The 72,089-nt window shown below is 39.3% G+C and overlaps 1 protein-coding gene across 2 annotated transcripts; it reads right to left on the reverse strand.

Moving 5' to 3' along the window:
* Nucleotides 1–32,951: 32,951 nt before the first annotated feature.
* Nucleotides 32,952–48,494, reverse strand: LOC134474922 (zinc finger protein 709-like). Of its 2 annotated transcripts, none has more exons than XM_063244005.1 (4): nucleotides 48,373–48,494; nucleotides 37,949–38,075; nucleotides 37,686–37,746; nucleotides 32,952–36,148 (listed from the first exon to the last, which is right to left on the reverse strand). In XM_063244005.1, exons 1-4 carry the CDS (start codon nucleotides 48,373–48,375, stop codon nucleotides 34,741–34,743), a joined length of 1,599 nt encoding a protein of 532 aa, XP_063100075.1. In that variant the 5' UTR covers nucleotides 48,376–48,494; the 3' UTR covers nucleotides 32,952–34,740. The 2 variants fall into 2 exon arrangements, with proteins under 2 accessions (XP_063100075.1, XP_063100074.1); XM_063244004.1 differs by lacking the exon at nucleotides 48,373–48,494 and adding an exon at nucleotides 42,446–42,593.
* Nucleotides 48,495–72,089: the final 23,595 nt, after the last annotated feature.

Here is a 72,089-nt window from a genome sequence, read left to right on the forward strand (position 1 = left end):
GTCATAGCTTTCATGATTTCATCTTATTTTCTTTCACAGCACTGACTCTTAAGGCTTCTAGTGGGTAGTTGCATGTGTCACTTGCATTTATGTCTGACAACTATTCTCTCTTTGCCCAAACCCTAGTCAGGAACCTCTGGTCACCTGATAGGGTCTGAGGAGTTTCCACAAAGAGGAGATGGGTACCTCCACTCATCCTGGGCCTGGTGCAGAGGTTCCTGTCTTGTCATGGAGGAGAGTTGCGGTGTATCCCTGTGAAAGGCTCAGGTAAATTTAGTAAGCAGACTCAAAGAGGCAAATAATCCGAAGAGAGTGCAGGTGCTCAGAGAATGAGGTACATTATCGTCCAGGGCTGGGAGCGTCTATGTTCTGGAGGATGGAAATCTGTGAAATTTGTGAATCTATAGAAACCAGGGGCTCATGTTACAGGTGACAAGCAATGACCCATTTTCTAGGTAAAAGGCAAAAGAAGGCCCAGTTTAAGGCCTTATTTTATCTTTAAATTATTGGATTTTTTTTTTCAGTGAGTTTCTGGGAAGGGAAAAAAATCATTGTAACTTTGGATACATTTGTATCCTGAAGCTGGGATTTCCCAGGCACCATTTCTGGCTCTACCTGGCTTTCACATTTACCAGTCCTTTGCACATATCTTAGCAAAGCATGGGTTGCTGTGCCAGCAGCATTCCACTGAGACTCCAGGCTCTGCATTCATTACCTTAAACACAATGCTTTTGTAAGACTTCCTCCAGAACAAACACTCATATGGCCTAGTATAGCACAAAGTCCCTGGGGTGACCAGAAGTTAATCTAATTTAAGGTAATCAGTTATCCACCTCTGGGTCAAATGGGACCAGTAATCCTAGTTTTTTGAGGAATCTCCACACTGATTTCCACAGTGGATGCGCCAGTATAATCTCCCACCAGCAGTGGAAAAGGTTCCTCCCCCCCCAGGCCCTCTAGTACTTATGGTTCATTTCTTGATATAGATATTCTTTTCAGGGTGAGGTGGAATCTCAGTGTTGCTTTAATTTTTCACCTATATTTATTTCATCTTTCTCACTCTGAATTCATTTTTGGCTTCTGTGTTCATATCTGCATTGTCCAGTTTTAGCAAGTGTCCTGCTAAGGCAGCTGGCCACAAGCCTCCATCCCTGATGTCTGATCACCCTTAACATCTGATTGGCTCCTCATCCTCCACCATCATGCAGCTCATGCCTGTCCAGCCTGGCATGCCTTCTGCAAGCATCCTGTTAGGATGGGTCAGGAAATAGCTCCCTTCCATGTGCTGCTTACTCTTACTGTGGTCAGATCCTTGACATGACCCAGCCCTGCAGCTTTTCATTCCTAATTTTAGTACATGCATGTGGAGTTCTCTGTCCTCCACTGTTGAACCCCTCACAGTGGCACCTGCCTCTCTCAGGATAGTCCTCATATTGTGAGAAACTTCTTGACAACACAAACAAGGTCCAAAGTGGTGGCAAAGAAGACTGTGGCAACTTCCTGAATGAACTCAGTCAAGAAAAGCCCTGGGTGCAGCTGCCTACTGCTTCCGTGGTTGGTTGTTCTGTCCCCATTGCAGGAAAATTTTTGTTGAGATCAGGAAAATTTCAGGAACAGAGTTAAGACTACATATGTTTAGAGCATACAAAAATAACAGGTGCTCTCTGTCACACAGTGTACATCTAAAGGTTAAACCAAGCGGTAAAATATTTTGACATCTCTTTACAGTTGGTTATGTTATTTAAAGCTTGATCTACATCTGCTGGAATTAATTAAATAAGCAATTAGTTATTATATAAATAAGATAAACTTGTATTGATTAATAACTCTATATGGTCATTAACACTATATCCTAAATTTATTAAATTTCTAGAAGTGTCTGTTAAAAAATCTAAATTTTGCCTTAAGTGTCAAATCTAAGTAAATGCATGCAAAGTTTTTATATGGCATTGAAATTAATTATTGCTAACCTCCTGGTATATTAAATACATTTATTTTCACAAGGGTGTACGGTTTTATGAGATATAGTATGTGAAAAAGACACCTTATCATATTGATTACTCTAAATTACAGCCTTAGTTGAGATCTGGGGTGTCTAGGAGAGATGGAGACCAGAGGGAGGTGACTAGATTGATGACTTTGTCCCACTACATTTGTGTGCATATACAGGTTTGGGTCTGAGAGATGTTGTGTGCAGAAGGCTCCTAAAGTGGTGTTTGCACACTGAAAGGGCTTGGCTGGTTGGCTGGCTTTGTCTTCTGTCCAAAGTATTAACCAGCATCCCTCTCACTCAGCCCAGCTGCATCAGGAGCCCTCTCTAGTCCAGCGTTGTAGTTCACACAATGGCCAGGAGATGGAGAAGGAGCAGCGAGTCAACTTTGACATGTTTTCTAGGAAGGCATCAAGGAAAGTAAAGCTTTGGTAACAAGGAAAAATAAAGGAAAATGTTGAATTCAATGAATTTTCATAAATCAAATGAACATTCACGGGGCTGGGGATTTGGCTCAGCGGTATAAGCGCCTGCGTTGCAAGCAGGCAGTCGTGGGTTCAATCCCCGGTATCGATAAAAAGGAAAAAGACAAAAAAATGAACATTCACCTTTTATGCTCTGTTCTGGCTGCTTCTCCTCTCCTCCCCCAAGATAAATCCTATCCAGAGATTAATTTGTCCTGCTTTTATCAGTTATACATCTGCATGTGCATTTATATCCAAGTATGTGCTCTTACAGTTCGTGTTTTTTGAGGGTCTGACTTTTTCATTTGTCTTATGCTTACGAGTTTTACACATTTTTTCAAAAGCCATTGCATTTATGACCTATTTCATATAGTTGTAGATGTATTTCTTCTCATGGCTTCATGTTTCTTACCTTCATTTGTTTCTTTTCCTGGCTGGTCTCTTCTACTCACAGGTTGATTGCCATCTTGAACTGTATAGTGAGAATTTGTCAGAAAGACAAAAACTCAATGAATGCACTGGGGATTGCTTTTGTTACCATGGATCATCTTATGCTTGTAGGCTACTGTATTCAGCTTTGAATTTTATTAAATCTGATTCATGAAACAGATCAACAGATGGCTTGAGTATTGCATGTGTTGCTCTGAAACGAATGCAGTATGAGTCAACCTTCGACAAATTATCTGTGCACATGCAACAGCAAATATAACATTAATTGTGTGAAAGTGTACCAAATGCTAACCTTCACTTTTCAATAAAAGGTTGTATCATTGAAAGCTTTGTGACTGTGTTTTTCTCTCAAGACAAAATATGTCAATGGATGAGTAGTTTTTTTTCTAAACTAAAACTTCAGTATTCAGATCTATTTGCAGTGTTGGCAGTGCAATAAATAAGTAGGTTTTGGGTTGCAGTTTGGGCCCTTGGTCTCTGAAAGTTTTCCCATAACTGATCCAGGAGGCCATTGCGGTGGGGATTCCATCCCCAGCTCTCCTGTCTGGCCTCTGGCACTCACTGGGGTCCCATGTATGGACAGGGCATTCAACCAAGGTCTGGTTTCTCCAGCTCACCCAACGCAGATCCCAGCCTGAACAGCAGTTTCCTGGGAAATGTGAGAGTCAGCAACTAATTTTGGGAAAAAGCCAATCAGAGCTCTGCTGCCCTTGTAGTGGCAACAGCTGATTCATCTAGCTCTTTCTGCTAAAAAACAGAAAGTGGAGTGTGCACACACTACCCTGCAAAGGCCAGGTTTGTGGGGCATCTGGGCTTCACTGGGGAGTGGGGAGCTGCAAGGTGTGGGTCACCAGGCTACTGGTTTCCATGGTGCATAAGGGGACAGTCCCTAAAGAGTTCGCATCACTGCAGAACTGACCCTAACTTGGGTGTGGGTCCAGTCCCTCTTTGTTCCTACTGCCCCATGTGCCACACAAATCCATCAGGTGTAGTGTAGTCTGAGGCTCCTCAGACCAAGAATCAGTGTCAGCAGTTTGATTCTATGACCGCTCCCTTGTCCAGAGGGTCTCAGTGAGAAACTCAAACCTCGTGAGCTCTTGGTGGGGTTGTAAAATGGACTGGCTGCTGTAGGGAACAACATATCTGCCCTCTCTAAATTCTATAGAATTATCCTATGATTCAACAATTCTAAATATGCTTATACAGCTTAACATAAATCAGGAGTTCAAGCAGATATTTGCATTCCCACTATCCCTATGAGCCAAAACGTGGAAACAACTCCCAAAGGGTGGATGAACAAAAGGTGGTATGTATGTATCCTGCAATTCTATATTAAGTGAAATAAAACAGAGAGAAAAGGAAAATGTTATATGATTCCAAATACGTGATGGCACAGAAGAGTCCAATTCTTGGAGAGAGAGAGTAGAATGGTATTTCCAGAAGTTGAAGGAAGGGAAATGATGCTATTGTTGGGAGGGTGCACAGTTTCAGTTCGGAAGTAGAGTTTTGGATGGTGCTTATAACTGCACAAGGTAAATGTTCTTAACTCACTGAACTGGTCACTGACAAAATTAGTGGATTTTGTGTTTTGCATACTTTAACATATTTCAGATAGTAGATAGGAGCTGATAAATTGGACAGAATAGATGAGTGGATTCAGGGACAATTTTGTGACAGCCTGTTCACTTTTTGAAGAGTAATACTCTCCTGGGTCCTGATCACAACATACATCCCATATATCACTCAAAAGACAAAACCTACAGTTAAAACTTCTTGTCTCCTGATCATGCACATCTGATTCTTCACCTACACTCAGTAATATGTCTCTGATTGCTTCATTCTAAGCAGAGGGAGGAGAAGAAACATTCGGGAAAAGTCTCCATGACCAGTGCTGTCCTCAGGGGGCTCCCATTCTACAGGTCTGTGGTGAGGGTAGGGAGACTCCTCCTCTGCTCTTCTTTCTTTATTAAGGCAAAATTCAATCTAAAATTCAGCATCTATCCTGAAACACACAGACCAGTGGCATTTCATGCACTAAGGGCTGTGAGACACTCACCATGCCTGGTAAAGAATACCTTCACCATCCCCAGTGGTAACCCAGGTTCATTAAACTCTCATTCTCCATTCCCCACACTCAGCCATGGACTACTATTATGCTTTCTAAGGATTTGCCTTTTCTGGATATTTATATAAATGGAAGCATAAAAAGAAGTACATATTTACATTTTAGAATAATTTCATATTATTAGTCACAACAGTTCTAAATCATGAAAGAATACACTTAACAGTATGTTTGTACACATCCCATTTAAAAGGGTAAAACAAAGATGAAAACAATTCCCACATCTGACCTGAAAGTAAGGGTGAAATTAAGGTAAATTCTACAAAAGTTGTGTAGGTTGAAGCACATATGTAAACATAAAAACATTTGTCTTGGTTAAGCTTTTCCATTAGTAGGACACAGAATCCAAGACCCACACAGGGAAGAGGAGATGTTTAATCTGGCTTATAGTTTCAGGGGACTCAGTCCTATTTGTTGCAAGGCAGGGACACCACAGCAGGATGGTGTGATGGAGCAAAGCTGCTCAGTCCATGGTGTCCAGTATGCAGAGTGGAGGCACAGTGCCAGGGAGGAAGGGGCCAGATACCTGATGGAGTACCTATGGTCACTCCTCTGTGACATGTATAGATGAGCCTAGAAGTACACTTTACTAATCCCTTGGAGAGCTCTCAAGCACATCAAGTTGGCAATGAAGTTAATCATCACATAGCAGAAGTTTTGTGATGTGAAAATTACAGGTGATTTACATATGTGCATATATACCTTACTTTGGGGTTTTTTTTGCATCTTTAAAATTCTATCCAAAGTCAAAAAATGCTGAATTTTATATAATATAAATAACCTTTCCTTAGGTAAATTTTATAAAATCGCCTCAAAAAGACTGAAAAACATAAAAACAGGGTTTAAAAATACTTACAGCAAGAGCCAGAAGTCTTAATTTTGCTTTGAACAACTAAATGTCTTCTCCAGGGAAATGTGTGGTGTATCCATACAAACACAAAAATGACTGCAGCAACACTGTTTTTAAGATCAAAACTGGAAACAATACACAGGGCCTCAGCTGATGGACACATGAGGATCAGTGTTTCATCCACACAGGGGGATGTGATGGCTCAGCCACTCACAAGGAGCAGCACTCGGGAAACCTAACATATTTATGAGGGTTGAAAAAATTCTACCAGCTCTCCACAAACAAAAACAAAAACACTCTGTATACTGGGTGGTTACAGACCTGTCACCTCTAGAAAATACAAAGTGATTCCCAGAGACAAAAAGCAGATGCATTGCTTAGGATAGAAGGAAGCATTTGAAAAGAGACATAAGAAAATTTTGAGCATTACATATGCCTCACCATTGGGTGATGGTTTTCAAGGGGCTCATGTATGTCAAGATTCCTAGGGGATCTTTGTTTGTTTTTCAATTTTAGTTTAGTTTTGTTTTTGGTATTTAGGAACCAAATTCTGGAACCTGTGCTTGCAAGGGAGTACTTTGCCACTGAGCTATATCCCTGGCCCATGTCAAGATTCATCTAATTTTGTACTTTAAGCCTGAAAGTTCATTGTATGTCAATTATAATGAAAGAAAATTGCTTTTAAAACACTTCTTATCTGAGCTTCCCATCATAGATTTTGTTTACTGATAGATTTACTTACAAGCAATTTTATATATTTATGAATTTATTTTTAAGCAGTTTTGTTTATATTTGATTTATGTATAAGATTTTATTTATAGATTTATTTATTTTTGGCAGTGCTGGAGATTGAATCCAGTGCCTTGGTCCTTTTATCATAATTTATTTCCAGACAGGGCCTTGCTAAGTTACTAAGTTGTTTAGGTTGTTCTTGAATTTCATCACATTTATTAGAATTTTTTTACAATGAAGTATAACAAGGATAAATAAATTGAGTAGTCTCAAGTAAATAAATAAATACAACTTAACAAACAATAGCTGGATGTGATGGTACATGCCTGTAATCCCAGCACTTAGGAGGAGACAGGAGGGTCATTGCAAATTCCAGGCCAACCAAGTTTACATAGTGAGTTGAAGGCCAGTCTGAACTACACAAGGAGAGTCTCAAAAAATAAATTAATAAAATAAAATAAATAAGATAAAAACCTGGACTAAGGCAAGTTATTATCTTCTAGTCCAGAGCACGGGCATCTTCAGAGGATTTACTTTAGAAGGTGTTATGGTTTGTATCTGGGTGTCCCGCCCATAGCCTCATGAAGTCACAGAGGCAGCTAAACCTAGCATCAGTGATTGGTTCATTGTTTAGTGCTGTGATTGGTGATGAAAGTACTTCACCTTTCCAGGGTTTGAATTACTGGAGTCTCACCAGTCCATTTTGGGAGAGAAGTGAAAAAGTCTTGTAATTTGAAAGGAAATCACCACCTGTTGCCAACAGGTGCAGAAAACACTCAGCCTCCAAAGTTAATTCACACAGGCACAAATCACTGAGATGTGCTGTGTCCCCATCCAATGGCACATTTTAAGGCAGGAGCTGAACAGCACTGGAGAGAACATGGGGGACAGAGCAGAGTCCTGTCCTGCATCTCCCATCACAGCTATATAGAGCTGTCCCTAGACCTCATAGCACTAAGAAGATAGATTTCTCAAACGTAGAATGCTGCAAAAATTTTCAAGATTTCATTTCAAGTGTTTGACTCACAGTACTGTTTGAAGCAGAAAGGAACTGGGACCCTCCCTAGCCTCCACGTATAGCATGCACAGGAGAGCTACTTGGAGGATGCTGTGCATGGCTGTTGGAGATAGCTGGGCCCTAGGTCATAGAGGTGCAGGTCTAGGTTTGAAATGCTCATGGCACAGCAAGGTTTTCTAAGGTTCAGCCAGTGTGAGTCTATACTGCAAACGAGTGCTTCCCAAATCCAGGGCCAGCACTGGGCAAGAGCATTTTGATGCCAGAGTGGCCAGTCAGGTGAGGGTCAGCCCTGCCAGACACAGTTGAGCAAAGTGTATCACTCTGGAGCTGAACCTCCAGCAGGTCCATCTCACTTCCTGCTTCAGGTCTGTCAGCAAGGACTTCACACAGAAGCAAAGCAACACAACTGAAGTTTGCTCAGACTAAATTGTTTAGCTTCCTTTGAAGAAATGATTGAAAATACACAAGTCTAAGTAAAACTAAAAGGCTGATAACAGCATTCTGCATGTTGTATAAATAAACGTACCCTTTACAAGTCATGAAAATAATGCCCACGGGTGGGTCTGCTATGGCAGAGGTGTGAAATCACATGCATGCAGGTTTCATAACTTCAAAAGAAAAACTCCAAATAAATGCTACACGTACATGACTTCCTTTTGGCACTGCACTACAGGAAGGAAAATCCCAGCAGCAACCTAGATTTACCACCTCAGTAAACCCAGCACAAAACCCACCAGATGATTCCATCATGCCACTGTGAAGGCTCAGCAGCTCTGCTCCCTGCTTGATGCTGCTGCTGGTTGACAATTTGGAGGTGTTTCTACCTGCATAAGCCATCTACAGCTCTCTCAGCTCATGGCTGCCAGGATGTGTATCAGACTGTATTTACATAAAATCCCATCATGATTTCCTGTATGGGTGGTAGCCTCTTGTTTACTGGAAATTATTTTTCAAGTTTAGGCATAATAAACCTTACACAATGTGCTTAGACAGCTGAGGGCAAATGAGATTGTTTGAAGTAAATGTAGGAAACTCATTTGTCATTGACAGATTCAGTTAGTACGGAAGCCCATATTTTGTGGGTAAACAGGCATGAGTCAAGGTTTGCTGTACAAAATGCTGGAAGGCACAGAAATGTCCCCAATTCAGTTTCTGCTTTGCTTCCCTCATTCTACCAAGCTGGAGAGTGGATTCTCAGCATTCAAGCACATAGAGTTTGAACTACAGTAGAAATCTGTAAAATTTTCTGTTAAGTGAGGAGTGAAAAGACAAGGAAAGGTTTTTTTTTTTTGGCAAAATGCAGTTCTAAATATATGCTTAAATAAACAGAGAAACTGGGAAAAAAGGAGAAGAAAAAGAAATGTAATGACAATGCTGTGTTTTGTTAAAATGCCACAGCCTCAGTCAGAAAGGAGTGAAGCGAAATTTGCAGGCTGGAAGGGTCACTGTGTGAGTGGTCTTCCTCCCCTAAGGGGCAGAGTGTGTGCCCAGCCCACTAAGCCAGATGAATGCAGGGTAGCACCTGAATCCTGGTGGAGACTGGGACCAGGACCCCGTAACTGAGGCCCCTGGGCCTGAGGTGACAGAGTCTTTGATGCATCCTGGCTGCTCTGCCTTCCCATGCTTGCAGGGATGCAGCATGGATGTGGTGGGGTTAAGGGGTGTAAGGCAGGTAGTGCTGGGCTCCTTTGCATGCTGCAAACTCCCTGCTCTGCCTGAAGGCAGGAAGGTTCAGGAATTCCTTGCTGGAAAAATAGACTGAATTAAAACTCTTTCTGTCCTCTGCAGTAGCAAGCACAGGTGAGCACGATGGCTTCTAAGGTAGGGAGGGCAGCAACACACACCACAGAGGAATGCTCATGGATTTATGTGTTGGAGTTTTTAAAAGTTATTCATGAAAAGTGTGTTGGCTTGCTGAATATCAAGCCTCCTTATTTTATATATACAGTTGTATTCAGTGTCTGTATTGTGCATAACTTTCATTATATAATAATGAAATTAAATCATCCATTTCCACAAACCTATTCAAGAAATTAGGCACTATTAAATGCTAAATGAATTGAATAAAAGTAATATTGAATATAACACTATAAATAATGCAATGGAATGAAAAATGGAAAATACTCCACAAAGGCATTCTTCCCAGGATCAGTGGGCTGCCCTCCAGGAGATCCTCTTTCTTGTCCTCATCTGTGATTTGGGTTTGTGTCTCTTCATTGCTGGGTGGAGAGAGGCCAGGCCATCAGCTCTTCTATCATCTCAGGTAGGAATGGGGACATGGCCCAGGAATAGGCCTTATTTCCACATTTTCAGTGGCCTAGGACAAGACCTTCTTTCAGCATTTTCTGTGACTGTAATTTTATAATTGACTCAGCAGCTCTGCTCTGACACATTCATGGCTTCTAATTACCCACACTCATAACTGAGGAAGAAGAGATTACAGGTGTCTGTAAATCTCATTTTATTATAATGAGGCATTAGAAGTGGAATTTCCAGGTTAAGCATATGTAAATTGAATTTTCTGGTCTTAGAATTCACACTATACCTAAGCACAGAGTTGGAGCCTAGAAGGGGAAGCCCAGGGATGCTCAGGTCTCTGTGGAGATCTGATGTCCGGGGAAGATGGACCAGGCAGAGTTCAGGACACCAGGGTACCTAGTAGAGAATCATGGGCAAGAAATGCCCAGGTCCAGGCCTTCTGATCCATCAGTCAGCTTCTCAGCAAAGCAGCACACACTGCTTGCTGGATAAGAGAGGACTCGGAATGGCCCTGTTGTCAGAGCTCCTCAATGCAGGCCTGAAACCCCCTGTCTCACTCAGTGGAGCTCTGTATGAGTTCAGCCTGTTACACAGCCCAACTTGACTGAACATCTTCCACCCAGTTGAGATCTCAACTGCTGCATGTGGACTCACCACAGATGTGGAGCAGGACAGGTGTTTACAGGGAGCAAGTGAGGAGGTGGGGACACTCCTCAGGCAGTTAAGGGTAAAAAGCCTGAATTAAGAGACCTGACCTTAGCCTGCCCCAGTGTCCTCCAGGAATAACTGCACCCTGCAACAATGAGCATTAAAAGAGTAAATAACTTAACAGGTTACTCACAAATAAATATATATATATATATATATTGTAGGGGAAGTTTGAAGATACAAAAGTAAATGGTTATGTCCTTAAGTAAAATGAGACATGACCCTTAATGGGAACATGATCTCATTTGGTGTCCCTACCCCACACTCTCAGGAGAAAAACACACCATTTCACAGAGCTATAACAAACACAGGCAATGGGTCAACAATCATAACTGCTTAATAACAACAACAAATGCCAGCATATGATAAAAGCCCAGCTGAGTTTTATCAAGTGCATATTAAAGAATAAATAATGGATCTAGCCATGTTGGGACTTAGGCAGCTGAAAAAAATTCTCAGGCCTTCCTGGAAAGCACCCCTAGTGGGATCCAGGAGGAGAACCAGTCACCATTTCCAGTGAGCCTACTTGTGTGTGGACTGAGAAACATACATCCCTGTTGCTCACCCCCTGTTTAGCAACAGGATGCTGAGTTCTGAGCATCTCTTGGAAATATGACTGTGTGCAATATAGAAAATATGGGGGATTTCCTTTTATCTTCTGTTTGAAAACAGATATTGTCTTTAATCTTTTGCTTTGTTATGATTTATTGTTTTGCTCTGTTCAATATTCTCTTTTGACTGGTTTTTAAATATTTTCTGTTTGATTATGCTATAACTTATTGAGTGGAAAATTATTGTGAAGATAATGAGATATATGGTTCCTCCTACTTAGTATGGTACCCTGTTGTGAAGTTCTGTACCAATTTCACAGCATTGTTTCCACTTGTTTATTCTGTTTTGCTTTGTTGTATTTTACTACCATCAAAATAAAATTTGAAAAAAAATATTTACTAATCATCTTTCATGTCTTTCAAGGGAAGGGAACCAATCCCAACTCCTTGTAGATGATGAAGTCACCTGCTAACAAAGCCAGACCATAATGCATTAAAAAATGGTAACACTCTAATGGCCAATATTCTTAACATACACAAAAATATTCAACTAAATGCTCATCAACTAAATTCACCAGCACATGCAAAACACCACATGCAAAACACCACCATGCAAACACCACAATAAACACTGGGTTCATCCTCAGTGGTGCTAGAATGGTTCCACTTGCACAAATCATTCAGTGTTACTTGCCACATTCACAGCATGAGGCACAATGAACCCCTCAAGAGATTTGGAAAAATCATTTTGAGAAATTCAAAAGTTCACCATCCTTTCATGATAGGAACCATTCATACACCATGTGTAGGAGGAGTGAATCTCAGCACAGTAAAGAACACAAATGACAAGCCCATCACTGACATCCTGCTCAGAGGCTGACAAGCTGCAAGCTTTGCTTCTTGGGTCCTCTCCTCTCCTCTCCTCTCCTCTTTAGTTTGCTCCCATTTTCTCTAGTTTTCTTTCTTTTTCTTATTCTTTTTTTGGTCAAGGTCTTCCTGTGTAGCTCTGGCCTAAGCTGAACTCAGAGTGTGTTGCAGACTTGTCTGGAACTCCCAGGAATCCTCCTGCCTCAGCCTCCTGAGTGCAGGCATTGCCGGAATTTTCACCTTTGCAGGAATTCCTTGCTCAGCCAATAAGTTTTTAACAACACTATGATGAAAGGAGGTCTGGTGATGTGCTAGTAATGCCAGCAGTCTGGAAGGCTGCGGCAACAACATCACAAATTTAAGCACAGCCTCAGCAATGTAGCCACTTATCCAGAACCTGGATGAGAAGAAAAAGAATTTTAAATGTGGAAGGTCATGGAGCTAAGTGCAAACCTCAGTATTCAGTCTGTAGAAATTGAATGCAAAACAAAAAACCTTGGAAAGCCCGATGGTAGAGAAAATTATTTTTTACAGTGTCCTGGCCTTTTGCAAGGCAGTGTTACCCAAGTAACTTTAACTTTCACAACTTTCTTGGGGTTTGACTTCAAACAATCATCAAAATCCATGAAGGATAAAAAAAATACTGAATGTGCTTCAAGGACACCAAGCCCCAGTCCTAGTGCAGAAGGCACTTGCAGTGATATTCTGAAGTGCATGATGACCACAGTTACAAAGCAGAGACTCTACTAACAGTGTTAATGGGATTTTCAATCCTACTCACTGTGAAAGAAACTGCCAGTCAGGAAGGTGGTAGAGAGCTTACCTAGATCCACTCTTTCTGCAAAGTGTCTAAAGATCAAAGCAAATTATTTCATTCTATGAATGCACAAAATTATTGCTGATTGCCAACTCAAGATAATGTACATCTGCAATCCTAGCACTCTGGGTGGGGGAAGCAGATTGAATAAGGAAAGATTTAAGCCTGGCCTGGGAAACTCACAATCTTAGTGAGATCATGCTTTAAAATTTGTAAAAACATTAACAATTTTAAAAACCTTATGAAAATGCAGATCATTAAGAAATCCAAGAAATCATTGTGTACAATACATTAGCTAATGTTATTCTCTCATTATTATTCTGTATAATTTTTTATCCTTTTATAGACTTAAAAATAGCATCTTTTATGTGGTCCTTAGTAAAATATGCATGAGTTACATTAAAATAAGACAAGGAAGTCTTTCAAAAAAATAGTAACGTAACACTTTGCTCAAATCCTACTTCCATATAAAAATTTAGTTCAAAAATAAAAAGAACCATCAATTTCTCTTCATACTAAGCTCTCCAAATCCTGGGAGGGTATATTTAGTAGCATATCTACATTCATCTCAGTTAAAAGGTCAAAAAAATTGAAACAGTTCTACATCTTGACAGTAGATCAATGTCTAACAGATGATAAACCTTATGCTCAGTGTGCTGACTAAAGTACAAATGTAAGACAAATTCACAGATATTTGATTTGTCGATTGATAGACAATTTTTGTCTCTTTTTTAACCTTCTAAAATTTATTTTGATTTTGATTTTTTTTATTTTTGAGACAGCATTTTGATATGAAGTTCAGACTGCCTTGAACTCACATTGTTGCCCAAGCCAACCTCAACCCTCAGCCTTGTAACTTCTGGCATTACAGACGTTTACTACTAAACCCGGCTCTCATTTCCTTTTTAAATTAGCTCCAAAATAAAATTACCCAGTATAATGTGATATTCTCATAGTTTATCAGGTGAATTATACAAAATGAAATCAGAAAGCACTGAAAATACCCTGAAGGAAATTCAAAATCCTCACCAACAGAAAACACAATGTAACATATCATATCATAACATAACATAACATAACATAACATAACATAACACAATATAGCATAAAAACACAACAAAACAAAGCAAAACAAAATAAGAAAACAGGGATTGGGATTTAATTCAGCAGTGTAAGTGCCCACTCAGTAAACCTGAGTTCATAAATTCAATCCCCATCACCAAACTGAAAATAACCACCTAACTTTAATTTTAAAAAATGCTCCCAAGGGTACCATAACATTTTGTAAGTTAACCATACACAAGACATATAATCTGGCAATTTCACATCTAAGTATTTTTCTTTGAAATAAAAGTTTGTGTCCACTCAAGACCGTGCATAAGAAGGCTGTGGCAGGTGGCTTTCCAGGGCCAACCTGGAAACAAAACAAATGGGATCAGCAGATGGGTGACAGATGCATGAAAAAGCCACACTTGGTTGGTTCAGCCCCATGAGAGTGTGTGGTGGATCCACCACCAATAAGAAGCAGCAGAGAGGGAGCCCAGCACAGAGACACTGCTTGAAGAAGACCAACCAAGAGCATTGACACTGAACAGGCACAGCGCCATCACCACTAGTAAAGACAAACTACCCAGCAGGGACACAAAGCCCATGGTATGTTTGGGATGGGAGGACAGGAAGTGAAAGCAGTGGCTAGGAGACAATTTCCCCAATAGTGATGCTCATGTGTCCTTCATCAGCCTGGGGTGATGATGTCCACAGCCTTGCAAAGCCTCCCCTTGCACTCACCACCTGCTGTCCCTCCTCACACAATGTCAGAGTACAGAGCACTATAGTGTGTGGCTGAGGGAAACATCTAAGGATGAATAAGTGATCATTCATAGGCACATGAGAGTAAAACTTGCTATGAATCCTCCTCCCCTAGACACATGGGTGTTATAACATGAAACATTTCATATCCTTCAAGGAAAGTTATAGTGGGCATTCTGGGAAACATCACCATGCTCCTTAATGAAATCGACATAAAAAAAGATAAGCCCAGAAAACACAGTCAAAACAAAATTTGTGAAATGTCTAAGTGAAGACACTGTGCACCTCATTCTCAAGGGAAAGGATCTTCTGGATGGAAAAGTGTGTTTGGCACCCTGCCTGCCACATCTGAAACATCTACATGTTTGTTGCATTAAAATCTTCAAAGTGCAGAAAAGTCTAAAAACACACATTTTTTTCTAGTCTTTTAACTTGCTGTTTCTAAGGAGAACAAAGATGAGCTCACAATAAAAACAAACGAGGCATCAGAGGGAGACTGTCAACTGTGGACCCCAGCACATGACCTCACTTTCTTGGTGTCAGGTCCAAACAGAACTCTGAAGGATCTGTTCACCAGGCACCTTATTCTGGTGACAGTTGGCCATCACAGACCATTGGTTTGATAGAGTGAATAGGGAACATGCTGTGCTGCTTTCCTAGGCCTCGCAGCTCCAGCATCAGGACCCTGTGTCACTTAACTACATGGGAACATATGAGAGGATGGTTCACTTGGCCCAGAGGCTTCAGGAAGCTCACGTAAAAACACCCAACCATTATGGGCAGCTGAGGCCAGAACTCACCAGCCACAGGCCAGAGGCTCCCAGGGACAAGACGGACCCGAGGACAGTTATCCCTAGGCTCACTCACCAGCCACTCAGAGACACTGAGTCCAGGACAAGTTCAGATACTGGGAAGGTAAGTTCTTACCTGAGCAGCCCTGTGGAACTTGGCTAACTGCATTCAAGTCGTGGCCATGAGCAAGCACCTCAGCTTCAGTTTACAACACTGAACAATGGGGTGCTCAGTGGATGCAGAGTGCAGTGTACCTGAGGAGGAAATGGGGGCTCCATGGCAAGGGGATAGCTGTGGCCTTAGCCCCACTGCAGAGACTATGCTGATTCCCAGGGATGACCTTCACCCCCCTCACTGACCCACACTTGCGGGAAGCTGTTCTGTTCATTGGAAAGGAGATTTGAGAGTCACTCTAGTGAGTTCAGGGTGTGGTTAGAACAGGAATTCTTGGAGATGGAAAAGTGTACACAGCCCACAGGTATCATTGGAAAGTGGGTGGATGTCACCAAGCCACAAATACACATGAATAAACCCTGTGTGAAGACACTTTTCCAGGTATTGTCCATGATCCTGTAAGGAGAACAGATGCAAACAATGCCCTTTTGAGTTTTGATGGTCTTTGGAGGTCACAAAGTCAGCATTGACAGTAGAACAGACATTGTCCACCTCAAATCAGTTTTTCTGGGTCCCAGGCCTCACTAGTTGTGGGTACTGACCATGCAGGAGGAGTAGTAAAGAGGCAAAAAAAAAAACTAGGCAATAGATCTTTGACCAAGACACTGCAGAAAAGCAGGACAGACACTGATGACGCCTCACTTCTCAGATATTCATGTAGCATCAGCCCTGAGCCCTTGAGTGCAAAAACATGGCAGATATCAGTTTTTGCCTTTGTTGAGCTGACCTGCAGTGGGGAAGGACAGGGAGACACTGTATCAGGCTTCTCTGAAGAAGGGAGTGGTGTCATGCCACTAAGCAAAGACTGCCTCCTATGGAGCATTCTGTAAGCCTGTCAGCGTTCCCAAAGTCCACAGTGCCACACTGTAGTTGGGAGACAGTGGGAGAGGATACTGCACTTGCTGGGCTAGTGCCCCATGCGCCCTCCCTAAGGTTACCTTTGTAGGTAGTGTAAGAAGAGAGGCAAGACGTCTCATTCTGCTGCCTCCCTGTCTGCCCCAGGTCCACATCTCCTGTTCTTGACTCCTAACTGGAGCTGAACTCCAAGGTGGATCCCCAAGTCAAGCTTCTCATGGACCATCTGGAGCTTCCTAAGACCCTGGATCCTAAGTCAAAGGGTAAGGAGCCCTGGGATGTGGACTGTGGCCCTGAGGGCAGGGAATGTGCTAGGGAACTAAGCAATGTGTCCAGATGATGGGAGACCCAGGAACATGAGCCCCTCAGCAGTCATTTTGGGGATGCAGTCTGGGAGGCTTTACTGGAGCTGTATTCATGCACACAGCATGAGAGGCAGTGGGAAGGTTCCGTCCTGAGAGGTCCCTGGAATGTCACTGGTGTTTTCTCCTCCGGCAACTGCAGAGGCAATTCGAGTGCATGCTGAAGTTGCACCCGCAGAACTTGTGCCAGCTCCACCTGCAGCTCCCTCACCAGCTCTGGCCCTAGAGCAACAGCCAGCCCCTGGATTCAGTTTTCCACCAGCTAGAGAGATGGACCTCCTGGTGGCTCCCCAGCAGGAGTCATCTCTTGAGTTCTACCTGCAGGGAACCCTTGACCCACACCTGCCATTCCCCTCTCTTACAGATTTACTTATCAGTGTATTCATTGCTCTACCCTTATTTCCCAGAGGCATGGCAGTGATGGAACTAAAAAAATAAAGTTTAGTATTTCAGTCATGTTTAAAATAATCAGCCTGGTAGCATTCTGTGTATTCTCAAAGGTTTGCAAATTTCACCACTGTCCATTTCCAGAACATTTTCCTCCTCAATTTTGTACAGAAAGGTGTTTCCTTTTTTTCACCATCCTGCTCCATCCCAGCCACCACTCATCTTATGTCCTCATAATTTACCTCTGCTACATTTTCCACATCAATGCCATCAAGTTTCTCTTCAGCCAGAGGATGCTAGATTTGACATTTTAATGTTGCTTTTTTTGTGAGAAGGCAGAATCTTAAGCTAATGTCCTTGGTAAGTCAATCACAGATTCAGTAAATTATCCAGTATTCTTTTCTGGGGCAAGAAATACATTTTATGGTTAAATACCCAATACAACATGAGTGAATAATATAACATATAGTGGCTGTTGTTCCATCCAGGAACAGTGGCCTCCCTCCTAGGTGCTACTCTTTCAGTCTCATTTTAGGGGCAGCCTGAGTGTTTTAACTGTTGGGTGGGGATTGTGTCTCAGGGAACAGCTCCTCATAGATTGCATCTAGGATGTGGAGACACAGTCTTGTCAGGCTCTATCCCATATGAAGCAGCCACCTTTGTAAATCTCATTTTGCTTGTTAAATTCTTAGCAGTGGAATTTTTCTGTCACTGTCATAGAAGCTCAGATAGGACCAGTTAATGTCAATGGGTCTGCATGTACAGCGTCCATGCACACAGCTTCATGGTGATCTCTGGCAAATGCAGCTCTACAAGCTGTGGTGTTCCTATGGGGACACTGCATCCCCATGACATCTCAGCAGACAGCACAACATCATGACGTGGCCTCACCTCTGCTTCTTGAAGATGGATGAACATTGCATACAACTTGACTCAAATTCTCTTAGAAATTACTGAATCTCAGACCATTTTGGACAATTGGGGCTTAAGGTTCCTAGGGGAATTTCCTTTCATATTGCCCCAAAGAAGTTGTAGAATCCTCTTGACTCAGCTTCTTCACAAGGTAATAAGTTTTATATTTATATAGGAGGGTTGAACTGAGGGCCTCCGCACAGAGCGACATCCCCAGCCCCTTTTAGTTTTAGATATTTAAATTTGACACTGAATCTCACTGTGCAGCTAAGTTGTTCAGTCTGGGCTCAAATATGTGACCCTTTTGCCCTAGTCTGGTAGACCATGAGGATGACAGAGACTCAAACCTCAACTGGTTTCTGTAGGAGTTTTTTAAAAACCAACTCAAAATCTACTGCTATAGTCTGGCTGACCACCTTTAGAACATTGTTGATTATTATCTCTCTCCAGGCTGAACCCAGGTGTCATTCTATGAGATGTAAATAACTTTCTGCACTTGAGGCTACAATACCAATACATAGAAGCAATTGCACTGCTTAGGGAACATAAGGATGGCCAAACTGATGAACTTCTGTCTCCTCATGATGCCAGCAGGGAAACATGTCCAGAGGTGAGTGTCATTTCCACCACCAGGAAGGAGCAACCAGCCCGGAGTGCACTGTATTCACCTCCACCCCAACCCTTCCCAGATTTCTCCTCTATTTCTATACATTATGTACCTGGGATACCAGCTGCCAATTTTGAAAAATGTCATCTCACACCTCTGAAGATGTCCCTAGGAAGCAGATGACAGTATGACCTCTATAGTGCATGATGTTTTACCTAGGTTTACCTAGGAAGTCAGAAGGAACAGTTGGGTCTAAATGCAGGTCTTTCTCCTAAGAAGTGGCACCCTGGCTACACTGCCATTTTTTCTTTCCTATGCAGAAGCTTTGCCTCCTACCAAGCAGCGCTTACCTCGGTGAAACTGTTCTCTTCACTGTGAAGGACACCAGAGAGTCATTCCATGGGTTTCTGTGGTTTGCAGAGCAGTAATCTCTGGGGGTTATCAAAGGACTTAGGTCCACACAGACATCATCGAAGGAGCTCGTGGGGTGCCTTAAATCATAAGTGTACCAGGCACTGACCATGATGTAATGCCAAGAGCAGATGCAGCTACTGCTCTCCTGTGCTTCCATTTCATCTGGGCACAAAATCAACTTGTACCAAATGCTACCAATATTATAAACTACATTCCTGGCCTCTTTACATGGGGACCCAAAATAGAGGAGGGATGTCATGGGAAGGCACACAGAATGGGGTGATGCATCAGTATATGAACTGAAGATGAATGCAAGACAGACCGGACACACTCCATCTAATCACTTCTCAGATAGTTAGAGAGCAGCACCCTGTAGAGTATCCATGAGTAGAGTAACACTGAAGACACCACTCTCTTTCTCACAGAGGCAACATGCCATGAGGTTGGGAAAGGGAGATGCATTTCAGGGTTCCTAAAGAATGGAGGACAGGTGGTCACAGCACTGTCCAGGGACTTCCATCAGCATGTGAGGGCTGCCTGGGTCAGCACTGCCCCATTCAAGGCACAGTGATGGCTGGAGCTGGGCTCTCTGTAGCTGGAGCAAGAGGCTGGTGTAAACTCCACAGGATGCCTTGGGAGGGCAGTTTGGGAGAGAGGCCGGACCTGTACTGCTGCTTACAGCTGTCCTCCCTAGGACCAGTGCTTCCTTTACTGACTCCTGACAGGTGCTACTTACCAAGTTGGGACACCCAGTCCAAACTAACCTGGGTCTTTTGGAACAACCTGAGCTCACTGAAGCTGAGAACTATAGTGAGCAAGGTTTTGCCTTGTCCTATCATTCTCTGGGGAGGGCATGTGTCACTTTACATGGAGAAAGACTCTCAAACGTGAGTTCTTCTGCAACTGAGGCATGCACAAGTGAGTGGGGTGAGGCAGAACAGGAAGCTTTCCTGGGGTGGATTTGTGCACAGAGTTGTCTCTGAGAGGCCCTGGGAGGCTTTGTCCCCTGCAAGGATCAAGGCCATTTGGTGATTTTTCTCCCTCCTCTGAGACAGGGCTAGTACCTGACTGAGTTGAAGTCCTATTTTCTGAGCTTGTGCCAGCTCCACCTCCAGTGACCTCACCAGATCTGGGATCAATGTGAAAGCTATGCCCAGTTTAGTACCAGGTCTTCATGAATTTAGTGCTGGAGTTTTGCTGGCTCCACGGTAGATATCCTTAGCTCTGCATGGGGCCAAGTCCTGCAAAGTACTTGCCTTTCCCTTCCATCCACTTGTACCCCTTGTACTTCTTTCAGATTTCATTTCTACTCTTATGTCTGTAATTCTTCTCAACATTACATTCTAAGTTAATTTAAATTAACAGTTAAGATTTCATTAGTTTCAACATGTTCAACTCAGTAGCCTATAAGCACATCACCAATTTGTACAATCTTCACATCTGTCAAGTTTCAGCTTTCTGCTCAGTTTTGGACCCATCCATAGGCCTGTACTCTCCTGCTAGTCCCCATGCGCTTCTAACATTTTGCTCGATGTGATTTGCTACTCTGAATATTTCATATCAGTGCATCAGATTCTGTTTGGCCAAACATTACTGGAAGAGACTGGCTGTTATTGCTCTTTGATAGAAGAGAAAATATCAGATAGACAAAGTCTACAGGGAAAATGTAGAGACCATTTTGTATATACTTATCTTTTCATGTTGGAAAAGCTTTCCAGTGATTTCAGTGACAGAAGTGAGATTGAAAGTTCTGATACATTGCATTTGAAAAACGGAAACAAGACTAATGTACAGACTACAGCAGAAAACCTTTCCATACAACCAATATTCAGATAGATGATTGTTATTACAGGTGTGAAAGATTTCTCAAGAGTCCACTTTGTGAGAGAATTGACAAATTCTTGTAACTCAAAGGCAATCACCACAGATAGCAACAAGTACAGAAAATGCTGAGCCCATCCCTGACATGGTGCTCAGAGGCTGACAACCTGCAAGCTTTTCTTCTCAGATCAGGAAGGAGACAAGGCTTGCAACTCTTTTCAACACAGTACTCGAAGTCCTAGACATAGAATTCAGACAAGAATAAGAAATCAAATACTTACAAAACAGAAAGGAATTGTTGAGGTTTGTCCGTGGTTCCTGCGGCTGCATCTTTTCATATAAGAAACTTAAAACTCCAGTGAAAACCTTTTAGAACAAACTCACCAATCCCTTAAGTTTCAGGGTAAAAGATCCACATGTCCTAATCAATTCATTTCTATGCACTTCAAACAAATGGCTGTTCCAATTACAAGGTTAGATATAGGCTGAGTGTCTCTGTGGTAGTGTCTGCATCTTCTAATTCATTCCATTGATCCTCAGGTCTCTGCCAGTACTATGATGATTTTTATTACTGTGGCTCTGTAATGTAGATTTAAGTCAGGAACTGAGATGCTTCCTGTCTTGCCTTTGTTACCCAAAATTGCCTTTGCTGTTCTAGGTTTCTTCTGTTTCCAGATGAATTGTAGGAATATTTTCTTTAGATCTGCAAGGTATGTTAATGGCATTTTGATTGGGATTGAATTGAATCTGTGTAACAGTTTTGGGAGGATGGTCATTTTCTGTCCTGCTTGTTCCTAAGCACAATCGAGGAATATCCTTCCATTTTCTAATATCCTCCTCAATCTCTTTTTTTAGCATAGTATAATTTTCAGCACATAACCCTTTTATATTCTTGGCTAGGTTGATTGCTAAGTATTTATTTCATTATTTTAGGTGCTATTATGAAAGGCAATATTTCCATAATTTCTCTCTCATAGCATTTGTGTACAGGAATGCTATTGATTTTTTGAGTGTTCATTTTGTGTCCAGCTATGCTGCTGAATTTATTACCTTTATTAGTTTTTTAATGGAGTTTTGGTGTCTTTTTTGTAGAGTATCATGTCATCTGCAAGTAATGATAACTTAACTTCTTATTTTTATTCCTTTTATTTCACCCTCTTGTCTGATTGCTCTGAATAATATTTGCAGAACTATATTGAATAGGAGTTGTGATAGTGGACATATTTGTCTTCTTCCTGATTTTGGTGTGAAAGCTCTCAAGTTTTGTCCATTTAATATAACATTAGCTATAGGTTTGTCATCAATGGTCTTTATGAGATTGAGATAGATACCATCTATTCTAACTTTCCGTAGGCTTTTCATCATGGTTTTGGATTTTATCAACAGCCTTTTCTTCCAATTTTGAGATGATCATGTGATTTTTACTTTTGGCTCTGTTGATGTGGAGTATTTCATTTATTGATTTGCATATTTTAAACCATTCCTTTATTCCCACTTGGTCATGGTGTATAATCTTGTTGATGATTTGCTGCATTCTATTTGCCAATATTTTATTGAGAATCTCTGCATGAATGTTTATTAGTGAGACTGGCCTATAGTTCTCCTTATTAGTTGGGTCTTTTTCTGATTTTGGTATCAGAGCGATACTTGCCTCCAAGAATGAAGTTAGGGAGGACTGCTTCTCTTTCAATTCATTGAAGAATTTAAGGAGTGTTGGAATTAGGTCTTCTCTAACCTTTGTATGGAAATCAGCCATGAATCCATCAGAACCCGGGCTTTTGTTTGTTGGTAAGTTTTTAAATCTTTTTCAATTTCAGTAGCTGATATTGGGTTATTCAAAATCATTTTATCTTCTTCAGTGAGCTTCGGTAGTTCATGTTGTTAGAAATCTGTCCATTTCCTCTGTGTTTTCCACCCTAAGTGAATAGAGATTTTCTGAGTAGGTATTCATGATTTTTTGAATTTCCATGGAATCTGTCTTTCTCTCTTCTCAGTCATTATTGGGTGGATTTTAGTTTTTTCTTTCCTTTTCTTGATAAGGCTTGCCAGGGGGTTGTCAATTTTGTTTATTTTCTCAAAAAAAAAACCCAGCTGATTCCTTAATTCTTTGTAACATTTTTTAGTTTCAATTGTATTAATTTCTGCTCTAATCTTTACAATTTCCTCACTTCTATCAGTGTTGGGTTTGACTTGTTCATTTTATAGAAACTTGAGATGTAGCATTAGGTTATTTATTTGTGTTCATTCCATTTTCTTCATGTGACTCTTTATTGTTATATATTTCCTTCTGAGGATGGCTTTCATTGTATTCCATAGGCTACGGTATGTTGTGTCTTTGTTTTCATTGTATTGTATGTATTGTTTTGTTTGCCCTTTAATTTCATCTGTAACCCACTGGTTATTCAGAAATTTGTTATTTTATTTCCATGTATATGATGGCTTTGCACTGTTTTCCCATTGATTTCCAATTTTATTGAGATTTGGTCTGATATGCTTGGGATAATTTTATTCCTTTTGCATTTAGTTAAGCATGCTGTATGGGTTAATATATGATCTATTTTGGAGAAGGTCCCATGTGCAGCAAAGAAGAATGTACATTCTAATATAAATTATGATGTGGTTGGGTGGAACACTCTGTAAACATCCATCAAGTCCATTTGCTCACAGGTATTATTCAGTGCTGTTATTTCTTTGCTGACTTTTTGTCTCATTGATCTATCTCTAACAGTGGGGTTTTAAGGTCTCCTATTGCAATTATATACTTGTGTTTTGTTTTTCATGTCCATTAGTATTTGTCTTATATAGCAGGGTGCTCCTGTATTTGATGCAAATATATGTGTAATTCTTCCTCTTGCAGTTTCTCATTTACACGTATGTAGTGGCATTCTTTATCTCTTTAAACATTTTAGGTTTAAAGTTCACATTTTCTGCAAAGAGAATAGCTACCTTGCTTTTTTCTGGGTTCCTGTTTCATGGAAAACTGTTTTCCAGCCTTTGTCTTTTAATCTATGAAGTTTTTTTTTGAGTAAGATGTGTTTCTTGTATGTAGCATATTGTGGTGGCCTGTTTCTTGATCCATTCTGTCAACCTGTTTCCTTTTATAGGTGAGTTGTGCCCATTTACCTTTATGGATATCACTGATATGTACTGATTTGACTTTGCCATGTTGTATTCCTGTTGCTGATTTCCTGCTTTTCTCCCTTGTTCAATTTCTTGCCCAGCCTGGTCATTTCTTTCTGTTGTTCTGGACATTGTGGTCATTTTTATCTCTATCTAGCATCTCTTTCAGTAATCCTTCTAGGGTTGGTTTGGTCGGCATGAATTTCTTCAGTTGTTCTTTGTCATCAAAATATCTTGTTTCTCCATTAAATTTAAAAGATATTTTTGTGGGTACATCAGTCTAGGTTGAAAGTTGTTTTCTGTTAGGGCTTGAAATTATTCACTCCAAGCTCATCTTAACCTGAAGGTTTGTGCTGAAAAGTATGCCTTAATAGTAATCATAGTCCTTCCTGGACAGGTGAGTTGTGTCTTTTTTCTAAAAGTTTTAGTATTCTGTTTTTATGCTGTATGTCTGGGATCTGAATTATTATATGTTTGAGCATAGACTTATGTTTGTTGTGACTGTTTGACATTTTGTGTGTCTCTTATTGGTATATCAGAATTTTCCCCATGTTTGGAAATTTTTCTGTTATTATTTATGTGAATAGTCCAGTTATGTCATTTGCATTGACTCCTGCATCTTCACTGATGTCTATTAGTCATACATTGCTTCTCTTGGCATCATGTTGAAGCTGCTGGATTGTCATTTGATGATGCTTTGTTATTTTTGTATGTTCTACACATTCAAGATCACTCCCTGCAATACTGTCCTCAAATTATGAAATTCTATCCTCAGCTTCATTTAAATGGTTTTGTCAGCTTTCAATATTTTTTTTTGTTTTTTGACTATCTCTTTGCATATGTTTCATAGATTCTGCTTGTTTTCTACATTGTTCATTCATAGTTTCAGTTAACCATGCTCCTGTATTATTGTTTTACCTATTTCTTTTCTAGCTATGTTGAGCAACTAGTTTACTATAGTTGTTATTTCTTTACATGAGACATTATTTCTAATTCTATTTCCTCTATAGCATCATAGATTTGTTTCTTTACTTCATTTGTTATCTTTTGAGGTTTCCGAGTTATAACTTTTAAAGTCCTCTTTTTCAGTGTCAGTTGGTCTTGCTCCTGATGGACTAGATGTTTGAGATTGCATTTTGCCTTTTTTGTTGTCATTTTCCAACAGGTATAACACACATGGTGGGACTGTTCCACTCACATTTTGCTTTAATGCTTTTGGCAGCTCCCATATTCCAAAAGTTGTCTAGATTGTACACCTGTATTATGGGTAGAGATGAGCAGTTCCCTGAGTCCCTCTCCTTGGGCTAGGGACTCCTCCGCCTCCATCTTCTGTCAAGTAGTAGGCCTGTCATGCAATACCAAAGAACTGTCTCAGGGACTGTCCTAGTCATGGGGCCTTAACTTCAGGAGAAGTCAGTACTCCCTGGGTCATGCAGTGTGACTTCCACAGGAGCCAGCTGTGATTCCAAGTCCTCCATGGGATTCCAAGGCCTCCATGCGATTCAATTCACTAAATTGAGTAGTCTCAAGTAAATGAATAAATACAGTTTAACAAACAATAGCTGGGTGTGATGGTACATGCGTGTAATCCTGGCACTTAGGAAGCTGAGGCAGGAGAATAGTTGCAAGTTCTAGGTCAGCCTAATTTACATAGTGAATTGAAGGCCAGCCTGAACTACACAGTGAGAGTCTTAAAAATAAATTAATAAAATAAAATAAGGTAAACCCTGGACTAAGGCAAGGAATTATCTTCTAGTTCAAAGCATGGGCTTCTTCAGAGGATTTACTTTCTAAGGTGTTATGTTTTGTACCTGGGTGTCCCCACCAAAGCCTCATGAAGTCACAGAAGCAGCTAAACCTAGCATCTGTGATTGGTTCAATGTTTAGTGCTGTGATTGGTGATGAAAGTGCTTCACCTTCCTGGGATTTGAATTATCGGGAAGGGGAGTCCTGTGAAGGGACACATAATGGGGTGATGCATCCATATATGAACTGAAGGTGGAGGAAAGGCAGGCAGGAAACATTCCCACTATCCACTCACTTTTCAGGTAGTTATAGAGCAGCACCCTGTTGAGCACCCATGATTAAAGTAACACTGCAGACTCCACTGTCTTTCTCACAGAGGCAACAGGCCACAAGGGTGGAAAAGGGAGTTGCATTTCAGGCTTCCTAAAGAGTGGAGGACAGGTGGTCACAGCACTGTCCAGGGAACTCTGTGAGCAAGTGAGGGCTTATTATGGTTAGCACAGAGGATACCGTGGGATACGTTTGGGAGGGAGGCCAGACCTGTAGTGCTGCTTACACCTGTCCTTCTCAGGATCAGAGTTTCCCTTCTTGGCTCCTGGCAGGTGGTGCTGAGGAAGGTGGGACAACCACCCCAACCTAATCTGATTGAGTTGGGGCAAGCCTAGCTCACTGAAAATGAGAACTACAGTGAGAAGGAATTGGCCTGGGTCTCTTGGTTTCTGAGGAGGACATGGGGCACTTTAGATGGAGACTCTCAGACTTGGGGCCTCCTGCAACACAGAGGCATGCAGAAGTGAGTGGGGTGAGGCAAAATAGGAAGCTTTCCTAGGGTGCATTTGTGCACAGAGCTGTCCCTGACAGGCCCTGGGAGGCTTTGGGGCTTGCAAGGAGCAAGGACAGTTGGGGATTTTTCTAAGGCAAGGCTGGTACCAGACTGAGCTCAAGGTCTACTTACAGATATTGTGCCAGCCTCACCTCCAATGACCTCACCAGCTCTGGGATCAACCTGAAAATCAAGGTCAGATACCTAGTCTGGTGGAATTCCAAGGCTGGTCTGTCACTGGCTCCATGGTAGGTGTCCTCAGCTCCACTTAGGGCTCAAGTCTTGCAAAGTACCGACCCTTCATTTCCCCTTCACTTTACCTCTTCTATTTCTCTGTTTTCATTTCTACTCTTAAATCTATAGTTCTTTAAAACATTAAATTCTAAGATAATTTAATTTTAAGTTAAGATTTCATTAGTTTCCACATGTTCAGTTGAGTTACACATAAGCATATTATCAATTGGTACAATCTTCACATCTGTCTAGTTCCAGCTTTCTGCTCAGTGTTGGACTCATCCATACCCCTGTTCTCTCCTGCTAGTCCCCACCCACCGCTGACCTTTCTCTCACTGTGATTTAGTACCCTGGGTTTTTCATATCATTGCATCAGATTCTGTTAGGCCAAACATTCCTGGAGGAGACTGGATACTATTGCAGTTTGATAGAAGAGAAAACCACAGATAGACAAAATATACAGGGAAAATGTAGAGACCATTGTGTATGTACTCATCTTTTCATTTTGGAAAATGTTTTCCATGATTTCAGTGATACAAAGGGAGCTACAAAGGGCTGATTCATTGCATTTGAAAAACAGCAATAATGCAAAAATCACAACAGGAAGCTTTTCTTTACAACCAATAGTCAGATAGATGGTTTTTATTGCAAGTGTGAAAGAGGTTTCATGAGTTCATTTTGTGAGGGAAATGACAAATTCTTCTAACTCAAAGGGAATTACCAGACATGGCCAACAAGCACACAAAACACTGAGCCTCTTAAACCTGATTCATGCAGGCACACATCCCTGAAATGTGCTGTTTCCCCATCCACTGACATATTTTAAGGCAGGTGCTGAAAAACAATGGGAAGGACATGGGGGGCAGAGCACAGCCCTATCTTGCAGCTCCCATCGGAGCTTTAAACAGCCTTCCCCAGAACTCCTAGGACTAAGAATAGAGTTTTCTCCCACACAGAATGCTGCACAAATTTTCAAGAGTTTGAATCGCAGTACTCTATGAAGCAGGAAGGAACTGGGACCCTCCCTAGCCTCCACTTACAGTATGCACAGGAGAGTTGTCTGGACAATGCTGTTCACTGCAACTGGGGGAAACCTTGCTGTGGCCCCAGGGCCACAGATCTGCAGGGTTAAGTATGACAAACTCATGGCATTACAAGGTTTTCCCTGGGCCAGCCAGTGCACTGGGCATCTCCACTGCAATCCAGTGACTCCCAAAGCCAGCGACAGCACTGGGAAAGAGCATTTGGAAGCCTGGGTGGCGAGTCAGGTGAGGGGCAGCCCTGTCTGGCACAGCTGTGTAAAGTATGTCCCTCTGGAGCTAAACTTCCAGCAGATCCCACTCATTGCCTTCATCAGGTCTGATACCAAGGATGTCACACAGAAGCACAGCAACATACTTGAAGTTTACTCAAGCTAAATTGTTTAGCTGCCCTTCAAGAAATGACTGAAAATGCACGTCTGGAAAATCAAGGATGAGAACATTGCTATGCATTTTGAATAAATAAACTGATCCTTTACAAGACATGGTGGTAATGCCCGTGGGTGGAACTGCTATGGCAGAGATGTGGACTCTCATGAATACAGATTTTGTAACTGCAATAGAAAAATTGCAAATAAATGATGCATGCACATGATGATCTGTTTGTATTACACTGAAGTAAGGGGAATTGAGGCAGCAACCTAGATTTACTGAGCTGCCTCAGTAAACCCAGGGCACAATCTACCACATGATTCCATCACCCAATTGTGAAAGCTCAGCAACTTGGTTCCTGCTTGTTGCTGCTGTTGGTTGACAATTTTGAGGTTTTTCTATCTTTGCCAGCCATCTCTGCCTCTCTTAGCTTCTATCCCCAGGGTGTAGATCAGGCTAAGTGTTTACAAAAAGTTCCATCATGATTTCAGGACCAGTGGCAGCCTCTCATGTACTGGAAATAATTCTTCAAGTTTGGCCATAAGTAACCTGAAACAACGTGCTTGATAGGAAATGAAATTATCTGATATAAATGCAGGAAACTCATTTTGTCTGTGCCAGACTCAGCTGCTACAGAAGCACATATTTTTGAAGTAAAACGATATGAGTCCGAGTGTTGGAAGGCACAGTAACATCCCCAAGTTCAGTTTCTGCTTTGCTTCACTCATTCTACTAAGCTGCAGAATAGATTCTGAGTGTTCAAACACATAGGGTGTGAATTGCAGTAGAAGTCTGTAAAAACTTAGTTAACTGGGGTGTAAAAAGACAAGGAATGTTTTTTGGCAAAATACACCTCTAAATATGTATTTGAAGCATCAAAGAAACCAAGAAGACAAAGATGAAGAGGAAGAAGAAGAAGAAGAAGAAGGAGGAGGAGGAGGAGGAGGAGGAGGAGGAGGAGGAGGAGGAGGAGGAAAAAGAAGAAGGAAAAAGAAGAAGGAAAAGAAATAACAACAAAAAGTAATGCCAATGTGTGGGGTTTTGTCTCCAATGCCTCTGCCTCATTTAGAAAGAAAAGGGTCAAAATTTGCAGAAATGGAAGGGTCACTGTGGAAAATGGACTTTGCCCCAAGGCACTGATGGTGTGTCTGGCCCACTATGAATGTCCAATCCATGGCAGAGCCTGGAGCCTGTTGGAGGCTGAGGCCAGGACCCAGGAGTTGAGGCCCCTGGGGCTGAGGTGGCAGAGTCTTTGCTGCACCCTGGTGGCTCTGCCTTATTGGGCCTGCAGGGCTGCAGCATGGATGCAGTGGTGGAAAAGGGTGTAAGGCAGGAGGTGCTGGGCTCCTCTGCATGCTGCACACTCCCTGCTTGGCCTGAGCACAGGAAGATTCAAGTACTCCTTGCTGGAAAAAGAAACTCTGAAGAAGATTCTGGGTGTCCTCTACCAGACACAGACAAACACAGTGACTTCTCAGGTAGGGAGGGCAAGACAAGCACAACAACGGGATTCACATGGCTTCATGTGTTGGGGGTTTAAAAGTTTGTCATGAATGATGTGTTGCCTTTCTGAATAAAAAGACTCCTTATTTTATATATCTATAAAGTGAAGCTTGAATGTTCTTCTATATGCATATGCTAATTAAATATAAAAGAATATTAAGTCATCCATTTCCACTCACCTATTCAAGAAAATACCAACTACTTATTCTTAAGTGAATTGAACAGAAGAGAAGTAATACTGAATGGAACACTATGAATAATGCTGTGGAAAATAAAATGGAAAAACCCCAAAGGCATCCCTCCCAGGATGAGAGTTCTGCCATTGACCAGCTCCTCTCTCCTGTCCTCACCTGCTGTGCAGGCCTGTGTCTCTTCACTGCTGGGTGGAGAGAGAGCCAGGACAAGCCCTCTTCCATCTCAGGAAAGATCAGGGACATGGCCTAGGACATGGCCTTTTTTCAGCATTTTCAGTGGCTTTAATTTATAATTAACTCAGCCGCTGTGCTGTGGAACATTCAGGGTTTCTAACTGTCCACAACTTAACTGGTTAAGAAGAGAATATGGTGTCTGTCAATCTCATTTTATATAATGACTTTTAGAAGTGGTATTTCTAGGTTAAATGTGTATAAGGTGAACTTGAGGGTCACAGATTTTTCACTTTAGGCCTCAGCATAGAGTTAGAGCCTAGTAGAGGAACACTGAGTCTGCTCAGATCTATGTGGAGATCTAAAGTCAGAGAGATGGTCCAGGCAGAGGTGCAGGACACCATGGCACCTAGCAGGAACCATGGCTAAAAAAGGCCCAGGTGCAGGCCACCTCATCCTTGAGTAAGTTCTCAGGAAAGCATCACACACTGCACGCTGGAAAGGAGAGAGCTGGAATGGTTCCAGAGCTGCTCCCTACATGCCTGAGGCCCCCTCTCTCACTCAGGGGAGCTCTGAATGAGAAGGTCAGTGTGTTACAGAACCCAACTTGACTGAATGTTTTCCACCCAGGTGCAGATCTGAACTGCCACATGTGGACTCACCATAGCTACGGAGCAGGACAGGTGTTTACAGGGAGCAGGTCAGGAGATGGGGACACTGCAGGCAGGTCAGGGTATGAAGCCTTAAATAAGAGACCACGCCCTCACCATGCCCAGTTTCCTCCAGCAGTAACCACACCCCACAAGAATGTGCATTAAATCTGAGTAACTGAAAGGAGTTACTAACAAAATTCTACATTATAGAGAAAGTTTGAAGATACAAAATTAAATGGTAGCATCTGTAAGTAAAATGAGATGTGACCCTTAATGGATATGTGGTGTCCATTGATGTCCCCCAACCACATGCATCAGAAGGAAATAGTATGATGAACAGAGCAATAAGGAGCACAGGCAATGTGTAAACATCACAGCTCCTTAATAACAACAACAAAGCTGGGATACAATTAGTGCACTGGTGAATTTTGTCCAGTTTGTAACAAAGAATAAATACTGATTGTTTTTATATTCTTCAATCATGCTGAAGGAAAAACCACCACCAACTTCTTTTAAGTGACAAAGTAATCCTGAGAATGAAGCCAGACAATAATGTGTTAAAAATAATATAAATGAAAACACTCTGTTGGCTAATATTCCTACCAAACACAAAAGTATTCAGCTAAATGTTTGCCACGTTAACTCACCAGAATATTCAAAATTAACCAACATGATCAACAATGGGCTCAATCTCAGTGGTTCAAGAATGGTCCCTCTTGCACAAACTATCTGTTTCCACTGGTTTTAACATGTTGTATCTTACTATATTTTACTATATGTGATAGTATAAACAAAATTTTTATAGGCAAAGAGATAATATAGAAACTGTTGTTCATTTTCTGTTAACTGGTTCTAAATACCCTGTAATTCTTTCATTCTCTTGAATGGCTTCACACTGTCTTGATATGCTTGATGCTATAGTATACGAAGTTATACTCAAATAATTCAAGGAATGAGGCAATATGGTGACTGCTACTATGTTAGATTATCTGGGAGTGAAACACAATGATGCTTAAATTGTTCCATTCTGACTAGTGTAGTTTTATTACAATGTCCACTTTTATCTCAATCTTCACCATTTTTTTTAAAATTAAACTACTTTTTCTTATTTTTTTTCAATTAAGGGAAAACTAAATTAAAAAATAGCAGGATATAGTATAGTAACTTTTTTGCTTTCCTATTAACCTGATTTGAATCGCAGCATTGCTCTCCCCATCTTGTTCTGTGTGATTTTACTATATTCTATTTTGTTTGATAGTATCAAGTTTGAGGGTATAGGTAACCACTTCGAAGGCAATAAGATTTACTATGATGCCCATTATGGTTTGACTATTATCTTCTTTTGAAATCTTGTAAGGTCTCCAATGTAGGTTTTATTGGTCTTGTTCTGTACTGTTTTGATCAATTCTATTATACCTGATGATATAGGCAACTCTTTTTAAAAATAGCAAGAGGCACAATGGTAACCATTTTTGATCACCTGATATTCTATTTTTGCATCATGTACTATGCCCATTATTCTGTTCTAACTGACTCTGTTTTGTTTAGTCATGTCAGGATTTATTTTCTTCAAAAATTGTAATAAGAACAGTGGGAATAAAAAAAACCCAAAAAGTGTAATTGTTATTGTAAAAAAGAGAGGAAAGGAAGGTGGTCTAAGGGATGTAACCGTATGCTTCAGTGTGTAGGATGGAAAACCATATTACTGAGCTTTTGTTGGATCATTGAACGGAACTTTCTGAAATCTCACTGTATGAATGTTTACTTTATATGCTTTAATTTTATAATTTGGGCAACTGTTTCTAAGGTGACAATATGTAACCTATTAACTAGTGATTTCTTATTGAATTATTACTTGTACCCTCTTACTGCTTTGTTTTTTATTTTCTTTTTTCTCTTTAATTAAAAAATAATCAAATCTGGAATGGATATCTTTTATTTATTTATTTATTTTGGCTCTGGAGATCAAACTCATGACCTCACACTTGCCTGACAGGTGCTTAAGCCCCTGAGTTAAATCCCCAGTCCAGCAATAGATATCATTTATATCTTGTCATCTTAGAGTAGTTGCCTCTTCTCTTGAACTTGATACCAGCAAGCATACCAAATGTGAATAAAATCAGTCAAGGCCAAATATCATTCAAACAAACCAGCTTTAAAGAAGATCAGTCATAGAAGACAATGTAAGTAATATAGCATTTCAGCTTTAATTAATAGGAAATTAAGGATAGTTACCATGGTATAACCTGTTATTTTGGGATTATCTCTCTGTGCCCTCAACTCTAATGAATAGACAGACCACAGCAAAATATAACCAAATTAAACAGAGCAACAAGACTACTGTAGTTTTTAAATCCTGATACACTTTTAACAATGTCCCCTGCCTTTTTTTAGGAAATTCCTCACCTTTCTCCTTCTCAGGATACTATTATTGACTGTTCAGAGTGACATTAGGCTAGTCTCTTATGTTCAGTTTCAGCATACATAAAGATAAAGACAGCTACTACGAAGAGAATGAGAGATATTATCGTAGTCACTGAATTCGCCAAAATCAGTCTTGAAGACCAAAAAATCCTGCATCATCCTGTAATTATTTGATTAGTTCTATAATGTTCAGTATATATTCAATGTGTGTGAAGATGGGAACAATTATTTGGAAGAAATCTAGAGACAGTAAGATAGACAGTGAACATCTGCAGTGGACTTGCTTTGAAATCTGTGTTTCCTTAATTGTTTCCTTATAAAAAGTTCTGTTCTGTTTTGTCATGTTTAACCTTACCATCTTTAAGAAAAAAAAAAGTGTGCAAGATAGATAAGCATACTAATAACTTTTTGTTGGATCATTGAGGTGAACTGTTGTTAGTGTCATTATTTGAATATCACTTTGTAGGCTTTAATTTTGTAACTTGAACAACTACTTCCAAGGTGACAATATGAAACTAATCAACTAATGATTTCCTATTGTTTATTTTTCTGAAATTCTGTATTATTTCTACACTTTTTCTTTTTTTCTCTTTAAATAAACAACATTACAATTCAGCAAAAAATATAAAATTTAAGTTTTAAAGACAAAATATTATGTACATAGACACTATGCATACTTGAAAGTGAAAAGTCCATTTCAGTTTTGCATGTTTAATTACAAGATGCCATGTTGAAGCACAAAGACACTTTAAAAATCTAGAGAGGTACAAGTGATTAACTGAAAACCATAAAACATGTGCACTTGAGTAGAGCTCCACTTCATGTTTGTCATTTCTGGAATATTTGTGAAGAAATATTGACATCTATCTTCTGTATTGATTATTTCTTCAGGTCTCCTTGGGATTTTTAAAGTAAACTTAGATCTAAAATGTCTGAACAGTGACGCTTTTTCTATTTAACAAGAAACATGGATTGCCATATTTCTCACATTGTTAATCCACATTGGATCTGTGACCAGTGAGCTCTTTCAGATATGTAACAATGATCATGTATGCTGAGAGCATTCCTATAACATATAGGATTTATCTCTTGGATGACTTTCTTCATGTATTTCACTTACAATCTTGCTGCTGAAAGTGTCTCCACTTGCTTACATAGCCAGTGGTTCTTCCCAGTGTGAATTCTTTCATGTATTTTGCAATGACTGTATGTGGTAAAAGCTTTGCCACATTGTTATATACATAGGGATTCTCTCCAGTGTGAAGTCATGGATGTATTTTACAATATCCATGTGTGGTGAAAGTGTTCCCACATTCTTCACATACACAGGGTTTCTCAACAGTGTAAATTTTTTCATGTATTTGACAATGAGCATTTCTGTTAAAACCTTTCCCACATTCCTTACATATATAGATTTTCTGCCCAGTGTGAAGATTTTCATGCATTACACAATATGTAGTGTGCTCAAACCATTCTCATGATGCTTATATACACTGGTTTTAACTTGAGTGTGAACTTTCATGTTGCTTACAATGTCTATGTAGGGTAAAAGCTTTTCCACATTGCTTACATACATAGGGTTTCTCTCCAGTGTGAATTCTTTCATGTATCTTAAAATCTCCCCATGTGTTAAAAGCTTTCCCACATTGCTTACATACATAGGGTTTCTCTCCAGTGTGAAGCCTTTCATGTTTTTTACAACCGGCCCATGTGTTAAAAGCTTTCCCACATTGCTTACATACATAGGTTTTCTCTCCAGTGTGAGTTCTTTCATGAACCTTAAAACCTCCACATGTGTTAAAGGCTTTCCCACATTGCTTACATACATATGGTTTCTCTCCAGTGTGAATTCTTTCATGTATCTTACAATATCCCTGTGTTTTAAAAGCTTTCCCACATTGCTTACATACATATGGTTTCTCTCCAGTGTGAGTTCTTTCATGAACCTTAAAACATCCACGTGTTTTAAAAGCTTTCCCACATTGGTTACATACATAGGGCTTGTCTCCAGTGTGAATTCTTTCATGAACCTTACAATTTGCACGTGTGCTAAAACCTTTCCCACATTGCTTGCATACATAGGGCTTGTCTCCAGTGTGAATTCTTTCATGAACTTTACAATTTGCACGTGTTTTGAAACCTTTCCCACATTGCTTGCATACATATGGTTTCTCTCCAGTGTGAATTCTTTCATGTTGCTTATAATGTCCAGATCTGGTGAATCCTTTTCCACATTGCTGACATACATAGGGTTTCTCTCCAGTGTGAATTCTTTCATGTTCTTTACAACATCCATGTCTGGTAAAACCTTTCCCACATTCCTTACATACATAGGGTTTATCTCCAGTGTGAAATCTTTCATGTTGCTTACAATGTCCAGGTTGGATGAAACCTTTTCCACATTGCTTACACACATAGGGTTTCTCTCCAGTGTGAACATTTTCATGTATTTTAAAATGAATTTTACTGCTAAAAGCTTTCCTACATTTCTTACATATATGCGATTTCTGCCCAGTGTGAAGGTTTTCATGGGTTGCACAATAAGTACCTGTGCTGAAAGCTTTCTCACAGTGCTTACATTTATAACATTTTCCTCTGACGTGAAGACTTTCATGTACTTGACAATATGTATGTGTTGTAAAAGCTTTCCCACACTGATTACATATGTAGGGTCTTTCTCCTCTGTGAATACTTTCATTTTTCTTACAAATTCCATGTATAGTAAAACCTTTCCCACATTGCTGACATACATAGGGTTTCCTTCCACTGCAATATTTTTCATGGATCTGAACACTGTGTTGTGTTTCTGTTTCTTTCACTTTCACATTACCTTCTCCAGTACCAAGGAATACTTCTTTACACTGATTCCAAGATGTATGTCCATAGGATTTCCCTAACTTGTCATTTCTGTAAAGAAATAAATCACGTATAGGATTTATAACCATATTACTAAGTTTTTGTTGGAAAGTTGAACAAAATTGTTTGCAGTCTCGCTGTTTGAATCCCCACTTCATATGTTTCACTTTTGTATCTTGATTAACTATTTCTATGATCAGCATATGTAATCATCATCTTGTGATTTCTTACTGTTTATTTTCACTTTGAAAGTAGTATTATTTCTACTTATTTTGTTTTGTTTAATCTTTCCTTATATTAAATTTTAAAAAAGAAAAATTCACAGTGAAATGGGTCTTCATTAATGACTGCATTAATGGCAAGTTCTGTTTTTAATGCCTGCTAAGAAATTCTGACCATGAAGCAACAGAATGGCCTTGTAAGACATGTTGAAAACAACCATTCCCAAAAGACTGGTACACATTTGGAAATCTTAAAATTTGGTACCTTTTGAAATGCAGAATCTTTATCTTCACTTTGGGCATGGGTACATATGTGTATAACATACAGATCATTCTGATATGTTTCCCCATCACAATCTCACTTCTGTCCTTAACCTGTAGTTCCCTTTTCCATATGGTCAGTCTTACTTTTCTCTATTAACTCTCTTTCATTTCATTCCACAATTTATATTTTGGTTTCTCATCTAAAAGTAACCCTGTGACCTTTTAGGTTTTATAGCTGAGCTATTTTACTGAATTGATGGGTACAAGACCCATCTATATCTTATGGCAAATGACATTATATTATTTACTTTTTGACATTATATGACACATTTTTTTTCTTTTTCATGCTGGGAATGAATAACAGGTATTACCATAAAATCTATAGCTTTATTAAAATCTATTTTAAGAGATTTTTCACTGATCATTAAGCTGTGAAGTTTGAACTTGAATTTGCCATTCTGGAAAATCTGATTTCTAGTGTCCTGGGTTTACAAGAATGCACAATCACAGAGAGTCTATTAACATTTTCCTTCTCCACAAATATAGGGATAGACAGCCTAGCTTCATGGCCTGATCTGTTATACCTTGATCTGCTTTGTATGTGAGTAAGCATGTATCAGTATTTTATGTGGATTTTGAGATTTTAAAAATATCCAGGACAAGTATGAGGGGATCAATTTCTAAAGACAACTGCATACTGATATTCAAAATGAGTGCACTAACATCCCACCAGCCTACTAAGAATATTAATCAGAATCGCTGATTCTCTAGAGCATGGCTTGCAAACATGAGCACTCAGTTTTATTTCAAGTTCTATTGCAATCTTAGCAATTTTTAGAAAATGAATGTGTTGTATTCACATGTATATATGGGTAGAAAAACTGAATGCAGAATGTCATAACTCAAAGGGTATGCCTTTCGTACACATCTATATGCAATGTCATACATTTTCATGATTTAATTCCCTCATATATACACTAGCTTATACATCTTTGGAGAATATTACTGACAAATTGAATGGTGCCTCATTTCTTTGGTGGTCATTTTTCTGCTGACTCACTAATTACTCAGGAACATTCCTTCTCCTTGTGAGTACGAATTACCTTAAGTATCTCCAGTAAATTTTGCATTCTTTTTCTGGTTCCTGGATATCCCCAAGTCCTCCTGAATTGTAGACACAGAAATACCAGGACTCATTAGAGTAATACATACAAATTAATAGATTTTGTTTAGATTTATGATATAATGTGACCATATAATGTGAGCTATTTTTAAAAATATTTTCACATTCTTTTTAATGAAACAGCACTGATATGCAACAAACAATATTCTGACAGCATGAGTGCCAAAAAGATTTCATCCTTACCTATTGCAGCCATGTTTCTAAAGGTTTCGCCCATCACATCTCTGTAGAGGTTCTTTTGGGATGGATTCAGCAAAGTCCACTCCTCATTGCTGAAGTTCACAACTACATCCTCAAAGGTCACCGCCTCCTAAAGAATCATACATATATTTCTCAAAGGAAGGTTGAGACCCCAGGTTTGGGATATCTTAAAATTCTCTCCTACAAATCTGTATCAAAAGCAAAGTGTTGTGGTGCATATCTATAATCCCAGCACTCAAATGGTGGAGACAGGAAGGCATCAGTGAGGTCAGAGCAATTCTAGGCTCCATAGGGTGTTCAAATCCAGCTGATATACATACAGAAAGCTCGTCTCAAGAAAACAAAACTAAACTAAACAAATAAAGCCAAACAAAATAGCTGAATGAAGAGTGATTTGTTCAAATTTAAATCCATGTATTGGGCATTAATTTTGTGTCTATACACATTTTTGAAGACAGCAAATTTGATGCTAGATTGCAACTCACTGCTAATGTAACATCCAAATGGGAGCACTGATTCTTGTGCTGAGTCATGGCAAGACTCCCTGTGCACTGCCTCTAAAGCAGAGCTCACAGTGAGAAGCCTGCAGGACCAGCAACCACAAAGCACAGAGGCAGATAAATATCTCATCAATTGCCTGGGAAGCCAAACAAGGACCTCCCTTCCCTGGTCAGCGGTGGTGGTTTGGCAGACTGCAGCCCTTCTAGGGGGAAAACCAACAGCAGCTCCTGAGATGCATGCCATGCTGGAATTTAGGACACTATGAAGCCAAGCAAGCACCATTTCTCCCTGGTAAGCAGTGGCAGTCTGGCAGACTGCGGGCCTCCCAGGTGGAGAACCAGCAGCAACTTCTGAAACCCATGCCATGTTGGAACTTAGGGCACTGGGAAGCCAAGCAAGCACCTTCCCTCCCTGGTGAGCAGTTGCAGTCTGAAAAACTGCAGCCCTTCCAGGGGGAGAACCAGCAGCAGCTTCTAAGATCCATGCTATGTTGGAACTTAGGATGCTGTGAAACTAAACAACCAGCCTGTCTCCCTAATAAGCAATAGTGAACCTACTGATGCACCACCTAGAATCAATCATCCCATTTCCCTACCCCTCTTCTCCTGTCACCCCATATTAGCAAATTGTAAACAGAAATCTGAGTGTCTCCTGGGAAGTAGACCATAGAAAATAAGGGGGGCTTCCTTCTACTATCTCTTTGAAGGAATTTTTATTATTGTTTCACTCTGTTCTGATTAATGGTACGGCTCTATTCAATATTCTGTTTTGATAAGTTCTATAATGTTCTGTATTTCATCTCATTTTGATATATGTGATTAAAGAACAACTATCATAAAGATAACAAAATATACTGTGATACCTATTACTGTTATCCCAGTAAACTTTTGTGAAGCTGTGTACCAATTTCACTGTGTGATCTTAGTTGGCCTTATGCTGCCTTGTTCTGTTGTATTTTACCAATTTCAAAATTAAATAAAAAATCTCATCAATCACTTTGATAGACTACAGATGATGTCTGTTCATATCTCATTTAGGCCAATGAGTACTTTGTTCTTAATATACTTAAGCAGCATTTTGAAACATTAATTAGGTTTCATGGAACAAAACATAAATAACATCAAATATGGTATATAAATAATAACTCAAGTGTTAGTGGAAAACAGTAGTATTTTAAAAATATGCATATACAATGAAACGAGGCCCAAGCTGTAAATTATACCTCACTGTCACCAAGTGATCACTTTCAATTCAAATATAAGAAATATATCTTGGGAGGCTGGTCAAGGATTTCTTCCTTGAATTTGGGGGTATCCTAAGTTACACAGCTGTCCAAAATAGACAAATCTTGAGTGAGACACTGAACAGACAAAGTGAAACTTAAAAAGAGACTGCATAAGACACCTTTGGTTTGTTTTAAAAAATTATAGGCATACAATACAGAAAAATTCCAACAATACTCAACACTTTCTGAGAAATAATGTGGATATCTTCCATACTACACAGAAAATATTTTCATAGTTGCGTATTTAGCTCAGTGGCATGAACGCCTGCCTGGAAATCATAGGTCATGCGTTTGATCCTTGGTACAAAAAAATTGAAAATTTCACCTTCATGACACTGGGGCATAATTAGAGATAACCAAAATTAGATCTCAAGTATGGAACACAAAAATAATGCATTGACAGGGATGTGGAATACTGATTGTTTCCAGACCTGGTGTTGATCAACTAAATGAAGCAATCAGAACCCAACTTTACTTCATACTTACTCTAAGAACTACCTGACTTTCAGTTGTATGTCCTCTGTTGTATGTCCTCTGTTGTATGTCCTGCTGTTTGCTGCCTGCATCCTGTCAGTGACTTCCACATCTTTTCCAAACTCCTCTGATCCATCCTAAGCAGAAAGCCCTTCATGCCTAACTATTGATATCACTGCAAAATTTCTATTTAGGTCTTCTCATTTACACAACTTAGATAAGTCCATTGTAGAAAATTTCCATATGTAAACTGTCTATGAACAACCAAGCTACTAAATCAGCTCTTAATTCAGAGAAAACACCCCTATTCTTTACATTCAGAAGGATATCATGTGTATATGTCCATGCAAATGTCTAAATTTTGGCATTTTTTGATGAGAATTTAACAGGTAGCCCTTTCTGGAATTTGTCCTTCACACATTTTTACCCTGTCCTTGATAACACTTTCATATTTGCTTCATTTTTCTCAGACTTCAAAACTCTATGGCTATTCTCACAAACCTTGTCTGTGAGTGGAGGTGCCACCTAAATAATTAATTATGATCAGAAATTATTTTGTACTGATCTGTATAATACACAGGAGTTCACCTGTTGTTTGGGAAGCCTTTCTCCACTGAGGCACACTACTACACATCTCTGAATTCTCAGGACCTTTGCCACTACCCCTCATGAGGATGGAAATATGAGAACATACTATAAATTGAGGAGATCACTTTAAATACAAAAACAGCCCAAGTTAAGGTGAGCCATTGTGGCTATGAGGCCCTGCATTACAGACATTAATAAACTCCGGACATTCTAGATCTGCTACTCTGAGGAAAGAGAGCATAGACCTAGCTCATTACTGCTCTACAAGCTACAAATCATCATAGTCAGAGTCATCCAAAGCTTCTTCCAATGCCTAAGATGATGGAGTTACCAGGCTAGCAATGAATTTCAAAGATGATACATGACTCTACTGCTGTCATAGTGAAGCCAAGGGTACTGGGGACCCCAAATCACCCTTGCCAACAGCAAGAGGCAAAAGGGACAGTGAATGACCCATGGTCAATCCTGGAGGGCCACAGGAGCTGAAGCTAACTAAATACCTGAGGCTCCAGACACCAGAACTACTCCTAAATACTTGTAACTGATTTCATCCAATCCACCATATTTCTGGGCTCCCATCTACAACCTCACTATTCCTTGGTTCCAGGATCTCTCAGGATCCTTGCTAATCAGGCCAAAGGCATTGAAAGTACTAAATGAGATCCAGCAAGCATTTTGCTACCACTATTGTACTCAGAACAGATAAATCATGCTGAGACATTGGAAGAGACCGAAGTCACAGCCAGCAATGGCCCGCCTGATTGGAGAGTTCATATAGCCTGCCCCTTCATCACTGATTGACTCCTGCTCTACTGCCCTCCTTTTGACTCAACAATAAACAGGGAAAGGAACCCCTCCCTGCAAAAGAGGATCCCAAAAGATAGACTGTAATACAGAGACTTCTGGAGCTGCCATTCTTCTACAGTGGTGAACTCAGCTCGACAGAGGAGTGTTTGTACTGAAGAGCATTACCTCAGGCTTTTAATTTGCAAATCCATTTTATTTCAAGGAAAAAAGAGCACATCAACTAAAATATAATTTCAAAACATGTCAATCAGGGGGCAACACTGGTATATACATTGCACAAATCTCATCCCCAGATCATTCACCCAGAGCACAAGACATCTCAATTCTACAAAAAGTACTGTTACAGACACCTGAGTTACTTAAATGCTCTTGGCATGAACCAAGGCTAGGTCCTCCAAAGAGCCCATGCAGGAGACCAGACACCTTGCAACTATGGTGAAGATTGACACCTCATGCTATGGGCCAACGCTCAAGACAATAATAAGCAAATTCATCCATATTCTAAGGATAGATATTCTAAATAGTTCCCTAGCACTCTGAGGAAGTCAGGAGTCACCATTCAAAGAAATGTATCCTTATCCTAAAGAGTGACATTCTAAACAGTTCCTATCATACTGAGGAACTCAGAAGTCACCCTCCCAAACCCCTAAGGGAAGAGTCACAGCTGCCTAAGAATGCCTGCTTTCTATGTGACTCTCTTCCCCCTTTGTTCCCAATATAAGCATCTTTACTTGAACTTAATAATCCTATTGTGTACCATAGCTCTTTCCCATCTTATGCTCATCTGCATTGTGAGTTCCTAGTTTTCCCCACCTTAAACTCACCTCACCACACGATTTTACACTATAAAGGTCCGTAGAAAGGACAGAGTTTGGCAACCTGCTCATGACCGCTTCCCTCTCTCAGGCAGCTTTCTTTCTCTCAGTAAGTACATTCTTTATTTTGATTTCTTCATTCCAAGCAAAGGATGTACTTCAAAGTGTTTTACCCTAGAAACAATTACAGGACATCATGGTGGAAGAATGTGAAATCAGGGATGCTTACTCACATGGCCACTTCCTCTTTTCTCCTTAATTACAAATTCCTCTTTTCTTTCCCAGGGGCCTAAAGAAAATTCCTGTCAGCTCTCGCATGACATCAATCTTCCCTCCAAGTACCACATCCAGTCAAAGGTCACATATACCCCATAACCCCATAGTCAGTCAGCAAAAAAATGCCAAACCCTTAGGGGCTGTGGGCTCCTCTCCACATTGGTTAAGTAAAAGGCCACTTTTACATTTCTTATATTCTGCTTCTCTACTGTGCTAATTTATCTCCTCAGTAATTTCAGTAATCTAATCCATTTTAAACCTATCTCATCACAGGATTTTATTCTATAAAATCCCTAGAAAAGACAGAGTCCTTTGCTACCAGCTCAGAACCCCTCCTGTTTCTCCCAGACAGAAGCTTTCTGATAGGATTTTTGGTGTAGTAAAGAAGAGAATATAAAGTCAAAATGGCCTTTATTCTAAGAATATGGAGAGAACCCCATGACCACTGGGCGTCTTGCTTTTTCTTCTGGAAAAGTGTGGGTGGCATACAAGTAGTTTTTGACTTGGTTGGTGGTTAAAGTTGTCATTGCTGATATGCAAGTAGCTGATTGAGATTCCTTCCTTGCCACAGGTACCTTGAATAGGGAAAAGGAAAGTCACTTCAAGGTAAAAGTCACCCGGTTCCACCTTGACTTCCAAAATATCCTATTTAGAGCAAAATACTTTCACTTTTTCTCTCTCAATAAATATATTCTGCTCTTCAACTCTGTTGTTCCTAAAGTTCATTCTTGTGTTTTAGAGAACACACGCTCATACCAGACATAGAAGGTCAGGAATTTCATTCCACTTTATCACGGAATGGCTGCCTGTATTTCTAACTAACTGAGCTGCCTGTAACTTTAAGAATTGTTTATCAATTTGACTTGGAGAAATTGTAGGAAATAAAATGTTCTTAATAGATATAGGGAAATATATCATTAAATTGAAAAAATGATTATCACAGTGTTTCTAGCTAGCATCAGCCAACATTTTCAACTTTCAAGTTTGTGGGAAAACAAAAAATAAAAACAACTCAGAAAACAGCAATCCTATAGGGGACAGTATATCATTCCCTGTAGTTGCCATGTTATCTGCAGGTATTTCATAGATCACAAAAGAAATATTGAGCCAATTAAATACCAAGTATCAGTTTCAATAAATGTGCTCATAGCACTGCATCATTGACAACTGTGATTTTTTTTTTCTGTATGAGGGATTGAACTCATGACCTTGTGCTCTCCAGGCAGCTCCTTGTATCACTGAGCTCAATCCCCAGCCTCAACAACTTTAGATACTAAATATGACTATTAACAATGTTTAATTTGCCATTGACATATTTAGTATAAATTTTGTAAACCTACATTTTCACAAATGAAATTATTTTCTTTCCTTGCAGTTTAAATTACTTTTTTTTTTTAGGTACTAGGTATCAAAGTTAAAATCTACCACTATCCAGGCAGGCATTTCTTCCTGCTGAGCTAAATCCCTGGTGTGTATTAATGAATATTTCACTTTATTCATTCAAATAGTACTGTCATTTTAGCAAAGGTTTTCAATGTAGACAGAAATTGATATACAATCAGAGAGGAACTGGAACCTCAAATGGTCAATGCAAAAAACTAAATACAACAATCACTGCTACAGGCACAGCTGAAGAAAGCCAGACCTGAAAGTGAAGATGCAGTGACCATGTCTACATGCTCCTGAAAAGAAAAACAACAGCTTGAAATGTATTACAGTTACCACCACCTCCTCCAAGAAGTTCAGATAGGCATCAATTACCATACTCAATGACCAGAACAACTGGACTATTGTTCCCACAAAATGCCTTGGTTCTTTCCACATACCTTTTCTGGCTGACTTATTCCCCAGATGAATAATATTAGTTAAGCACCTACAAGCTTATAGATTGATTGTAGTTTGAGACCCACAGTTTGCCCACATTGTGACTATCCTGTATAAATGACCCCTGACAATATGACTGTGGCCAAAACACTGAAGATCACTCCTGAAAATTTAGAGCTATTCTCTGTTTTTTTCTAAGACAATTTTTGAACTTCTTTTGGTTTGTGACTTCATTTCTCAATGTTGTCAGCCATTAAATGGTGCATTTGATATCAAGCATGGCAGGATTATATTTCTCTTATCTCAATTTAAATATGAAATGTCTGCTAAAGGCATTGTTCCAAAGCCTGAATTTCAAGCTGTTTGCCCTGAGTTTAACATTTCCATGAGCTTTTAGAAGTCCTCCTTCTAGTGAACTGCAAATGTATTGGAGGAAGGAGGTCACTGCTGTGCTGTAGCACAATAGGTGCCATTCCTAAGCCTGTGTTTGTCACTGCCTCCTGAATGCCACTGCATGCCACTACCTGGCCTTCTTTCCTCTGCCAGCATCATTCAATAATTCCCATTTTACATAAGTCAAATTTCACTCAGCTCTATTTTTGTTTGTTTTCAATAGTCTTTCTGTCTACTTTGTTGTTGTTTTTTTCATTTTAGGTTTTTGATTTAAAGACATAGTCTCACTTTGGAGTTCTGGCCAGCCTTGCACTCACTATGCAGGTTAGGCTGTCACTGAATACAAGCCCATTCTCCTGTTTCAGCTTCTTCATTGTTTGGGAAAATAGGTGGGCATTATAGAACATGGTGTTTGTCTTTTTTCTCCTTTCTTTTTCACAATTATTCTTTCATTTGAGTGGCACTGTCATTTAATCCTGAGGTGTGCTTGTGTCAGTAAAGGTTTCTGCAGCTTGAGTTGAGTTTGTGAACAATAATATAGGAAGCCAATATAGGAAACCAATTGAGAAATGTGGAATTTCATAGCTGGTCTCAGGACCACCTGTATACAGAACCCCCACCCCCATATCAGGATCTAAACAAGAGGCTCTGAACTGGAAAGTTACAGATGTTTTAAAAGATAGAATCACAAAAGGATTCTGTTGGAAATCATTTAGCCAGAATCTTATAATAATGGTTGGATGACAACTGTATTCTGCTTCTTTTGTTGAGCAGGTTAATTTTTTTCTTTGGGTATAGCTCATTTTGCTTTTCTCCTGGGACTTCAACACTGAGTAATTTTCCATTTTTCTGGGTGAAATACAGGGCACTAGTTAAGTGCAAAGCTCAAGATGGCATCTATTAAGCCAACCTACAACACAGCTAAGTTACAAGTTTCAATATTTTCTAGGGTAAAAACACACATATGTATAATCTGAACACTCAAGAGGCTGAGGCAGGAGTGCTGCTTTGAGGTTAGGGCAATTCTGTTCTCCATATAGGGTTCAAATCTAGCTGATATACATAGAGAAAACTTGTCTCAATAAAACAAATCTAAACTAAACAAATAAAACCAAACAAAACAGCTGAATAGAGACTGATTTCTTCAAATCTTAATTCCACATCTTGGGGATTAATTTTTGGTATATACACATTTTTTGAGACAGCAAATTTAATGCTCTATTGCAACTCACAGCTAACGTAACAGCCAAATAGGAGCACTGATTCTTATGCTGAGTCACTGCAAGAGCCCCTGTGCACTGTCTCTAAAGCAGAGCTCATAGTGAGAGCCTGCAGGACCAGCATCCATAAATCAAAGAGGCAGACAAATATCACATGAATCACTTTGATGTACTAACAATGATATCTCTTCAAATCTCATTTAGGCCACTGTGTCCTTTGTTCTTAATATACTTAAGCAGCATTTTGATATTTAAATTTGGTTTCATAGAACAAAACATAACATCAAATATGATACATAAATAATAACTCAAATGTTCATGGAAAACTGTTGTATGTAAAAAATGTATAAACAATGAAACCAGGTACAAGTTTCAAATTAGAGCTCAGTGTCACAAAGTGATCACTCTCCATTCAGATATAAGAAATATATCTTGGGAGGCTGATGCAGGAGAACTTCCTTGAGTTTGGGGCTAGCCTAATTTACAGAGCTGTCTGAAATAGAGAAACCCTGACTAAGACACCCCACAGACAATGTGAAACTTGAAAAGTGACTGCATAGGAAATCTTTGGTTTGCTTTAAAAATTATATCCATATAATATAGAAAAATTCCACAATATTCAACATTTTCTGAGGAACAATGTTGATATCATACATAGTATACAGAATACAATTTCAAAGCTGGGTATTTAGCTCAGCAGCATGAACACCTACCTAGCAAGCTTGAGATTATGAGTTCGATCTCTGTTACAAAAAAATTTCAAATTTCACCTTCATGACACTGGATCATAATTAGAGATAATCAAAATTAGATCTCAAGAGAAGAACACAGAATTCATGGGTTGACAAGGATGTGGAATACTGATTCGTACCAGAGCGGGTGTTTTTCACCTCAAAGAAGAAATCAGAAGACAACTCTAACGTCATGCTTACCCTAAGAACTACCTGACTTTCATGGAAGACCCTCTCTGTTGTATGTCCTGCTATTGGCACACTGTGTCCTGCCAGTCACTTCCACATCCTTTCCATGCTCCTCTGATCCACCCTAAGCAGAAAACACTTCACAACTAAGCTATTGATAGCCCTGCACAATTTCAATTTATGGCATCTCCTTTACACCACTTAGTAAAGTCCACTGCAGAGCATTTCCATGTTTAAACAATGTATATGATCAACCAATCTATTAAATCACCTCTTAATTCAGAGATGACACCCATATTCCTTTCCATTCAGAAGGATATCACGCATATATGTTCATGCAAATGACTAAATTTAGGCATTTTTCAAAGAGAATTTAACAGGCAGCCCTTTCTGGAATTTGTCCTTAGCAAACACACTTTACTCTGCCCTTGATGACACATTTATATCTGCTTCATTCTTCTCAAAATTTAAACCACTATGGCTGTTCTCCCAAACATCATCTATGAGCACCTGTGTCACATAAAGTATGTTCAGAAATTCTTTGCATTGTTCTTTATAATACACAGCAGTTCATCCGGTGTTTGGCAAGCCTTCCTCCACCGAGGCACATCACTACACATCTTTGAATTCTCAGAACCTTGGCCTCCACCTTTCATGTGCATGGAAATACGAGAACATAGTATAAATTTAGGCGATCACAAAATACATAACTGCATAAGTTTAAGGAGAGCAGTTGTGGCTATGAGGTCCTGCAGCACTGACATTTATAAACTTCTGGCTTCCAGATTTGTTGCTGACAGAAATGAGGGCAGAGACCCAGCTTATTACACCTGCACCCAGCTTGAAACCACATTGGAATCAGGGTCTCCTCATGCCCCTTCCTGGGCCCAGACTGTTGGAGGAGCAAGGGCAGCAGGCGATTTCAAAACTGGCATTGTGGCCTGTTGGTATCACAGTGGCGACAGTGTTCTAGGGACCCAGATCTGTCCTGGCACCAGCGAGAGTTAAAAGGCACAGAGGATGACTCACTGCTAGCACTAGAGGACTTCAGGATCTGAGGCTAAACACACAGGCTCTAGACAGCACAACTGCTACTCACCACTTTTTTTTTTTTTTTTTTTTTTTTTGGTCTTTTTCCTTTTTATCGGTACCGGGGATCGAACCGGAGATTGAACTCATTACTGCCTGCTTTTAAGGCAGGCGCTCATTCCGCTGAGCTAAACGGCCCGGCCCCTTCTCACCACTTCTAACTAGTCTCAAACGGATTCCACCCCATTTCACTGCTCCCATCCCATAACATCACCATTGCGTAGTTTGGAGGTCTCCCAGGTTCTTTCTAAGCAGTCCACAGCGAATAGAAGCAAAAAACAGTGGGCTAGGAAACATCTAGTGCTCCCTTTTTTGCCCTGGCCTTGCAATTGACGCCAAGACACTGGAAGAGACCGCCTACCTTGGCCCGCCTGATTGGACAGTTCTTACAGCCAGCCTCTTCATCACTGATTGGCTCCTGCCCCCCTGCCTGTCTTCCCCACCAAGAATAATTACAGAAAATTAACCCAACCTGTAAGTGTGGGTCCCCAATGAAACATAGTGGAGGCTTCTGGAGCTGGCTGTTTTCTGGAATGTTGACCTCAGCTCATCTGATGAATATTTGCACTGAAAGTCTTTACCTCAGTCCTTGTTTTTTCTCCCAAACACATTTTATTTGAAAGTTAAAAAGTTAAAAGTTAAAAAATACCACCAACAATGGAGAAGGGTTGCTTTCCCCCCCCACAACCCCTCCAGCATTTGTTATTGCTTGATTTCTTGACCATAGGCATTTTTTCTGGGGCAAGGTGACATATCAGTGTTATTTAATTTGCAATTGTTAAATGACGAGTGATGCAGAACATTTTGTCACATGTTTATTTGCTGTTTCTATTTCTTCATCTGAGAACTGTGTATTTCACTTCAGATGCACATTTTTGGATTGGGTCTTTAAATCTGGGAAGACTGAAATTTTTTAGTTTTCCGTGCTCTCAATAGTAATACTTAGTCTGAGAAACAGTTGGCAAACATTTTCTCCCAAGTTGTGGGTTGTCTCTTCACTCTGTTAGTGATTTCTCTTGCTGTTAAAACGTTTTTCAGTAGGGTGAGATTCTCACTTAATTCTCTATGATTTTTGCTGTTCAGTCCATGTTTTCTTCATAAAGTCTTTGCTTACATCAATGTCTTCAAGAGTTTTACTTACTCTATCTTGCAGCAGATTTAATGTTTCTGTTTTAATATAAGATCTTTCATCTATTCTGATCTTAGCTTAATACACATTGAAAGATAATATTCAGAACGTATAGAGCCAGTTTTTCCAGCACCATTTATTAAAGAGGCTGCTTTTTTTCCAATGACTCTCTTTGGCACTTTGTCAAAGATAAGATGATTCAGTGGTCTGGGGTTGTTTCTCCATCTTCTAATTTGTTCCTTTGATCTTTGCCTCTGGTTTTGTTTTGTTTTGTTTTTTGTCAGTACTACATCTTTTTTTTTTATCACAGTACATTTATAGTATAATTTCAAGTCAGGGATTTTGATGAACCCTATCTTTTCTTTGTTGGCCAGGATCACCTTTGCTACTCTAGGTCTCTTCTGGTTCCAGATGAATTTTAGGATTTATTTTGTGTAATTCTTTGAGATATGCTATGGGGTTTTGATTGGGATTGCACTGAATCTGTACAATAGCTTTGGAAGTATGGTCATTTTCACTATATTGAATTTCCCTATCCAAGAATATGGGATAGCTCTTCATTTTAGAATATCTTCTTCAGTCTCCTTGTTGAAAGTACTGTAGTTTGTAGTGTAGAGGTCATTTATAACCTTTGTTAGACTGATTCCTAAGTATTTCATTTTGTTGGATGCTATTGTAAAAGTTATTGTTTCCTTGATTTCTCTTTCCATGAGTTTTTTATGCTTGTTTATGAAGTCTATTGATTGTTGAGTGTTGCCTTTGTAACCAGCTATATGACTGAATTTGCTTCTCAAACTAGAAGTCTTTTGGTGGAATTTTTAGGGTCTTCTAAGTAGAGTATCATGTCTTCTGCAAATAATGATAGTTTAATATTTCCTTTTCTATCTTTATTCCTTTTATTTCTTTCTCTTGTCTAATTGCTCCAGCTAGTTTCCAGGACTATATTGAATAAGAGTGGAGGCAGTGGACATCCTTGTTTTGTTCCTGATTTTAGAGTGAAAGCTTTCAGTTTTTGTCCACTCAGTATGAGGTTGACTGTTGGTTTGTTATAAAAGGCTTTTATCAGATTGAGATAAAGATCATCTCTCCCAATTTTTGTAGGTTTTTTATTATGAATAGGTGAGGGACTTTGGAAAAATCTTCTCTGCATGTATTGAAATGATCAAATGATTTTTGCTTTTGGATTTGTCAATACCGTGTATTATATGTATGGTTTTATGTATGTTGAACCACCCCTGCATCCCAGGGAATAATTCCACTTGATCGTGGTGTAAAATCTTCTTGATGATATTCTGCAGTCTGTTTGCCAATATCTTATTGAGGATTTTTGCTTCAATGTTCACTAGGCAGAATGGTCTGTAATTCTCTTTCTTATTTGGATTGTTCTCTGGTTTTGGTATCAGGGTAATGCTTGCTTCCAGGAATGAATTGAGAAGTACCATTTCCCATTCGATTTCATTAAATTTTGAGAAGTGGTGGTGTTAGCTCTTCTCTAAATTTCTTATTTATGCCTGCCATTTCATGGCTACCCCTGCTTTATTTCAAGGATCAGTGGATAATGGGCTGCAAATGTTTTCAGGATTCAGGTTCAATCCTCCAGGAATAAAAATCCCCTGATGTCAGAAAATATTCTGAGAACAGGCCAGGGCAGGACACAACAGAACAGAGAGTCGGAAGTCTGTGTTAGAGGCAGCAGACTTCATTTTCATGATTTTCACTCATTTCTACTAATTTTCCACCTAGAAACCCAGTATGTGAACACAAAAGGAGCACAGTTACTGTGTAAAGTGAAGACATTACATTTAAATGATAGTAATGGTCTGCAACAGAGTAAAGATGAAATAAAAGCAAGCATCAATTCTCCAAGACAAGCTTGCTACTCATTCAGACTCATAAAAATGCTGAATTCTGAAAGTGATCATATTGCCCAGCATGGGGGTGACAATTATTGCTGAAATGGAACCAAATTCCTAATCCAATTAATCATTTCCTTCTGATGAGGCAGGGACACCGAGGACTTCACACTCTAAGTTCTCCTTGCCGTATAGTTCCCATGTCACTAATTGGCGCTTAGCTCTTCAGGATTTTAATATTCCTAGAAGTCATATATTCCCTAAAGCCTGGTGATCCATTTGTTAACACCTTTTTGGCTGCAGAAATGTGTAGGATATTACTACGATCGCTTCTATATGTATACACTGCATCCATGTGTGTTGGAACCCATGAACCAAATCTGGTTCCTGGATCCTTTCTCTCAGGTTCTGAAACTTTATTCTGGCTCCTTGACCTCGTAAAAAAGTTACCTTTTCCTTTTTTGCAAGATATTTATGCTTTAGAAACAGTCAAAACAAAACTTCCCTCATGGAAACAATGAGATTAAAAATATATTTATATTAAATTCTGTAAGTCAGGTATTTTGTGCCTGTATAACACTAAAGAAATAAATATCTAATATAATTCAGTTAGCTGTATGTTCTGAATAATCTTCCAAATGCATCAACTCATTCTTCAACTAATTATGTAAATGAGTTTTTAATCTATGAAAACCCTGACAGTTTTTTAGCGTTTACCTGTTTCAGTTTGACTCCAGCAATTCTTTGGAGATCAAAACCACTTAATTTCCTGTACAATCCATTCTCTGCCAAGCAGGCATAAGTGTCATCTGGTGAGGAATTCATGGTTAAAACAAATGAACAGCTAGAAACACCGAGACTCATGTTACATAGTACTTAGCAAGTGGATGGAGGCCTCCTTTATTATCTACCAATTTCACTTATAAGTACTGACTTAGAAAAGTTATGCAGAATACTCACAATGATGTATAGAGGTGTATAAACATGGTTTCTGAGAAATTACTGTAATAACCCTCAATATGTTAATAAGGTAGCATATGTTGATAAGTTAGCAATATATTAGTTGATAATAACACTTCCATCTACAAGTAAAGAAAATTTACATGCAACAAAATTTTTCAGGAAACTTACAGTTATCCTATCTGGAAGTTAATTTTCTGTTGGGGCCTATGCTTAAATATCTAGCCCCCCAAAAAGTGCATAGCAAAGGACCAAAAGAATGAGAAAAGTGGCATTGTCTTGAGGGCAACAGGAAGAGTGAAATCTTCTTTAGAACTCATAACTCTGCTAACCATCCAGCCACCTGTCACTAGGCAGCCCATATTTAATCAGAACAAGCAAGGAAGTGAGTGGACAATGGTAAAAACCTGAGCAGGCCCCTGGGAGTGGTTCAAGGAACCCACGGAGCAACAGATGATTCTAATTAAGAAAAACTATACAAGAAGTCTCCAGGTGGCCTCAGCTGTGGCCTATTTTGTTCCTTGCGGTGTCTCCTCATTCTCAATTCAATCATGCCCAGGCCACACCACAGCCCTGCACATGTATTCATCTTCAACCCTTTCCAAAAACTCTCTCTTATTTTGTTTTGTTTACTCCCGGGATGGGTAGCCAGCTTAAGGTGGGGAAGCATTGCGGAGAACTCCAATTTAAACTCATCATAGTCCATCAGTTCTTAACAGTAGTCATTTACCAGTATAGCCAGCAATTGTCAGAGGATGTTAGTGATCCTAGCTTCCCCCACAGCCAAGCTTTTACATTGCACTATATCTTCAGAGGCCAGGCTTTTCTACAGGATGACCAAAGCCAACCTAACATGAGACCTGCATTAACTACTGTCTTAGTTATTTTTTACTTGTTTCTGAGACAAAATACCTGAAGTCCAAGTTGAGAAAGAAAAGGTTCATTTCTTCAGTTTTTGGAGGTTTCAATCCACACTCAGTTGGCTCCAAGGCAGGTGGGCATGGCTGGGCCACAGTTCATGGCAGCTGCAACAGCAAGCAGGAACTAGCAAAAAAGCAAGACACACTTTCTTCCTGCCATTATATTACATCCTGGCTCCACCCCTATGTGGGTGTAGCACTAACACCATCAATCCACGTACTACACAATGAACCATCACAAATGCACAATGCAAACTCATGAAGCCTGGGGGACACAGGCATAAACCATGACATTCCACCCCTGACCCCCAGGACTCATGTACATCCATTATACAAAAGACATTTATTCCACTTCCAATAGTTGCCAACGTCCTAGGTTTCAGCATTGCTGAACAGTCTAATTCCCAAGTTTCCTCCAAAATCTAAGGCAAACTCTTAACTGTAAACCCTGTACAAATGAAACGAGGTTAAACATTTCTCAAATGCAAAGGCACAAGGTAAATATTACCATTTCAAACGTTACAAGAAGGGGAATATAAAGCATTGGAAACAAAAGAAGTCCAGCAGGGTGAACATTAAGTCCTAGAATTCCATGTTCAACATCAGAAGCAATCTGGTTACAAACTCCAAAAGGCTTTTGTAGTTACACTCCCATGACACTTCCAGTGATATTAATGCGTGCAGCTTTGCTCTTAAATCTTCTATGCACACTTTTTTCAGCTTCCCTTGGATCATCCACATTCCTGCCTTTTCCAAACTTCTGCAGTCTGCACCGCACCTTTGGCTTCACCCTTATGTCTTCACAAATTTCCCTCTCAGGGGCACACTTTTTGGCCTTCCAGGCACTTTGCAATTGAGGTGGATACCATCTTGACTCAGAATTTGTGCATTTTCCTTGCATCTAAAATCAGCACCTTGTGGATGCCACCAAGGTTTGCTGCTGACTGGAGCAGTACCTAGGATTTTGTGTTTTGGCTATAGGGGTCAGTTGCCTGGATTGCAGGGCTCTGTTTACCTGATTGTGAGGAAAAGCTTCTTTATGTTGCCACCATTGTGGAACCTCAAGTGGCCTCTGTCACTGTTCTGGAACATGTCACTCTGCAGCTTTTCCTTCTGAGCAAATTCTTTCACTTTTGCAGTGAGTCTGCACAGGGTGGGGGCCCCCTTCCTATGATGCCCTGGGGCCATCTTTCTTATCTCATTTCTCCTCAGGAATCAAAATCTCAACTCTGTCTTTGCAATCCATAGTCTTCCTCTAATTTTCCTTCTGGCCAAACTCACAGCATTGTACACTATCCTGCTGATCTCTTTGCTTTTGATATGCAACATAAATCTGGCTAAAATCCCCCAACAATATCCATGCCACAGCCTCAAGGTTTGATTGCTTTTTAATTTCTTTTTCAAGATTAATCAGTCCATTGCCCTTTTTCTCAGTCTCAGCAAAGTCCCTGGGCAGGAGCAAATCTTGAGGTTTGCAGACAAACCTTCTGCCAAGCCATAACACACATCATGTGGAGTCCAACAACCAATGCAGTCCTTCTCCCCAACAAAAACCTCCCAAGCCTGGTCTTTACCATCAGGCCCTCTATCAGCCTTCTGGTCTCCTGAGCTCTGACCAGAATCCCCTCTGCAGAACAGCCTAAGCTGCTCCAGCTCTACACATCCAGATGACATCTCCAAACCTTTACAAACTCTGCCCACAAGCCATTTCCAAAGCCTCTCGAAAAACATGGTCAAGTATAGTCACAGCAAATGACCCCACTCCTAGGTACCAAATTCTGTCTTAATTACTTTTTACTTGTTTCTGAGACAAAATACCTGAAACCCAAGTTGAGAAAGGAAAGGTTTATTTCTTACAGTTTTTGCAGGTTTCAGTTCACACTCAGTTGGCTCCAAGGCAGGCAGGTATGGCTGGGCTACAGTTCATGGAGGCTGCAAAGAGCAAGCATGAACCAGCAAAAAGCAAGACACACCTTCTTCCTGCGATTGAATTACATCCTGGCTCCAACCCAATGTGGGTTTAGCACTGACACCATCAATCCTTGTACTAGACAATGAACCATCACAAATCCACAATGCAAATGTATGAGGCCTGTGGGACACCTGCATAAACCATGACAACTACAGTCAGTTACTTACTTCCTATCAAGGTCACTTAGGTCTTCTCAGGAGTTATCTTAGAACCATGTATAACACCTCATGGCTCTTCTGTCAGTGTCAGCCACTTAGAAGAGTCACAATCCTTGCTTGACCACATTGCTCTCTGTGAAAGCTTGGGAGATTTTTCTCTTGGTGACTCTTCTTAGGCACACCTTGCATTGAAGGTGACTTTCCTCTGTGGTCTCAACATCTTCTTGATGAGACAACCAGGGACTCACTGAATATCTTAGGATGATGCAATCAGAGGTTATTTTATATCCTGGGTCTCCACCACCTTTGAAGGCCTGGGGCCAAAATATTGGCTATCCATTTATCCCATCTGTTTCTCTAAGTTTTGGCTTCCAAACCTTAGCTGTCAAACATCCAAAAGAAGTTTTTGGTAACAATAGAGTATATTAGAGGCAGTAAGTTTAACATTACTATTTTATCTAAACATGAAACAACTTAGAATATTAAATGAACCCTATTTTCTTCTATCCATGGGCATTTTAGCATTTGAATATCTACAGTATTAACAGTTGCATATTTTACATAATATATCAGGAATCAGAACCATACATAGTATTGCATCATGACAATCATGAGATTCTTGTAATAATCTAAATTCCTGTTTTGACATAAAATATCCCTTTTACTCTATCACCCTTATCTAATACACAAGAAATTTTTTGCGTATTATTGAACAACTTATTGATCTTTATTTGAATGTGAATCACACAAGTCATTGTTATCAGCAAAGGTGTGCACATGAGACAAAAATCTGTTACCATCAGTAATCCCCACTTTACAATCATGGAGTCTTATGCATCCAGAATTATGAATGTATGCAATACATCATATAGTTGATTACACTCAACTGTCATAACCATGTGAAACCTTTATACAGGCCTCATCAAACCAAAAATATGTTATACTTCATTTGATAATGACCAATGTGAACATTTAGGAATACATTTCATAAATTTATTTGAGGTGTCTCCTATAATGCTCTGGAGATCATTGAGGTCTCTAATCAATGGACAAAAACTGGTTAAAAATGTTACCAGACAGCTGCTTTCTTATTTATCAATCAGAGCTTGGTCCACCAGTCTCACTGCTAAGGGACTTTATTTATTTTTCTTTTTAAATTTATTTTTATTTAAAGAAAGACAAAACAAAACAGAAAGCAGGCATAAATAGTATATACATTCAAAGAAAAGTATAAACAGTAATAAATAACTAGTTTGTATTTACATATTGTCCTCTTACCAATAATTGTTCAAGATACAAAAGTGGAACATATAAATGGGAATTCAAACAGGGAGACTGCAAATAGTTCTGTTCAACTATCTAATAAAAACTAAGTAATATGGCAATCAATTCTATACACTTAAACATGTGTGTATTTATCCATATCTTCATTTATGTTGAGTTTAAACAAACCAAAGCAGATTAAAATCACTCTAATTGAAGATTAATAGTATTGCTTGATTTCACATCATGACACTATGGAATCAGCACTGGATACTGTAGTCCCTTTTTTTCTCCTTTAAAGTATTTGCTCATTTCATCATGTGTCATAAGTTCTTGTAAATTGTTGATAGGTTTTATGGAGGCATGCATCTTAACATGTGTTACTATCCTTTCTATATTAGAGGAAGAAACATAACAAAGCAGGACAGAGCAAAACAGAATCCTAGAAATACATAAAACCAAAAAGACATTTAAAACTGCTATACAAGGAGTTCTACCTTGGTTACTGTGTTGTCTCTTGTTATCATCAATAAAAATGGCTATATCATCAGATAAAGTATAATTGAATAAATCAGTGCATAACAGTATTAACAGAAATAGAACTTTGTAGATAGTGTAGGGCTACAAAAACAGATATTAATCAAGTCAGAATGGGTACTATAGTGAATCATTGCTATTTTTAGTATAGTTGTCTACACTCTGACAATACCATCAACCTAATGGTTTTGAATACAATAGGCAATAACAAGAAGCAATCAAATAAATCAGATTTAACTAAAATCAGTAATGATATAACAGTATAAGTTATAGAGTGATCCGGTTTAAGTTAACAAGAAATTAAAGATGATTACTGTGCTATATCCTGATATTTTTGGGATAGCTGTCTGTGCCCTCAGATCTAGTGCTTGTATAAAAACTGGGATGGGGAGCTGGGCGGATCCGGAGTCCCTGCAGAAGCCCGTTCCTTTGTCTGAAGGACTGAATACTTCTGCAAGCAGGGAGGCATCGCAGCTTCCTGAGGCACCTCAGCCTGTGGTGAATGCCCAGCACAGTCTGCCCAAATCTCAGACTGTTCCGGACCCCCCAGGCTTCTGGGTGCAGTGAAGTGGAGCAGTGGGTTAGAGGCCACTACAGCTGCCTCCCCATCCCCCCCGGCTACACTTGGAAGTCTGCTGAGCTCCTGACGGATGGGCGGGCCTACACTAACCCCCGAGCCCAGCCGCACCTAGCCATCTCCTGCAGAGGAGGAGCTGGGCGGATCCGGAGTCCCTGCAGAAGCCCGTTCCTTTGTCTGAAGGACTGAATACTTCTGCAAGCAGGGAGGCATCGCAGCTTCCTGAGGCACCTCAGCCTGTGGTGAGTGCCCAGCACAGTCTGCCCAAATCTCAGACTGTTCCGGACCCCCCAGGCTTCTGGGTGCAGTGAAGTGGAGCAGTGGGTTAGAGGCCACTACAGCTGCCTCCCCCCCCCCCCCCCCCCCCGCTACACTTGGAAGTCTGCTGAGCTCCTGACGGATGGGCGGGCCTACACTAACCCCCGAGCCCAGCCGCGCCTAGCCATCTGCCTGCAGAGGAGGAGCTGGGCGGATCTGGAGTGCCTGAAGAAGTCCCTTCCTTTGCCTAGAGGACTGTGGATATCTCTGCAAGCAGGGAGGGATCACAGGCTCCTGAGGCACTGTGGCCTGTGGAGAGGACCCTAACCTGGCTGCAATTGAAGAGCTGTGGATCTTCCAAGGGGCAGGTGGGCGCACAGTGTCCCTGAGGCCCAGCTTGTCTGGAACTGCGGAGTTCTGAGCAGGCAGAGGAGGGACACTGGTTCTGCAGGCCCAATGGCTTGGGGTAGTGCGGTGTCAGAGGCTCAGTAGCTCCAAGCATAGAAGGGGATTTTCAACAGATCCTGAGGAAGCTTTCAAATAACACTTGAAACACAGAAATATACAAAATGACAAAACGAAAGACCAAATTACAACCTCAAACCTCCAGCCCATCTCAGGAAACCCTAGGAGCAATGTATATAGAAGAAAATATATCCCATCCACCTCATATATCGGACATAATAGCTATTGAAGTTGACAAACAACTCCAGGAAGCTTTAAAGAAATTCAAACTCGAAATAATCTCCCAGATAAAAGAAGAAATGATAAAAGAAATGAAAGAGATTCTAAATATATCTAAAGAAAACACAGATAAAAAATTGGAGGAACTAAACAAAAAGATAGAATCCCTAGACGAGCAATATAAGAAACAAACAGAATACATAATGCAGATGCACAGAGATATACAGGAAATAAAAAACTCCAGTGAAAGTTGTAAAAACCGCCTTAATGAAAGTGAAGATAGAATTTCAGACCTTGAAGACATGATTGCAGCTAGTGAACAGGAAAGGAAAGATCTTTTGAAAATAACAAGGAATCAGGAAACAACAATTCAACAACTGCAAGACGATGCAAAGAAGAATAACATAAGAATGATAGGGATTAATGAAAGAGAGGGAGACAACATAAAGGATGTCAAGCGGATATTTAGAGAAGTAATAGCTGAAAATTTCCCAAGCATGAGATCAGAAACTGACATCAAGATCAGTGAAGCATATAGAACTCCAAACACTCATAACCAAAATAAAACTACACCCAGACATATAATAATCACCATCCCAGAAATCCAACACAAGAATAGATTACTAAAAGCTGTCAGAGAGAAAAGACAGATCACTTATAAAGGAAAACCTATCAGAATCACAGCAGACTTCTCAGCACAAACGATAAAGTCAAGAAGAGCATGGAGTGAAATATTCCAGATCCTAAAGCAAAATGATTTCCAACCAAGACTGATATATCCTGCAAAACTATCATTCAAAATAGATGGTGCAATACGATACTTCCATGACAAAGAACAGCTGAAGAACTTCATGAACACCAAACCGAACCTGCAAAAAATATTGAAAGACAGTTTAGATACACAAAGGAAAAAACCACTAAGCAAAGCAAATAATTAAACAGAACAGAAAGATAAAGATGCAACAGCAGAGAGATAACATTCCTACAATTAACCAGCATTTAACAGTAATAACCATTAATGTAAATGGTCTCAATGCACCAATCAAAAGAAACAGACTAGCAGAATGGATCAAGAAACAAAATCCAACCATATGCTGTTTACAGGAAACCCATCTAACCCAGAAGGATACTCACAGACTGAAAGTCAAAGGATGGAAAACAATTCTTCATGCAGCAGGAATCCAGAAAAAGGCAGGAGTAGTCATTCTGTTTGCAGACAACGTGAACTTTAAACCAACAATGACCATAAAGGACAAAGAAGGTCACTACATACTTGTAAGGGGAAAACTCCAAGAGGAAGAGATAACTATCTTAAATATATACGCACCAAACTCCAGAGCACCAAGTTATATAAAACAATTATTAACAGAAATGAAAACTCAAATTATCAGTAACACAATTGTAACAGGAGACCTTAATACGCCATTGACACCAAGGGACAGATCAACCAGACAGAAAATGAGCAAAGAAATAACAGAACTGAATCATACCTGTGAACAAATGGGTTTGATAGACATATACAGGATGTTCCACCCAACAACATCAGAATACACATTCTTCTCAGCAGTACATGGATCATTTTCTAAAATAGACCATATATTAGCTCACAGAACATATTTAAACAAGTGCAAAAGAGCTGAAATCATCCCTTGCATGTTATCGGATCATAGCGCTCTGAAATTAGAAATTAATGATAAAAGATACTGCAAAAATCCCACAAACACTTGGAAACTGAATAAAACACTCTTGAGTAATCAGTGGGTCACAGAGGAAATTAAAGAAGAAATCAAACAATACCTAAAAGAAAATGAAAATACAGATACAACTTACCGGAACCTGTGGGATGCAATGAAAGCCGTCCTGAGAGGAAAATTTATTGCACTGAGTTCCCACATCAGGAAAACAGAATGAATACAAATAAATAACTTGATGCTACACCTCAAACAGCTAGAAAAAGAAGAGCAAGTCAAGCCCAAAGCCAAAAGAAGAGAGGAAATTATAAAAATCAGAGCAGAAATCAATGCAATAGAGACTAAGAAAACAATCCAAAGAATCAACAAATCAAAGAGTTGGTTCTTTGAAAGAATAAATAAAATCGATAAGCCCCTAGCCAACCTTATTAAAAAAAGGGAAGAAAAAGCTCAAATTCATGCAATAAGAAATGAAAAAGGAGAAATCACTACAGACCCAATAGAAATACAGAAGATCATCAACACCTACTTCGAAAACCTCTACTCTCAAAAGTTTGATAACACAGAAGAAATAGACAGATTCTTAGAAGCATATGAAGTGCCAAAGCTAGATCAAGAGGATGTAAAACTGTTGAATAACCCAATTTCTGTTACTGAAATTGAAAATGTAATTAAGTCCTTACCCACCAAGAAGAGCCCAGGCCCAGATGGATTCACTGCAGAATTCTACAAGAAATACAAAGAAGACCTAATGCCGACACTCCTCAAACTGTTCAATGAAATTGAAAGGGAAGCAATCCTTCCTAAGTCGTTCCTGGAAGCAAATATTACTCTAGTACCAAAACCTGAGAAAGACCCAACTAAAAAAGAGAACTATAGACCGATCTCCCTAATGAACACAGATGCAAAAATCCTCAATAAAATATTGGCAAATAGGATCCAGCAAATCATCAAGAAGATTATACACCATGACCAAGTGGGATTCATCCCAGGAATGCAAGGATGGTTCAACATACGCAAATCAATAAATGTAATCCACCATATCAATAAAGCCAAAAATAAGAATCACATGATCATTTCTATAGATGCAGAAAAAGCCTTCGATAAGGTCCAACATTTATTCATGATAAAAACTCTACAGAAAATTGGAATAGATGGTCTTTACCTCAATATAATAAAGGCCATTTGTGACAAACCAACAGCCAGCATCATTCTAAATGGCCAAAAATTGAAAGCCTTTACTTTAAAATCAGGCACAAGACAAGGATGTCCTTTATCACCACTCCTATTTAATATAGTATTGGAAGTACTAGCCTGAGCAATTAGGCAAGAAAGAGAAATAAAAGGGGTAAAGATAGGAAAAGAAGAAGTTAAGTTATCATTGTTTGCAGATGACATGATACTCTACATAGAAGACCCCCTAAACTCCATTGAAATACTCTTAGATACAATAAATAAATTCACTAATGTGGCTGGATACAAAATCAATACTCAGAAATCAATAGCATTCCTATACACGAACAACAAAATTACAGAGAGGGAAATAAGAGAAACTTTACTATTCACATTAGCAAGCAAAAAAATGAAATATTTAGGAATTACTCTTACGAAAGAAGTGAAAGACTTATACAGTGAAAACTATAATACACTGAAAAAGGAAATTGAAGATGATCTCAAAAAATGGAAAGACATCCCTTGCTCATGGATAGGAAGAACAAACATTGTGAAGATGGCCATTCTCCCAAAACTCTTATACAGATTCAATGCAATCCCAATAGAAATACCATCAACATACCTTATAGATCTAGAGAAATCACTCCTAAATTTCATCTGGAACCAGAAGAGACCTAGAATCGCAAAGGCAATTCTAAGCAGCAAAGACAAAGCAGGAGGCATCACAATCCCTGACTTGAAATTATACTACAAAGCAACAGTAGTAAAATCAACATGGTATTGGAATCAAAACAGAGGCGAAGATCAATGGAATAGATTAGAAGATACAACCACAACTACAAACACACTCAACCACCTTATCTTTGATAAAGGAGCCAAGCAGGTTCACTGGAAGAACGACAGTCTCTTTAATAAATGGTGCTGGAAAAACTGGCTCTCCATTTGCCGAAAACTAAAGCTAGACCCATGTCTATCACCATGTACTAAATTAAAATCTAAATGGGTCAAAGATCTGAATATTAAAACAGAAACACTAAATCTATTGGAAGACAAAGTGGGTAGAAACCTTGGAGACATAGGAGTAGGTAGAGAATTCATGAACAGGACTCAAACCGCACGGGAAACACTTCCCAGAATCAATAACTGGGACCACATCTTATTAAAAAGTTTCTGCATGTCAAAAGAAATCTCCAGCATAGTGAAAAGAAAACCCACAAACTGGGAAAAGATTTTAGTGAACTCTCTCTCAGACAAGGGACTCTTGTCTAAAACATATAAAGAATTAAAAAAACTCAGACCTCCAAAATTCAAAGATCCAATCCAAAAATGGGCATCTGAGATGAATACGCAATTCTCAGATGAAGAAATGCAAATGGCAAATAAATATATGAAAACATGCTCATCATCATTGGTCATCAGAGAAATTCAAATTAAAACCACACTGAGATTCCATCTCACTCCTGAAAGAATGGCCAGATCAAGAAAACCAACAACAACAAATGCTGGAGAGGATGTGGGGAAAAAGGAACTCTCCTGCACTGTTGGTGGGAGTGTAGACTGGTACAACCTTTGTGGAGGTCTGTCTGGAGGTTTCTCAAAAAGTTGGGATTGGAAATCCCATTTATTCCAGCTATTCCACTTCTAGGCATATTCCCAGAAGAACTGAAAGCATCATACCACAGTGATTTATGTGCACCTATGTTTATAGCAGCACAATTTGTAATCGCCAGATCTTGGAAACAACCCAAGTGTCCATCAACTGAGGAATGGATAAAAAAGTTGTGGTATTTCTATACAATGGAATATTTTTCAGCTATAAAGAAGGATCACATTGAGATATTTATCAATAAATGGGCGCAGCTTGAGACCATACTCATAAGTGAAATAAATCAATCTCGCATGTATGAATACCGAATAGTTTCCCTAATGTAAGTAATGATTCAAATATATGAAAATATGTGGCAATCATGATTCCCCATTATGTGGCCTTGAAGCCTTATAAAATTTTCACTTATTAATTAGAAAGGCTTTATTCCGGGCTTCTTGATATGGAAATATTTGAAGCTATAGTATATGAAGTTTTATCCAAATATCTCAAGGAAAAAGACAGACACTATGGTAACTATTATTCTTTTAAAAAATTATTTAGTTATTTCTTATGTTTATTTTAATTAAGGGAAAAATTTAAAAAATTAGGATATATAATAGTAACTCTTTTCGATTTCCTATTAACTTGTTTTGAAGTCCTGTAATGCTCCCACGATCTTGTTTTGACTGATTAGACTCTGTTCCATTCTGTGGGATAGTATCAGGTCCGAGGGTATAGGCAACTACTTTGAAGGCAGTAAGATTCACTAAGATGCCCATTCTGGTTTGACTATTGTCTCCTTTGGAAGTCCTGTAATGTTTACAATGTCTAAGTTTTATTGGTCTTGTTCTCTACTGTTTTGTCCAACTTTATAATATCTAATGAGATAGACAAATCTTTTTAAGGAAACAAGAGACAACGTTGATAACTATTGTTAATAACCGTATACTCTGTTCTACATCATGTGCTAAGTCTATCCTTGGTTTTCACTGACAGCTTTGTTCTGCCATATTTGACTTTATTCTCCCCCCCCCAAAAAGTAATAAGAACTAAGGAGTAATAAAATCTAAAATGTGTAAATTTTGTTGTAAAAAGAGAGGAAGGGGAAAAATGAGCTCTAACGGATATAACAGCAAGTGTGTATAGGGATGTTGAATAGCTGACTATATTAATATTTTTGGATCATTGAACACAGCTGTTTGTAGTCTCTCTGTATGAATGTCTACTTTGTATTCTTTGATACTGTGATTTGAGCAACTATTTCCAAGATGATAATATGTAATCTATTAACAGGTGATTTCTTACTGTTATGCTTTTTTTTGTAGTTCTGTATTATATGTAACCTTACACTGCTTTGTTTTGTTTTGTGTTTTTCTCTTTTTCCTCTTAAATAAAAAAAAAAACTGTGATGGAATAAGTTCTATCTAAGCAGAGTGGTACAAGTAATCCGGGTTTTAATTCCTGATGCACTTATAGCACTATCTCCTTCTGTCTTTTTAAAGACTATTCCCCTTCACTCCCCCAGGGTGTACTGTATTTTTGGGTCTCCCCAACACCCTTGGCTTTATATTGTGGGGGGCAACCTGCAATTTATCTAAGTGTTTCTGAACTTTCTCACTCCTGGACTTGATCTCTAGTTGTACTTCTTTACTTATTAAAGCCTGTTTTTCCAACCTACCCATAAATACTGGTCCAGTTGCCCCTATTACTCTCTCATTCCCTATCACATCAAGTTCTATTTTCTCATATTCAATTTTAGTCGAAATACACTTCTTCAGGTCAAATATATTTCCTATAAAGAGCATCTCGGTTGGCCCTATTTCTTGATCCACTCTGCCTGTGATTCTCTCATTTTTCCTTAATTTAGTGTATATAGGACATCTGCAGTAGAAATTATATCCAACCTTCTCTGTCTCATTTCTGTTGTTCTATTTTTCTGTCATCAGTTGTCCATTTTTCTTCTTCACTTTGCTTTTTGCTCCATTCATTGTGGCCTCTCTGCCACTGTTCCTGAAATACTGGTGATTTTTCTCTCTCTTTCAAATGTCCTATATTATTCTCTGTAGGGTTGGATTGACGGTTGTGAATTCTCCCAGTTCCTCTTTATCTCAGAAGCATCTTGTTTCTCCATTAATTTCTAGAAAAAAATTTCAGGATACATCAATCTGGGCCATAGGTTATTTTCTTTCAGGGCTTGGAATGATTCACTCCATTTTCTTCTCGATTTGTTGATTTGTGCCGAGAAGTCTGATGTAATTCTGATGAATTTTCCCTTATAAATGAACTGTTGCTTGTCTCTGACAGCTTTTAATATTCTGTTCTTATATTGGATTTCGGGATCTTGATTATTATATGCCTATGTGTAGTTCTGTTTTGGTTTAGGTGGCTGGAGTTCTGTATGCCTCATACACCTGAGTATCTTTTCCTTTTCATATGCTTGGGACGTTTTCCTTATTTTTGTGAATAGCCTTTGTAGTTCCTTTGTTTGTACTCCTGCTTTTTCATTCACATTTTTTATTCTTAAGTTATACATCCTTTTGTCATCATCTAGTCTTTGTCTTGTTACTACTTGTTTCCTTGTTATTTTTAAGAAATTTTTCCTTTCATGATCCCACAGTGCAAACCTATCCTCTAGTTTGGATAATCTATCCTTAGTTTCTTGCAACCAATTTTACCAGCTTTCAAAGGAGTTTTTAAATCCATGGTTATCGCTTTGAACCAGCTTCCTTTCTTCTATCTTTTCTCTATTTTCCTCATGAAACAATTCTCCCCTTTTTTTGTATTCTTCCCTTTTTCTATGTTTTTTCTTGAGAGGTGCTTAGCATTTCTTAAATTATTCTATTTATATCTTGCTTCACTCGGTTAAATACTTCACCTTTCAAATTATCTATGTGTTCCTGAAGATATTGCTTTATTTCTACTGGGGCCATGCCTGATATTGCATCTTTCCTGTCCTCATTCTCCTTTGCATTTACCTTTGCTGGATCCATGTTCTCATGATTGGAGAATGGGAACCCTTTCTTGTTGCTTCCTCTTATTATTTTTTGTTCCTTCCATACAGGTGTATATGGGAGGTCCAGGTTCTTTCTTTGTTGGTTACAGTTTGTCTGAAGTGCTGATTGTATGTTCCCACCCAGTGCAGTGTACTATGTAGATACAGACCAGGGAAGCCTATGCTGGGCCCACCCCTCTGGATTAATCAGCCTGCTGAAGGCTTCACTGCATTAGGGTGAACTGACAGGCATCAGAACTGGTGTGGGATAGCCTATTGGTCTCAGCCTGAGGCATGACACAGGTCAGGTGCTCCCCATCAATCCCACTTGAGAAGGGAGAAGCTGACTGAAGTCACTTCAGCCCCTTGTTCTGGCCAATTTGCCCCATCCCAGAAGGTCATCTCTTGGAGCTCTGTGGAAGGGGTTTATTCCTATCACTCACCACAGGTAGATGCAGGGTTCCCTGCCATCTCAGCTTGTCATTTAAGATCACCGGCTCCCATCCTCAGTGCAAATGCATCTCCAGTAAGATTAAACTGATGAGTTTTTCTGTAGTTCCATAAATCTTGGCTGCATGAGATCAAGTGTAGGAGTGGCAGCAAATTCATGTGGCAGCACCGAGACTGTAGCGGTTTCAGGAGAAGCACTGGGACAGTATTTTTAAATGGTTTCTCTCAGCTTAATTTATTCCAGGCTTGGGAGGGTCTATCTCCCTCTGCCTGGGTCTCACTATGCTGTATTATTTTTGGAATCAAAGTTAACATCTCAGAGAGTCTCTGTAGCCTGCTGTTACCTATCCACCATCTTTTCTCCTCCAGGACTTTGTTTATTCATCATAATAATATAATTTCTAAATAATGAAACTATAAATCAGTGTTGAATAACAACATATTGCATTCATATACACAGCCTTTGTGACATTTCGATCAGCTGGCAACCAATGTGAATCCATGCCTTGTAAATTCACAACCCAAACATGTCTTTGATCAAACAATGCAAACTTGGAAAAAGAGAAAAGTTACTGAGCTTAAAATGAAAGGAACAGCTGTTTGCAGAGTGGACAAATGGACAAACAGACAAATGATCAGTGTGGATTCAAACAAGCACAGAAATCAGCACACAACTTGTTGGGGTCTGTGAGAATATTTAAGTTCCCCAAAGGCCATTTATGTACTTGTACCATGCCTCTTTGTTAAACTAGCTGCCCTCTTAAACCCCATGCTCCCAGTGCTGGAACACCTGTTCACCTCAAGCATTCCATGCCCTCAGCATGTTTCCCAGATGTTCTGTGCCTGTATGGTATTTTTGCTATCTGCTTTACAGTTATGAACAATGACTAGCTCAGCAATTCCCAGCAACTGCTTAAAAATGGACTGGACAAGCAGGCAACTGATATATGGACAGATTGATAAACATCTTATGAAATCGGAGTGCACTCAAGCATATCCTTAATCAAGCGAAATTACAATACCTTCTTACAAATTTCAAATCTACAACTACAACTATGAATCAACCAAGTGGATTTGCTTTAGACCAACTAGTAGAGATCTTATGAAAAGAATCAAAGGCCTGATTCAGGGAGAGTTGAAATGGTGGAATTGCATTTTGTAGCCTGTGATGCCAACTCATTCCCTACAGGGCAAACACAATTAGCAGAAATCCACACAAGACATTAGCAAAAACACAGAGGATGCCCCTTCCCCAGATCAACAGAGGCATCAGCTCTAGCCCACATGGGCCTTGGGGAGTTTTGTATCATACAAAAGGGTTTGTCAGAGGTACATACTGGCAAGAATGTATTTGAATCAGGGAAGAAAACAGCCTCATTGAGACAGACAACTGACCTAAAGTAAATAGCACCATGAAGAGAATAGTAAAACCTGTGCAGGAAGTGCATTTTTCTTTTTTAATTGTTTAAAGAGAGAAGATATTCTTTTCTTATTTTTTATTTAAAATAGACTAAACAAAACAGAAAACAGGTAGAAAAGATATAAGCTTTCAAAGACAAACTAAACTATAAGAAATCACTGTTTGATGTTTACATATTGTCCTCTTACAAATAAGTGTTCAAGATACAAGAGTGGATTATATAAAATGGGGATTCACATGATTCCCCATTATGTGGCCTTGAAGCCTTACCAAATTTTCACTTATTAATTGGAATGGCTTTATTCTGGGATGCTTGATATGGAAATATTTGAAGCTATAGTATATTAAATTATATTCAAATATTTCAAAGAAAAAGACAGACACTATGGTACCTACTATTAAGTCGGGTTATTTGTGTGAAGCACTAGGTTGCTGAAATTGTCATGCTTTGACCTGCATTGTTATGTTGTTATGTCCTCTTTTATCTCAATCTGTCCCTTATTCATTAAAAAATTATTTAGTTATTTTTTATGATTTTTAATTAAGGGGAAAAATTAAAAGAAATTAGCAGGATATATTATAGTAATTTTTTGATTTCCTATTAACTTGAAGTCCTGTAATACTCCCACTATCTTGTTTTGACTGATTAGACTCTGTTCTGTTCTGTATGATAGTATCAAGTTTAAGAGTATAGGCAACTACTTAGAAGGCAATAAGATTCACTAAGATGCCCATTCTGATTTGACTATTATCTCCTTTGGAAGTTGTGTAATGTTTACAATGTTTAGGTTTTATTGGTCTTATTCTCTACTGTTTAGTTCAACTTTATAATACCTAATAAGATAGACAATTCTTTTTAAGGAAGCAAGAGGCATTATGGCAACAATTGTTGATAACCTTGTACTCTGTTTTTACATCATGGGCTATGTCTATCCTTGGTTTTGACTGACAGCTTTATTTTGCTATATTTGACCTTATTCTTTTCATAAAAAAATTAATAAGAACTAAGGAGTAATAAAACCCAAAATGTGTAAATTGTGTTGTAAAAAGAGAGGGAAAAAGTGCTCTAAAGGTTACAACTGCAAGTGTGTTTAGGGATGTTAAATAGATGACCGTATTAATATTTTTGGGTGGATCATTGAAGACAACTGTTTACAGTCTCACTGTTTGAATGTCCACTTTGTATGCTTTGATACTGTGACATGAGCAACTATCTCCAAGATGATAATATAGAATCTATTAACTGGTGATTTCTTGCTGTTTTTTTTTTAGTCTGTATTACTTGTACACTTACAACACTTTGTTTTGTTTTGTTTTTTCTCTTTATCCTTTTAAATAAAATTTTTTTAAAAAGTGGAATTCAAAGAGCAATGGATTAAAATCATGACTGTGCACTTGCAAGGCAGGCATTCATGCCACTGAGCTAATTCTACAGTCATGTGTTTGCAGAGGGAACAGCAGAGGACAGCAAAAAGGAAAAGTAAGCCTTGGTAAGTGGCAAGATAGTAGTGATTAAATCAATTCTAAGGACTATAGGTGTTCCAGTACGTCTCAAGAGATGAGAGGGAATAGCATTGACAATGGAAATAAAATATCACCAAGTTAGTGAAGTAAAAGAGAAACATCAGCTCCAGTAGTAAACATGAAAAGGAAAGGTGGTCAATAGTTAAAGAGAGGCTTTGGCATGCATCTCCTAAGGGAATAGCAGCAGACACCAAATTGCAGTCAAATCCTTGATTTCCACAAATAACATGACAAGCTTTAGAGGAGACATAAGACAAGACAGTTGAGCTACAGATTCAGAAACATTTAGTTGAATGGGTAAGAGAGATTACAATTGAATCAACAATATGCCTGTATATGCAGCATCAATACATCAGAAATCACAAGAGTGGCTGTTTTTGATGCATGTGAACAGGAAAGAACCAGGCCAGCTGTCCCAGGAGGTAGGGGATCATGAAAAGTAGTAGGGATGTTAGAAAACTTACCAGGGATTTCCAAAGTAGTGTCAGGTTTCATAGAAACGTCTTTCAAAGCATTTTTGTAGTCTGGGTTTGCATTTTTGTATGTTAATTGAGTTCAGATAGGTATATACTGCTATCATAATTATTTTTGGGAACTTAGGTTGTGCATCCTACATTTTTCTTCACATCAGAACATCAGTAAAAGACTTGAGAGACTTTCAAATTATTTTCCAATGAAAAATTACTACCTCTGTGAGTGCATCCTTTAGTGACAATTTAGGTACACAGAGGCCAGACAGCATAGGTTGCAAAGGCTCATGTTCAGGTGACTGGCAGCACCATGCAGGTTCCTAACACACCTACTTCTTGCCCATGCAACACACAATGTAATGGCTTGATAGTGCTGGAGAAGCTATCAACAGTCCTGAAAACCAAGCTATTGATATAGCTGGGTTTCTCTCCATGAGAAAAATGCCATATAACATTAGGTAACTAAAGAAATTTCTCCTGTCTCAAAAATGTCACATCTTATCCTTTCCCATCTGTTATAGTCAGGGTTTGCGAGGAAAGAGACTTAACATGGAACTTATAATTGACAAGATAATTTAAAAATATTTATCCCAGAATGTCAGATTTAGAGAGATGTAGAGCTTTTCAGATACTAGAGACCAAAAAATCCAACTGAGTACTTGAATGCTATGACACTATCCAGCACAAGTACAGCTGAAAAATTTGATCCCATGGCAAGAACAATCAAATATTTACCTGGAGACTTAGAGGCACTTACAATGTGTCATGAAAGTCTCTGTTAAGGTAGTACACCAGGAAGGCTCAAAGTTCAGTGTTGGAAGCTTGAAACTCTGTTCCTTTGGTCATAGAATCTATGCCACAAAGTTGAGTGATCATTACTGGAGCCAAGGCATGAAGCTCAACATAACAGCCAGAGATCTGCAAAAGAGAATAGTAGCCATGCACAGCAATAATGAGGACCTGAGATTCTTTGATGATGATGATGATGGCTGAGATCATATCTGGAAAACCAGTGCTACCAGCTTCTCCATGAGAATCAACATCCCAGCTCCTTTCCCTCTAGTTCTCCTTTAATGCTGTTTTAAAAAATCCATCAATGGATATTCTGTCCCAAAACCATGATGACTTCATTCACTGGGTAATCCAAGTTGACCATTATTAAGCAGGACACAGCACCAGAGCAGTTCTTTAGATACTTAAAATCCAAACAGGCTTTATATCACTTCATATATTAAAGTGATCATCTGGTCTGCTTCACATAAACAACAGTGAGAAAACCCGAGGCTCATTCTAATGAAATAATCAGGAACACAAACCTTCACAAAGTAGTCTTTACATCTGCTTTGACAAACCTCTCGTGGAAATATGTGATATGTTTCTATCTGTGTGTCCTACATACTACATAACTGGGGCATTTGAATGAAACTATAGTCAGGGTAATTGACCCTCTGATTATCCATGGAAATTTTAAAAATCTTTTCTAAGGAATGTATAAAAAGAAACAATTATGTACACCTATGTTTCACTGCAGTACACTGACAGCACTGAACCCAGGAGAGAATGTCACGAGGCTGGTGGTATGCACATCACCACCTGAACAAGGCCGAGGTTTCTCCAGATGCTGGAGGTAAAATAGTGGAAATACTTTAACAACGAAAACAGTTGAAGTAAAATATACTGAATACACTGAATATATCAAATCTAAATTAGGCCTGGTGGCTCATGCATGGATCCCATTACTTGAGACACTGAGGAAGGAGACTTATTGAGACCACTCTGGTTTACAAAGTGATCTCAAAGCCAGCCTGGACTTCATAGCAACATGCTTACTCAAAAAGGTAAATATATCAAATCTAATGAACATAATAGTGTACTAGTGATTGCCTTGTGACATTAGCATGACTCTCATGTTTATACTGACCTATAGTCTATTAGGAAAACCTAACTTACAGCCCATTTCACAATAAAATATCACACCATTTACCAAATGGAGTACACTGGTGAGTATTTATTGTTCATCACTGATATTTGGTGGTGATGGAGCAGTGCTTGCTGCCTCTCTCCACAGAAAAATGACTATTGCTGCAGTAACAGGAATCTGCATGCATCACTGCAAAATGTCCTTAACTCTCTGAGGAAGAGACCCACTAAAGGAAGCACTGCTCTAATGAGCATTACTAATTTTAGTCTTTTGAATACTTCAAAAACTGACTTCGGTAGTAGTTGAACTACTTACCTACACTTCCACCAACAAGGTTAAATAGTTTCTTTACTCCTGCAGTCTCATGTACATTCCTTAGATCTTGTGGTGA

This window comes from Cavia porcellus, unplaced genomic scaffold, assembly GCF_034190915.1.
Source record: "Cavia porcellus strain 051 isolate PalLab524CR breed Dunkin Hartley unplaced genomic scaffold, mCavPor4.1 scaffold_43, whole genome shotgun sequence".
NCBI lineage: Eukaryota > Metazoa > Chordata > Mammalia > Rodentia > Caviidae > Cavia > Cavia porcellus.

Coding starts and splice junctions, on each gene's coding strand:
- LOC134474922 (XM_063244004.1), bottom strand. CDS start 42,508: ATGAGCAGGTTGCCAAACTCTGTCCTTTCTACGGACCTTTATAGTGTA. Junction 38,076..42,445: donor GTGTAAAATCGTGTGGTGAG/GTGAGTTTAAGG, acceptor ATGATTCTTTAG/GAGGCGGTGACCTTTGAGGA. Junction 36,149..37,685: donor ATTTACTGGAGATACTTAAG/GTAATTCGTACT, acceptor ATTTCTTTACAG/AAATGACAAGTTAGGGAAAT.